This window comes from Mus musculus, chromosome 18, assembly GCF_000001635.26.
Source record: "Mus musculus strain C57BL/6J chromosome 18, GRCm38.p6 C57BL/6J".
NCBI lineage: Eukaryota > Metazoa > Chordata > Mammalia > Rodentia > Muridae > Mus > Mus musculus.
The window spans coordinates 43,828,222-43,900,310 of record NC_000084.6 but is presented as its reverse complement, the minus strand read 5'-3'; the positions used below and the strand labels follow the sequence as shown (position 1 = coordinate 43,900,310).

Genomic DNA, 72,089 nt, shown 5'->3' with positions numbered 1-72,089 from the left:
TGCCCCAATCCAATCGCGCGGAACCTGAGACTGCAGTACATAGGGAAGCAGGCTACCCGGGCCTGATCTGTGGCACAAGTCCCTTCTGCTCGACTCGAGCCCCGGGCTACCTTGCCAGCAGAGTCTTGCCCAACACCCGCAAGGGCCCACACGGGACTCCCCACGGGATCCTAAGACCTCTGGTGAGTGGAACACAGTGCCTGCCCCAATCCAATCGCGTGGAACCTGAGACTGCAGTACATAGGGAAGCAGGCTACCCGGGCCTGATCTGGGGCAGCCCCGGGCTACCTTGCCAGCGGTGTCGCCTGACACCCGCAAGGGCCCACACAGGATTCCACACGAGATCCTAAGACCTCTAGTGAGTGGAACACAACTTCTGCCAGGAGTCTGGTTCGAACACCAGATATCTGGGTACCTGCCCTGCAAGAAGAGAGCTTTCCTGCAGAGAATACTCTGCCCACTGAAACTAAGGAGAGTGCTACCCTCCAGGTCTGCTTATAGAGGCTAACAGAGTCACCTGAAGAAAAAGCTCTTAACAGTGACAACTAAAACAGCTAGGTTCAGAGATTACCAGATGGCGAAAGGCAAATGTAAGAATCCTACTAACAGAAATCAAGACCACTCACCATCATCAGAACGCAGCACTTCCACCCCACCTAGTCCTGGGCACCCCAACACAACCGAAAATCTAGACCCAGATTTAAAAACATTTCTCATGATGATGATAGAGGACATCAAGAAGGACTTTCATAAGTCACTTAAAGAATTACAGGAGAGCACTGCTAAAGAGTTACAGGCCCTTAAAGAAAAGCAGGAAAACACAGCCAAACAGGTAGAAATCATTAAAGAAAAACAGGAAAACACATCCAAACAGGTGATGGAAATGAACAAAACCATACTAGAACTAAAAGGGGAAGTAGACACAATAAAGAAAACCCAAAGCGAGGCAACGCTGGAGATAGAAACCCTAGGAAAGAGATCTGGAACCATAGATGCGAGCATCAGCAACAGAATACAAGAAATGGAAGAGAGAATCTCAGGTGCAGAAGATTCCATAGAGAACATCGACACAACAGTCAAAGAAAATACAAAATGCAAAAGGATCCTAACTCAAAACATCCAGGTAATCCAGGACACAATGAGAAGACCAAACCTACGGATAATAGGAATTGATGAGAATGAAGATTTTCAACTTAAAGGGCCAGCTAATATCTTCAACAAAATAATAGAAGAAAACTTCCCAAACATAAAAAAAGAGATGCCCATGATCATACAAGAAGCCTACAGAACTCCAAATAGACTGGACCAGAAAAGAAATTCCTCCCGACACATAATAATCAGAACAACAAATGCACTAAATAAAGATAGAATATTAAAAGCAGTAAGGGAGAAAGGTCAAGTAACATATAAAGGAAGGCCTATCAGAATTACACCAGACTTTTCACCAGAGACTATGAAAGCCAGAAGAGCCTGGACAGATGTTATACAGACACTAAGAGAACACAAATGCCAGCCCAGGCTACTATACCCGGCCAAACTCTCAATTACCATAGATGGAGAAACCAAAGTATTCCACGACAAAAACAAATTCACACAATATCTTTCCACGAATCCAGCCCTTCAAAGGATAATAACAGAAAAGAAGCAAAACAAGGACGGAAATCACGCCCTAGAACAACCAAGAAAGTAATCATTCAACAAACCAAAAAGAAGACAGCCACAAGAACAGAATCCCAACTCTAACAACAAAAATAACAGAAAGCAACAATTACTTTTCCTTAATATCTCTTAATATCAATGGACTCAATTCCCCAATAAAAAGACATAGACTAACAGACTGGCTACACAAACAGGACCCAACATTCTGCTGCTTACAGGAAACCCATCTCAGGGAAAAAGACAGACACTACCTCAGAGTGAAAGGCTGGAAAACAATTTTCCAAGCGAATGGACTGAAGAAACAAGCTGGAGTAGCCATTTTAATATCGGATAAAATCGACTTCCAACCCAAAGTTATCAAAAAAGACAAGGAGGGACACTTCATACTCATCAAAGGTAAAATCCTCTAAGAGGAACTCTCAATTCTGAATATCTACGCACCAAATGCAAGGGCAGCCACATTCATTAGAGACACTTTAGTAAAGCTCAAAGCATACATTGCACCTCACAAAATAATAGTGGGAGACTTCAACACACCACTTTCTTCAAAGGACAGATCGTGGAAACAGAAACTAAACAGGGACACAGTGAAACTAACAGAAGTTATGAAACAAATGGACCTGACAGATATCTACAGAACATTTTGTCCTAAAACAAAAGGATATACCTTCTTCTCAGCACCTCACGGGACCTTCTCCAAAATTGACCATATAATTGGTCACAAAACAGGCCTCAATAGATACAAAAATATTGAAATTGTCCCATGTATCCTATCAGACCACCATGGCCTAAGACTGATCTTCAATAACAACATAAATAATGGAAAGCCAACATTCACGTGGAAACTGAATAACACTCTTCTCAATGATACCTTGGTCAAGGAAGGAATAAAGAAAGAAATTAAAGAATTTTTAGAGTTTAATGAAAATGAAGCCACAATGTACCCAAACCTATGGGACACAATGAAAGCATTTCTAAGAGAAAAACTCATAGCTCTGAGTGCCTCCAAGAAGAAACGGGAGACAGCACATACTAGCAGCTTGACAACACATCTAAAAGCTCTAGAAAAAAAGGAAGCAAATTCACCAAAGAGGAGTAGATGGCAGGAAATAATCAAACTCAGGGGTGAAATCAACCAAGTGGAAACAAGAAGAACTATTCAAAGAATTAACCAAACTAGGAGTTGGTTCTGTGAGAAAATCAACAAGATAGATAAACCCTTAGCTAGACTCACTAAAGGGCACAGGGACAAAATCCTAATTAACAAAATCAGAAATGAAAAGGGAGACATAACAACAGATACTGAAGAAATCTAAAAGACCATCAGATCCTTCTACAAAAGGCTATACTCAACAAAACTGGAAAACCTGGACGAAATGGACAAATTTCTGGACAGATACCAGGTACCAAAGTTGAATCAGGATCAAGTTGACCATCTAAACAGTCCCATATCACCTAAAGAAATAGAAGCAGTTATTAATAGTCTCCCAACCAAAAAAAGCCCAGGACCAGATGGGTTTAGTGCAGAGTTCTATCAGACCTTCAAAGAAGATCTAATTCCAGTTCTGCACAAACTATTTCACAAAATAGAAGTAGAAGATACTCTACCCAACTCATTTTATGAAGCCACTATTACTCTGATACCTAAACCACAGAAAGACCCAACAAAGATAGAGAACTTCAGACCAATTTCTCTTATGAATATCGATGCAAAAATCCTTAATAAAATTCTCGCTAACCGAATCCAAGAACACATTAAAGCAATCATCCATCCTGACCAAGTAGGTTTTATTCCAGGGATGCAGGGATGGTTTAATATACGAAAATCCATCAATGTAATCCATTATATAAACAAACTCAAAGACAAAAACCACATGATCATCTCGTTAGATGCAGAAAAAGCATTTGACAAGATCCAACACCCATTCATGATAAAAGTGTTGGAAAGATCAGGAATTCAAGGCCCATACCTAAACATGATAAAAGCAATCTATAGCAAACCAGTAGCCAACATCAAAGTAAATGGAGAGAAGCTGGAAGCAATCCCACTAAAATCAGGGACTAGACAAGGCTGCCCACTTTCTCCCTACCTTTTCAACATAGTACTTGAAGTATTAGCCAGAGCAATTCGACAACAAAAGGAGATCAAGAGGATACAAATTGGAAAAGAGGAAGTCAAAATATCACTTTTTGCAGATGATATGATAGTACATATAAGTGACCCTAAAAATTCTACCAGAGAACTCCTAAACCTGATAAACAGCTTCGGTGAAGTAGCTGGATATAAAATAAACTCAAACAAGTCAATGGCCTTTCTCTATACAAAGAATAAACAGGCTGAGAAAGAAATTAGGGAAACAACACCCTTCTCAATAGTCACAAATAATATAAAATATCTTGGCGTGACTCTAACTAAGGAAGTGAAAGATCTGTATGATAAAAACTTCAAATCTCTGAAGAAAGAAATTAAGGAAGATCTCAGAAGATGGAAAGATCTCCCATGCTCATGGATTGGCAGGATCAACATTGTAAAAATGGCTATCTTGCCAAAAGCAATCTACAGATTCAATGCAATCCCCATCAAAATTCCAACTCAATTCTTCAACGAATTGGAAGGAGCAATTTGCAAATTCATCTGGAATAACAAAAAACCTAGGATAGCAAAAACTCTTCTCAAGGATAAAAGAACTTCTGGCGGAATCACCATGCCAGACCTAAAGCTTTACTACAGAGCAATTGTGATAAAAACTGCATGGTACTGGTATAGAGACAGACAAGTAGACCAATGGAATAGAATTGAAGACCCAGAAATGAACCCACACACCTATGGTCACTTGATCTTGGACAAGGGAGCTAAAACCATCCAGTGGAAGAAAGACAGCATTTTCAACAATTGGTGCTGGCACAACTGGTTGTTATCATGTAGAAGAATGCTAATCGATCCATACTTATCTCCTTGTACTAAGGTCAAATCTAAGTGGATCAAGGAACTTCACATGAAACCAGAGACACTGAAACTTATAGAGGAGAAAGTGGGGAAAAGCCTTGAAGATATGGGCACAGGGGAAAAATTCCTGAACAGAACAGCAATGGCTTGTGCTGTAAGATCGAGAATTGACAAATGGGACCTAATGAAACTCCAAAGTTTCTGCAAGGCAAAAGACACCGTCAATAAGACAAAAAGACCACCAACAGATTGGGAAAGGATCTTTACCTATCCTAAATCAGATAGGGGACTAATATCCAACATATATGAAGAACTCAAGAAGGTGGACTTCAGAAAATCAAATAACCCCATTAAAAAATGGGGCTCAGAACTGAACAAAGAATTCTCACCCGAGGAATACCGAATGGCAGAGAAACACCTGAAAAAATGTTCAACATCCTTAATCATCAGGGAAATGCAAATCAAAACAACCCTGAGATTCCACCTCACACCAGTCAGAATGGCTAAGATCAAAAATTCAGGTGACAGCAGATGCTGGCGTGGATGTGGAGAAAGAGGAACACTCCTCCATTGTTGGTGGGAGTGCAGGCTTGTACAACCACTCTGGAAATCAGTCTGGCGGTTCCTCAGAAAATTGGACATAGTACTACCGGAGGATCCAGCAATACCTCTCCTGGGCATATATCCAGAAGATGCCCCAACTGGTAAGAAGGACACATGCTCCACTATGTTCATAGCAGCCTTATTTATAATAGTCAGAATTTGGAAAGAACCTAGATGCCCCTCAACAGAGGAATGGATACAGAAAATGTGGTACATCTACACAATGGAGTACTACTCAGCTATTAAAAAGAATGAATTTATGAAATTCCTAGCCAAATGGATGGACCTGGAGGGCATCATCCTGAGTGAGGTAACACATTCACAAAGAAACTCACACAATATGTATTCACTGATAAGTGGATATTAGCCCCAAACCTAGGATACCCAAGATATAAGATATAATTTGCTAAACACATGAAACTCAAGAAGAATGAAGACTGAAGTGTGGACACTATGCCCCTCCTTAGAATTGGGAACAAAACACCCATGGAAGGAGTTACAGAGACAAAGTTTGGAGCTGAGATGAAAGGATGGACCATGTAGAGACTGCCATATCCAGGGATCCACCCCATAATCAGCATCCAAACGCTGACACCATTGCATACACTAGCAAGATTTTATTGAAAGGACCCAGATGTAGCTGTCTCTTGTGAGACTATGCCGGGGCCTAGCAAACACAGAAGTGGATGCTCACAGTCAGCTAATGGATGGATCATAGGGCTCCCAATGGAGGAGCTAGAGAAAGTAGCCAAGGAGCTAAAGGGATCTGCAACCCTATAGGTGGAACAACATTATGAACTAACCAGTACCCCGGAGCTCTTGACTCTAGCTGCATATATATCAAAGGATGGCCTAGTCGGCCATCACTGGAAAGAGAGGCCCATTGGACTTGCAAACTTTATATGCCCCAGTACAGGGGAACACCAGGGCCAAAAAGGGGGAGTGGGTGGGCAGGAAAGTGGGGGTGGGTGGATATGGGGGACTTTTGTTATAGCATTGGAAATGTAAATGAGCTAAATACCTAATAAAAAATGGAAAAAAAAAGTTGAGTCTCAAGAAAAAAAAAAAAAAAGAACAGAATGCCAACTCTAACAACAAAAATAAAAGGAAGCAACCATTACTTTTCCTTAATATCTCTTAATATCATTGGACTCAATTTCCCAATAAAAAGACATAGACTAACAGACTGGCTACACAAACAGGACCAAACATTCTGCTGCTTACAGGAAACCCATCTCAGGGAAAAAGACAGACACTACCTCAGAGTGAAAGGCTGGAAAACAATTTTCCAAGCAAATGGTCTGAAGAAACAAGCTGGAGTAGCCATTCTAATATCGGATGAAATCGACTTCCAACCCAAAGTTATCAAAAAGGACAAGGAGGGACACTTCATACTCATCAAAGGTAAAATCCTCTAAGAGGAACTCTCAATTCTGAATATTTATGCTCCAAATGCAAGGGCAGCCACATTCATTAAAGAAACTTTAGTAAAGCTCAAAGCACACATTGCACCTCACACAATAATAGTGGGAGACTTCAACACACCACTTTCATCAATGGACAGATCGTGGAAACAGAAACTAAACAGGGACACAGTGAAACTAACAGAAGTTATGAAACAAATGGACTTAACAGCTATCTACAGAACATTTTATCCTAAAACAAAAGGATATACCTTCTTCTCAGCACCTCACGGGACCTTCTCCAAAATTGACCATATAATTGGTCACAAAACAGGCCTCAATAGATACAAAAATATTGAAATTGTCCCATGTATCCTATCAGACCACCATGGCCTAAGACTGATCTTCAATAACAACGTAAATAATGGAAAGCCAACATTCACGTGGAAACTGAATAACACTCTTCTCAATGATACCTTGGTCAAGGAAGGAATAAAGAAAGAAATTAAAGACTTTTTAGAGTTTAATGAAAATGAAGCCACAACGTACCCAAACCTATGGGACACAATGAAAGCATTTCTAAGAGAAAAACTCATAGCTCTGAATGCCTCCAAGAAGAAACGGGAGACAGCACATACTAGCAGCTTGACAACACATCTAAAAGCCCTAGAAAAAAAGGAAGCAAATTCACCCAAGAGGAGTAGACGGCAGGAAATAATCAAACTCAGGGGTGAAATCAACCAAGTGGAAACAAGAAGAACTATTCAAAGAATTAACCAAACTAGGAGTTGGTTCTTTGAGAAAATCAACAAGATAGATAAACCCTTAGCTAGACTCACTAAAGGGCACAGGGACAAAATCCTAATTAACAAAATCAGAAATGAAAAGGGAGACATAACAACAGATACTGAAGAAATCCAAAACACCATCAGATCCTTCTACAAAAGGCTATACTCAAAAAAACTGGAAAACCTGGACGAAATGGACATATTTCTGGACAGATACCAGGTACCAAAGTTGAATCAGGATCAAGTTGACCATCTAAACAGTCCCATATCACCTAAAGAAATAGAAGCAGTCATTAATGGTCTCCCAACCAAAAAAAGCCCAGGACCAGATGGGTTTAGTGCAGAGTTCTATCAGACCTTCAAAGAAGATCTAATTCCAGTTCTGCACAAACTATTTCACAAAATAGAAGTAGAAGATACTCTACCCAACTCATTTTATGAAGCCACTATTACTCTGATACCTAAACCACAGAAAGACCCAACAAAGATAGAGAACTTCAGACCAATTTCTCTTATGAATATCGATGCAAAAATCCTCAATAAAATTCTCGCTAACCGAATCCAAGAACACATTAAAGCAATCATCCATCCTGACCAAGTAGGTTTTATTCCAGGGATGCAGGGATGGTTTAATATACGAAAATCCATCAATGTAATCCATTATATAAACAAACTCAAAGACAAAAACCACATGATCATCTCGTTAGATGCAGAAAAAGCATTTGACAAGATCCAACACCCATTCATGATAAAAGTGTTGGAAAGATCAGGAATTCAAGGCCCATACCTAAACATGATAAAAGCAATCTACAGCAAACCAGTAGCCAACATCAAAGTAAATGATGAGAAGCTGGAAGCAATCCCACTAAAATCAGGGACTAGACAAGGCTGCCCACTTTCTCCCTACCTTTTCAACATAGTACTTGAAGTATTAGCCAGAGCAATTCGACAACAAAAGGAGATCAAGGGGATACAAATTGGAAAAGAGGAACTCAAAATATCACTTTTTGCAGATGATATGATAGTATATATAAGTGACCCTAAAAATTCTACCAGAGAACTCCTAAACCTGATAAACAGCTTCGGTGAAGTAGCTGGATATAAAATAAACTCAAACAAGTCAATGGCCTTTCTCTATACAAAGAATAAACAGGCTGAGAAAGAAATTAGGGAAACAACACCCTTCTCAATAGTCACAAATAATATAAAATATCTTGGCGTGACTCTAACTAAGGAAGTGAAAGATCTATATGATAAAAACTTCAAATCTCTGAAGAAAGAAATTAAGGAAGATCTCAGAAGATGGAAAGATCTCCCATGCTCATGGATTGGCCGGATCAACATTGTAAAAATGGCTATCTTGCCAAAAGCAATCTACAGATTCAATACAATCCCCATCAAAATTCCAACTCAATTCTTCAACGAATTGGAAGGAGCAATTTGCAAATTTGTCTGGAATAACAAAAAACCTAGGATAGCAAAAAGTCTTCTCAAGGATAAAAGAACTTCTGGTGGAATCACCATGCCAGACCTAAAGCTTTACTACAGAGCAATTGTGATAAAAACTGCATGGTACTGGTATAGAGACAGACAAGTAGACCAATGGAATAGAATTGAAGACCCAGAAATGAACCCACACACCTATGGTTACTTGATCTTCGACAAGGGTGCTAAAACCATCCAGTGGACGAAAGACAGCATTTTCAACAATTGGTGCTGGCACAACTGGTTGTTATCGTGTAGAAGAATGCGAATCCATCCATACTTATCTCCTTGTACTAAGGTCAAATCTAAGTGGATCAAGGAACTTCACATAATACCAGAGACACTGAAACTTATAGAGGAGAAAGTGGGGAAAAGCCTTGAAGATATGGGCACAGGGGAAAAATTCCTGAACAGAACAGCAATGGCTTGTGCTGTAAGATCGAGAATTGACAAATGGGACCTAATGAAACTCCAAAGTTTCTGCAAGGCAAAAGACACCGTCAATAAGACAAAAAGACCACCAACAGATTGGGAAAGGATCTTTACCTATCCTAATTCAGATAGGGGACTAATATCCAACATATATAAAGAACTCAAGAAGGTGGACTTCAGAAAATCAAATAACCCCATTAAAAAATGGGGCTCAGAACTGAACAAAGAATTCTCACCTGAGGAATACCGAATGGCAGAGAAGCACCTGAAAAAGTGTTCAACATCCTTAATCATCAGGGAAATGCAAATCAAAACAACCCTGAGATTCCACCTCACACCAGTCAGAATGGCTAAGATCAAAAATTCAGGTGACAGCAGATGCTGGCGTGGATGTGGAGAAAGAGGAACACTCCTCCATTGTTGGTGGGAGTGCAGGCTTGTACAACCACTCTGGAAATCAGTCTGGCGGTTCCTCAGAAAATTGGACATAGTACTACCGGAGGATCCAGCAATACCTCTCCTGGGCATATATCCAGAAGATGCCCCAACTGGTAAGAAGGACACATGCTCCACTATGTTCATAGCAGCCTTATTTATAATAGCCAGAAGCTGGAAAGAACCTAGATGCCCCTCAACAGAGGAATGGATACAGAAATTGTGGTACATCTACACAATGGAGTACTACTCAGCTATTAAAAAGAATGAATTTATGAAATTCCTAGCCAAATGGATGGACCTGGAGGGCATCATCCTGAGTGAGGTAACACATTCACAAAGAAACTCACACAATATGTACTCACTGATAAGTGGATATTAGCCCCAAACCTAGGATACCCAAGATATAAGATATAATTTGCTAAACACATGAAACTCAAGAAGAATGAAGACTGAAGTGTGGACACTATGCCCCTCCTTAGAATTGGGAACAAAACACCCATGGAAGGAGTTACAGAGACAAAGTTTGGAGCTGCGATGAAAGGATGGACCATGTAGAGACTGCCATATCCAGGGATCCACCCCATAATCAGCATCCAAACGCTGACACCATTGCATACACTAGCAAGATTTTATTGAAAGGACCCAGATGTAGCTGTCTCTTGTGAGACTATGCCGGGGCCTAGCAAACACAGAAGTGGATGCTCACAGTCAGCTAATGGATGAATCATAGGGCTCCCAATGGAGGAGCTAGAGAAAGTAGCCAAGGAGCTAAAGGGATCTGCAACCCTATAGGTGGAACAACATTATGAACTAACCAGTACCCCGGAGCTCTTGACTCTAGCTGCATATATATCAAAAGATGGCCTAGTCGGCCATCACTGGAAAGAGAGGCCCATTGGACTTGCAAACTTTATATGCCCCAGTACAGGGGAACACCAGGGCCAAAAAGGGGGAGTGGGTGGGCAGGGGAGTGGGGGTGGGTGGATATGGGGGACTTTCGGTATAGCATTGGAAATGTAAATGAGCTAAATACCTAATAAAAAAATGGAAAAAAAATAATAATAAAATAATAAAAAAAAAAGATCCTTTCCCAATCTGTTGGTGGTCTTTTTGTCTTATTGACGGTGTCTTTTGCCTTGCAGAAACTTTGGAGTTTCATTAGGTCCCATTTGTCAATTCTCGATCTTACAGCACAAGCCATTGCTGTTCTGTTCAGGAATTTTTCCCCTGTGCCCATATCTTCAAGGCTTTTCCCCACTTTCTCCTCTATAAGTTTCAGTGTCTCTGGTTTTATGTGAAGTTCCTTGATCCACTTAGATTTGACCTTAGTACAAGGAGATAAGTATGGATCGATTCGCATTCTTCTGCTGTCTTTCAAAAAGATCAAATGTCTTTCTAATCTGATGTTCTCTCTAGTATATAAGATTGGGGAGAGGAGATATATTTAAAAATTGGAAAAATAGAAAGACAAGGAGTGGAGACCTAACTTAGTGGTTAAGAGTATTTTTGGCTCTTCAAAAGAACTAGGCACCTATATGCTATCTCAACCATCTATAACATTAGTTCCAGAGAATCCAGTGCCCTCTTCTTGCCTTTGCTGGGCCTGGAAAGACAGGTCAGGGGTAAAGACTGCTCCCTGATCTTACAGAGGATCAGAGTTCGGTTCCCAGCATCTATGTCTGCCATCTTATAACCACCTACAACTTCTTGAAAAATATTTTTGTTTCTAAAAATTGTTACTTGGTTAGTAAAAGTAAGATAAATATGGCAAATGAGAGAAATTTTAGTCTATTCAAGGAGAGCCTTAGTTGCAAAATGTGCAATCTCATGTCAAAGTGAATTGGTTTTGTTCTGTTAATCAATGCTAGTTGCAAGCATAGCAGTTTTGGATGCACTTCAACAATTTTCTGAGAATATTTCCTTTATGTAGTGGTTCCTGAGGACTAAGAAAGCTGTAGATGGTCAGACCAATGGTCAGGATCTTTATTACTACAAATTTGGCTTTTGGGAAGAGTTTTAGAAATTTTTGCTTCAAACACTGAACTGCCTATTGCCATTAGAATTTATAGTAGACTATTCATCACATGTCACAATCTAATCAAGAAATGACTCCTTGTGTAAGTGAGAAGGCACAACCATTCAAAATGAAAACATTTATTCTTTGTCAGCTCATGAGGCTCTCAATTAACTGACTTTATTCACCTTTCCAACACTCTTCAAATGCTGGATGTCTATTAGAACGTCCGCTGTCTTTCAAAATGTTCAGCTTCGTTATTTGATCCCAATTAGTTATTGTCAACTTGCCATGGTCAGTAAGCTCCGTGTCTTAAAGGCTCTTGTCACCTAGGTAAAATATCTTGATGCATCACTGCACTAATAATTATTAGCTATACCTGGGCCAAGGGGAGGTTGATACTGTGAATTGTAGTCACCTGTTATCTTTTGATGTCAAGCTTAAAACCCAGGTAAGTTAAAATGGTGAAGAAAACTCTCCCCTCTCTCTCCCTCTCCCCCTCTCTCCCTCTCCCATCTCCCCTCCCCCTCTCCTCAACTCTCCGCTGCTTTTTTCTGATCTTTCCACCTGACTCTGTGACATGAATTCCTTCTTTCTTGCATTTCCTGTTTCTTCTAATAGCTCTCATGTTCTGTCTCATTCCCATCTGTCTTTCTCAGCTCAGTGCTAAATCAATTTCTTTAGTCTTGAACACAATATCTCTTCTCCTTCCTACTTCCTGGGTTTTACTTTGATTTGTCTTCCACAGTCCAATGTGTACAGCATCCCCTTCCTGACTCCTCCTTCTATTATACACACTTTCCAAAACAGCAAGAAAAAAATTATTCTAAGACATATCTTTTGGTTGTAACAGAACTTTTACTTCAATATCAAATAATTTTATTTAATTCGGGGTAATAAAATTGTAAACAGGTACATTTCATTGAAAATTATTTTCTAGATGTTTCAGAAATCTTACATTCTTTCTCAAATTGCAAATCTCTATATTTATGGTATTCATTTATTTAAGTAAAATCCAAAATGAAACCCGGAGATGTCGCTTTGTGACAGGGATGATTGTTTACTGTGAATGGGTCCTTAGAATCATTCCCAAATATCAAACCTACATGCCAATAAAAGGCGATTTTTAAATAGCCTAATCAATTGTTTACATACACATTGCTCAAACTCTTTTTAAAAACTAATGCTTTAATAAAATATAGAGAAGTATATTTTTATATAAATCAATAAGTAAAATCATAGCAATATTTAGGAGGGTGTTTCCAGAACTCTATAAAAGGTGATGATGACTCAGACCCAATGTAGAATGATCACTGTATAAGAAAAGATACTTAATTTCTTATTTTTGAAAATTTCATGCTATAAATAATGGATCATTTTTACTTTCCATTCTCCTTCTCTGCTTCTTCCCATGCCCTCCTCAACACACCTCTTTTCCAACACCATAACATTGTTTTTGTTTTGTTGTTTTTAATGAAAAAAATCCAGCAAGTCTAGTTAATACTTCCCATATGTGCATGGGGGTGGGGCCATCCCCTGGAGCATGGGAAAACATTTTGTAACAATATGGTAGCAATATTCTCCAGAAAGCATGATTCTACCTCTCCGAGAGACTGTCCACCATCAGTAGCTCCTAAATAAAGTGAGTACCTGGACACTGGCAACCCCACGTCGGCCAGAATTCTAGTCTGACTTGGTTGGGTGCAGGTTTTGTGCAGGTAACCGCAGCTGCCATGAATTCATGATTGCAATGCCCATGTCGGCTTTAGAAGACAATTATTTCCCAGCATTCTTCTCAGTCCTCTAGCTTTTACGGGCTTTCTTCTTTCTTCCTCTCTTGATGTGCGCTGAGTCTTGGTGGTAGTAGGACTAATATAGAAACCCATGGTTGTCTGATACATTGTTCTTTCAAAGGCACCAAACAGACTGAACACAAAGTAGGGTATAAGTCTCAAGTCTTAAGTGACCTCAAAGTGTATTATAAACTCTGGCTTTGCAGACCAGATAAACTTCCAGTCTCTTAGAATATAAAATAGGTGTTTATAATAACCTATCTCCAAAGTGGATTGGCATCCAGTCATAGATGAACCACTGAAGCATAGAAATCTTTTAATAGCTTTTATTTAGCAGAGCAACATCAGCATTTCCTTACTGCCTGTCACCCCTGTGTTTGACCAAGTATAAAAACAAGTTCCAAATTCACAGAACAAAAGGAACTTGGTAAGTCACTAAAGAGAACCCTTAAAGTCTATATGAGGAAAACATTAAGTTTGTCATGTTCCCCATAAAACTTATTGTAAATAACAGAAGGGCAATGTGGAATATTACATCACAAACCACCACTTTATAGGAACAGTTTAGTTGTAACTGAGGATATGAGCTTCAAAAACAAATAGACATTGGTTTAGATTGCTACTCTGAAACTCACTATGTTCTAAGATAATATTGACACTGACATTGGCTGCTGTGAACATCAAATACACAAGGATTATAAATTTAAAATGTAAGTGTATTCCATTACTATGAAATATGAGTTCCAGAGAAAGGAAGGACATTTATTGAGTTGTACTCTTGACCCAAGAAAAAATCAAAATGGGACCATCATCATCTTGATTTTTATGGCAGTGTGTTTTATTTACTTACTGAAATAGTTAAACTCTTGACTATAAGTCAAGTCTGGTATGCTATCAGCTCTTATAAACAAAGATTTAAGAACATAGTTGTATTCATTCAGGTACATATTACCTATGATACTTTTGTACTCCTGTGGTAGAATTAAGTAGTTGTGCTCTAAAACACCAAACAAATATGCTTAATGATGCTTTACAAAATCAGTTTGATGGTTTCTGTGGTTAATACTTTTGGTCTCTAAAGATTAAAGCTTTTCACACTTAATTATCTGAGAAGTAGGTAAAGGTTTACCCCAATTCTTTCTTTACCCATGTAAGTTTTACCCCAAAATGATAAAGATTGCTTTATAAAAGAGGTTCTTATTGGATCAACTACTTCAGAAAACATTTGGGACTTTCTTTACACAGTTAAACAAATTCCTAATAGTTGATCTAGCCACTCCACTCATGAGTACTTAGTGAAAACAAGCAACATGTTTATATAAAAACTTGTACTGGAACATTGAAGGAGTTTAATTTTAGTGCATGTATATTGGAATAAATTTAACCACTTATCAACAAGAAAACAGGCAAATACATGATGATATATTCATACAAATTATAGAACAGTATTACTGTTTACAAGGATTGAATACCTCTTATGAATAAAAATATTCATACATATAGCAATATAGGCTATTTCTGAATAAATTTACAATAAAATTAGATAACTTATAAAGTAATATATAAATATATATGTGTGTATTTTTACATATGTGTGTGTGTGTGTGTGTGTTTGATAATATACCTAAACAATCTTAAGGAGACAAATGCTTAATTCTTATGAATGACCTTAAACCCAGTTGCCTGGTAAAGCTAAGCAAAACAACTTGAACTAGGAATTATAAGTAACTATGCCTTTTTAGATAAGAACTGAAATTAAGCTTAACTAGTCAGAATCAGCCAAGCAACTGATAAGGGCTTCCTTTTGTGAAATCTTTAGCAAAATCTTGCATCTATTTAAGAGCACCACTCAGCGAGTTAGACATAAAAGAAAGGCATGCCAACATTTGCAAAACCACGGGAAACAGGAAAGCAGCCCACATCACAGCCAACTGTGAGAAGCTCAGTGCTTGCCCTAAAATGCTAGAAATAAGATGAGGGCATAAAATCTCACCTATTTTATTCAACATAAAAGAAGTCATATAGCTCAGGCTAGTCTGAAGCCCACTATGTATTTGAGAGTGCCCTTGAAAACCTGATCCTCCTGTCTTCACCTCCCACGTCCTGGGATTGCAGGATTGAGTCACCACACCTCTTTTAAAGGTCATATTTTTCCACACAGCTCTGTAGATTGAGTGTAGAATTACATGAATACTGGGGAAACTTTCTACCATTAAGCTCAATCCCCAGACCTTTTATAATGTAGTTTATGATACTGGATATTTTTAAGGTTTTAAAAATGCTTCCATACATCTCAACTTAAATTTAGTATATATTTAGATGGTGATGTAGACAGTATAAAAAGAAGGAAAAAAGTTAAACCAAAAGGAAGAAGAAAATTTTCTTTAGAATTATTTGAAGTTATCTTTTCCTTTTATTCTAGTCTTCCATAAGCCTTACATACTTTAAGAAATAGCAACTCTTAAGTAAAATTGTTAGTGTTGGAACACTTTATTTTTATATAATACAAAAAATGAATAACTATCTTATTAAAATATACAATTTTATTAAAGTACAACACAAATATTAGAGTATAGATAATACATGGTACCTAGGTATGTATGTGTGTATATATATATATATATATATATATATATATATATATATTCTCATATACATAATATTCATGTATACACAAGTAGATAGGTATACACACATATACATATATGCATCGATACACACAAGCACATGCATAGGTAGATGGTGGTTATAGGAGCAGAGAAGTGATAGAAAGATGATATACAGATAGAAAAATTCAAAAATTACATATTTGAATAAACTAAAGATCTTCCAAAATTTCAATGTTGTTATCAAGGAATAATTTTCATAATTTATTAGACTTCACAGGATTATTCAGAAGGGATAAATAGCCATTTCTGAGAGGTTTGTGAAGAAGTTGCAGTATTTATATACAAGAATTAAAACACTGATAATACCTTGATTATTTTAACACACCGCAGTTCTCTTTTTAATTACTGGCATGTACTTTTGTGTTTTTAAACTGACTTTATTATAGCTAAAAGTAATGATAAAGCTTACCCACCAGTCTCATATTGAACTATATTCTCCCCGGACTAAATGGTAGTGTCTCAAGGGATTTACCACTCCTATGTGAAATATTTGATATTCTAAACCCTTCAGGGGAAAATTATATGCACACAGAATCAATGTACATATATTACAGGTCATAATCATTCTCTGATTTGAAAGCTTAATTAAAATTTTCAAAGCAAGTTCTAGCTGGGTTCTTTCCTAAATTTTTGGCTTTCATTTTTGGGCAAAGCTCTGCCTTAATTCTCATTCTTATTCCTAGCTCTAGCAAAGGTGTTGCTGTTCTGTCAATAGGAAAACAGGAAGGAACAGGGGTCTGTGTCCAGGTAAGAAGATGACAGTCAGAGGCACTAAAACACACACTGCCAGATATAGGAACTGAAGAGACAGGTGACATAAGGAATATATAAGTGGATTGGGGGTTTAAGAAGTGACTTATCAGGTTTAAAAACTGATGTACTTGAGCAAAATTTTGTGGCTTCTGAACTCGACTGCTTGGTCATCTTACATTGAACTGGCACACATCATTCCTATGCTTTATTTTGTTATTGTCTTCATGCTCTTGCAAGTTTTCAGTTTGGTGTTATGCTAGGGTCTAGAAATCCATCCCGACAAGCCTCCTTTATCCGTAGGAGTAGAAGAACACAACTACAGGACATCTTTCTCATTTCCTGTTTATTTGCCATTTGGGTTCTTAAAAGGTTAATTCATTAACTTTGTGATACAGGGCTCCTGCACTCTGGTGAGGAGTCATACCTCTTTGTTGCACCCCAAGTTCATTCCAATCAACTTAAATATCTACCTAAATCAACCAAGTCATTGTTACCTTGAACTTTACAACATTTGGAATTCACCCCACGATCTTCAATGCCATCAGTGATTCCTTGGTCCTCACATTCTCACCTCTCTCACCCCAAGTCCTACCCACCTGTCTTCATACTGACCTCTCGCATTCCAGTCTCTCTTTATTGCTGCACACAGATGACTGGGTTATCTATTTCACATGTAATTTCCCTTACAAGCGTCTGAGTAATAGTACACTATTGAGGTACCAAAGTAGGAGAAAGCTTATAACCATTCGTGTTACACAAATGTTCTCTCAAACCTAACCCAGCAGACTTTACCAGTCTCCTCTCTGGGACTGCTCCTCACTACTACACCCTATACTGTCATCTAACAAATACCTTCATTTTTCTACACACAGCTACTAAGTGCTCAGTATATATATAAATTCTATGACATATATATATATGTCATAAATTCTATGTCAAGTGCCCTGTGCAGTGGTAGCACAGAATAAATGTGAAATAAGTATCCAATAAGAAAGGATAAAAAATGCTTTCTAAGGAGAAAAAAATGCTTGTAATATAAAGATCCTTATATTTTGTATCAGAAAATTTATGGTATATTGTATGGATAATGGGGGAAGATTTGAAATATTTAACAACTTTATGCAAGTGAGACAATTAATTTCATTAACTTTTCTAGGAATATTTGTCTGGCTTGAGTGTCCCTCTAAAATCAGTACAAAGAGACTGTATCTTCCAATTGTTTAGGATTTTTGCATTGCAACAATCTGCTATTTATTTATTTTGAGCCAGAGACCCACTGCATAACACTGGGTGGTCGCCTAGAATTTGCTATGTGGATCATGTTAGATTTGGAATCAGAAATACTTCTCTCTTGCTCTCTAGTGCTGGGATTAAAGGTGTGTGCCACTACACTTAACAATTTTTTAAAAAGATTAAATCTTTGAGAATTTTATAGAATGTAGTTTGTTCATATTCACCTCCAAACTCTCCTTAAATTATCTTATATCTACCGTCTACATCCTTATCCCCATACACATGTGTAGGATTTTGTTTTTAAAGCCTGTCAAGTCTAATGTGTGCTTCCCATATATCTCTAGAATGAGGACATTAACTGGAGTGTGGTCAACCTACCAGGAGCCACACCTTTAAAGAAAACTGACACTCGATCTCCCAGAAGCTACTCGCTGTCAGTATCTCCAGAAGTATGAGACTTTCCTCCGCATCACACAAGAATGTCGCCTGGCTTGATCTTGTGCTGGCATCGAAGTTGCTATGAGTGCGTAAGGACACCTGTTCTGTCATGTCCAGGTGACACTCTTTCACTTGTGTGCTCCTGACGATCGTTCTGTTTTGCCTCTGTGAAAGTTCCTGAGCCTGGGGAGGGGGGGGGCGGCGGATTTAAATGTCTCATCTGTGGCCAAACACTCCCGCTAACACTTATTCTTTGCATTTTTATTGGTTGTAACATTGTGATTATTCATAGTGCAAATCTATAAATTTGGTGATGTAGAAATACATAGAAAAAAGTAGAAAATAGATTTACAGTCTCAAGATGTTACCTGTTGAACATTCCTTGATCATGATATGGGACAAAACACATATATTTAAACCTCATTTATCACTGTTTGTGATAAATTTACATTAAATATTGTTTTTCCATTAGAACGTTTATCATACAAACATATTTTAGGTTTACAGTGAATGTCTCTTTCTTGTCTGAGACCAACAGGATGCAATGCTCAGAGAAAGCTTTTATAAACTTGGAAGCGTTTTTGTGGTTTTTTTCTAGTAAAATAAGATACAATTAATTATTTACAATGTGATCTGCTCAAGCAAGGAAGCAAAGAAGAGGTCCACCGAGAAGAAGCATCCGCCCATTTTTCTCAGGTCCTCTGCTAGATAGGCTACAAAGGGCAAACTATTGGGCTTCCTGAATGTGTATCCCTTCAGTCTGTGCCCTGGGAACACAAAATCTTAAGACTTGTACTGCCCAGACTGCAGTATAAACAGTCTGAATCTAATTTTGATCCAGAGACCTGAGAAGGTCAGTGCTTGGGTTAAGCATCATACTTCTTCATCTTTGGAGTCAGCCCTGAGAGAGCATACCACCATGGTGAATGGAGAATGCTCTCCTTCAACTCCAGCCTTAACCATGGAAGGGAGTGGAATAGAACACCAGCTAACTGCAATGCAGTCCTCCTTTAACTCTACTTAAATGTTCTCCATAGTCTCTCAATTGTCTCTGCTTCCGAGCTCTAGTGATCCAAATCATCAAGAGCAGAGATGCTGCAATGCACGCTAGCCACACCTCTGTGATTTACTGTGTATGTAAAGAGGAGGAAAGTGCTTTAACATCCCTACACTTCGATTTTCTATTCATAAAATGTACATAACTATGTTATCTCTTTTATGGAGTTGCGAAGTTAACTGACAAATGAAATATATCTCTAACATGAGAATATATAATTCCTCAGTAAATAGCTAATACTTATATGATAGCTTCTAGTCCTTCAGTGTCTTGCTCCCAAACCTTAAACTCTGTTGATTAACCCCTCTTACTGTCACCTAATAACTTGACTATGGTTTTACATATTACCATCTATGGACATAGTCTTAACCTGCGGAGTATTGGGCTATGCACAGACAGGCTGGTCTCCAGTTGAGCTGAGGTCTGAACCCTGGAATGGTCATAATTCACCTACATGACATGGTAGGCATTCCCTCATGCTTCTTGAACTCTGGCTCCTGCCTAGGTTATCTCCTCCCACAGCCCCCACAAGTGAAACTTGGCTAGAAATCACGTAGGCAATGGCCCAAACTTCTGACCTTCAGGTTAAACTCCTCCCCAGTTACCTAGCAACAGTAAAGACCATGAAAAGGGGCTGTTAGGCCCCTACTTCGCTCTCTTACTTCTTACCCCTCACCCCCTCTCTCTTGTCTCTTTGTCTTCCCCTCTCCTCTCCTCTCTCCCTCTTACTCTCTCTCTCTAGCTCTCTCTCTCTCTCTCTCTCTCTCTCTCTCTCTCTCTCTCTCTCTTTCTACCTTCTCTCTTTCTCCCTGCCTTTCTACAATAAAGCTCAAAAACCATAGAATGTCTCTGCTCATCAAGGGCCACTACACTTGGAGGATGGGATAGGCTTTCTCCTAATGAGCAGATGGAAGGCCTTCCTGTGCTACAGTCAAGATCCGCTGTGCTCACTCTTGCCAGTGTTGGGAACCTCTCTTCCCTCATCCCTCTCTCCTATAACCCCAGGGCCTTAGCAAAGTAGCTCTGGGGCTCCCAGGTAGGGCTGCCCCTTGGCCACCCCCTGAAGAGTGTGTCAACAGCTTGAATACCCACCCAGGGCTGAGTGGAAAGAGTATGGCAGCCCTCCCACACCCACCTGACCAGAGAATAGGTGAAACTCTGGCGGGTGTGGGTTTTCCCTTCCCCCTCTTCCCCAGGGCCCCCTTTTTAGTTCCCAACATTAACCTACCCTAGCTCCTGTCTTACCTTTCACACGTGAGTCAAGTGCCCAAATCCCAACTCTCATCTTGGTCTTCTACCACTTGGAACGGTAACTTCAATCTGATACCAATGTGTGATGGAATAATCCACTAGGCTCCTTGTAAAGATTTTAATCACAATTATATAATAGATTCTGGCTGCCAAGAAATGTGTACTTCAGATTGAAAGAAATTTATTTTATGCCTTATGAACCATGCATTCCCCTTCAGTCTTTTGCCTTTTAAGTTTAAGATTACTATCTACCCAGTACTTTCTGATACTATGTTATGCATAGACTTTAGTGAAAAATATTCTATCTTGGCCAACGTAGCTGTTCAATTAGCTCCAATGCATATTTTCAGGGGTCTGCCATCACTATCCACCAAATCACCAAAATTCTGTTGCAGAACTCTTCCCAAGGGACAAACTTATGTTAAAGAGTGAGTTAAATGCACATATTGTTTCTGCATTAATTACATAATAAGTAGCTTTAAATACTGATGCTTCCTCTGTTGACATGGACTAAAACAATCTCCCAACAACAACCAAGGAAAGTAAGAAACAAATTGGTCTGACCTGCCTGTTCCAAATAAAGTCAGCAAGAACAATAATGACTGTGCTTAAACATATTATTAGGTAAGATTTATTGGGCACTTAGTATTTTTACTGTCTAGCAAACCGTGTATTAAGCCGAGCATTTTGCTTATCTTTTCCTAAATCATCAAGCAATGCCAGAGAATGTTACTAAACATGATTTGTGACGAGAAAGGGGAAACTAAAATCATAAAGGCAAGAATCCAGAAGACATAGAGTAAACATGGTTTATTACTAGACCCAAACTTACCTAGATTTTCTAATAATTGAAAATCTCATTTGAAAAAGACAAGAGGAAACAAAAAGTAAAAGCAAGTTAATTTAGTAAATAATTAGCTCAATGATAGAGTGTAAGAACATATGAACTAAGGATGAATTTTGGTCTTTTAAACCATATTTATTATAATTTTAGTTTTGAAAAGTATAATTATGCCATTACTTCCTTTGCTTTCCTTCCTCCACGACTTCTCTTGGCCACACTACTTGATATGTCTCAAATGCATGGCCTTTTTTCCAATAATTATTTGATGTTTATATGATAAATATATATAATATACATATAATACAATACTGCACACATACACATGCAGGCACATGCACACACACACACACACACAAGTTTTCTCAGCCTAGATAATGTTACTGTAATATATGATGTTGGATTTTATGAGAAAGATTTTTATTAGAGGAAGTTGAATTATTGTTTTTAATGTTGTTTCATGAGTCTCATAATTTCCTAGTCTAGGTTTGGCATAGCCATCCTGTGGCCTCATCTTCCTGAGTAACTGATAACAGCTACAATAATAGTACATGATGTATCCCACACCCAGTTATTTTTTGATGTTAGATAAGTGTTTAGTCATTACAGTTGTAAAGAAAATCTAATTGTGAGTTAATGGGTAGATACCAGAAATACCAGTGGAAAACTTCCATTGTTTAGGAATATTGTCTTCCACCCTAAACCTGAACACAGAGAACTTGACCAAAACCATGAATGATACCATGATTGGTGAATTTCCTTAAAAGTCTATTCATACTTAATTGATATTATAAAAGTTGTTTCATTTCTGATCTTGTTTCTCCCTTTGTATTGGGGCAATTACATTCATAACAGGATTGGGGTGCGGATTAGTTATCTCTTATGTAGCAAGTATTAAGCTACCATGAAAACCATTAGCTATTTTCAATAATAGGAAATTGAAGGACTAATGATGGAGTACAAAATGGTGGGGCAGATAGATGCCTCAGAGGGCACCAGAAGATCCAGGTTTGATTCATAGCACCCACTTAGTAGCTTGCCAATCATCTGCAATTTCATTTCCTGAGGATCCATTGCCCTCTTCTGGTCTCTGAGGGATATGCATGCATGTGGCACACAGACATTTATATGGCAGGACACTTATACATATAAATTATAAATAGATAGATAGATAGATAGATAGATAGATAGATAGATAGATAGATAGATAGATTTGAAATGGAAAATTTTCAGTGATCAGATGATCAATTCCATTAACTGTAACTCTGACACCCTGCCACACTCGGACTCCAAAAATATATTAAACTGCCTGGCACTTACACTTGAATATCTCACATGTCATTTCAAACTCTACCGACTATCTCCATTATGTTGTATCCGCCAAAGAATTCTATAAAATATCAGTTGCGATGAGTCAGTAAAACTGTCCTCAGGATCTCGTATCTACCATTAAATCTCCATATGATGTGCCCGATCCGAGGCTTCACTTTTCCTCTTAACTTCAGCCTCCGCTGTGGTACAGAATATTATGCTATATGACCTAAGCAACATGTTTGAGAAACATCCCAGAGGCTGCTGTCACTGTTGTCGGTCACACTTTTTCTCTCTCTCTGTCTTTACCTCCTCCTAATATGACATAAATAAGCAATATCAACTGTTTCCCCTTAAAAATCACACTCATATTTTCTCACTACTCTGGTTTGGATAGGAAACATTTAGCTTAAGATCATGCTTTGAAAGCTTGTTTTTCTTTGTGGTGGTGCTTTTGGGGGCAGTTGTGGGAAACTTAGGAGATGGGATTTCCTTGAAAGAAGTAGATCTCTTGAACTGGGTTCCTGGAGTACTTTTTCCAAAAGTTCTATTCTCCCCCTGTTCACTTGTTCCTGTCTATCATGAGGTCAGTACCTTTGCCATCCAATGCTTACACAATGATATTGATCGACCCAAGTTCCTGGGGCCATACACCATGAACTGAACCTTCTGAAACCATAAACTGAAGCAAACATTTGCTTAATTTCATTGTTTCTGCTTTGTATTTTATTATATCTATGCAAAGGTAACAAATATACTTTCTTTCCAACCATTGTCCAGTGTTAGCTATGAAAGTACTCAGTGGTTATCAAAACAGTAATTTCAGAAGACCTTCAGCTGGGGGCTAGAGAGATGGCTCAGCAGGTAAAAAGTACTGACTACTCTTCCATAGGTCCTGAGTTCAATTCCCAGCAAGCACATGGTGACTCCCAACCAACTGTAATGAGATCCAATGCTTTCTTCTGCTATGTCTGAAGACAGCTACAGTGTACTAATATAAATAAATAAATATTTTTAAAATGTTAAAAAAAATTATCTCTAGCTGGACTCCTTGGCTGCAGTCTTTCTCTTCAGGTGTATTTTGTATGGTATATGCATGTTACTAACACACTTTTTCCCAGGACACATTTGCCCATAATTCTTTAATGGCTGCTCATTACATACCTTATTCACTAAAATGCTTCTCCCTGGTATCCGAGGCTCTCTCAGATTAAGCCCAAGGTCCCACCTTCCAGCTATTTGTCTTGTGCATCTCCTCCAACATCAGTCCAGATTCTTTTGTCCATATGCATTCTCTGCTACAGGACTCTAGCATCACACATTCATTTCTACATCTGTACATTTGTTGCTCTGCCGTCTAAATCACTTTTACATGCATCCATCCTACCCATCATTAAAATAAAATAAATTGAGTATGTTCACAGATACAGTTGATATATAAGTCTCATGGTAAGCCAAAGTATCATGTGATCATTAGTTTTGGAGTATGCAGCCTAAAGGAGAGGCTAACATTTTATGAAGAAATCCCATAAATAAAAGTGAAATGATAACTGTGTTGTGTGGACAGAGTGCTATAAAAGATACTGTGGTATTTAGCCTAATCAGTTAAATGTGGAAGACAAGAAATCAACATGTAGATTAATTATTTATATGAGAAATGAGCAATTAAGACCAGGAAACAAAGATCTGCTATGAACAAGCACAGAACAGGAAACAAAAGTGGTCTCTTCTCTTTGTCTACATCTATCTATATACCCATAATGTTAAAAATAAAGGCAGACAGACAGACAGACAGACAGAGAGACATGGATGCTTGTGCACACAAAGTTGGCTTAATTTAAGAATTTTATGTTCAAAATATTATTCAGTCTCTAGTACTATGCTGTAATCATTGATAAAAACCTGTTTGGAAATAAATATATTAGAAGTTAAAAATGCTAACTCATCCCACAAAGAACAAGACCCTGCCTTCTCCGTGGCCAGTCACTACTTCTGAAGTTCATTGTTGTAGAAAAATTTAATGCTGATGCAGGATTTCTACTCTGCCTTTGATCATCAGTTCCCAGATAAAACTCAACTTTTTTTATTTACAATAAGCCTTAACCAGCACTAGAGCTGGACAGATATCTACCCTCTATGCTATTAGAATCTACTTTCCTATCAATAACCACAAGTTATTATGTTTCATTTGGTCTGCTCTTAGTTCCAATAGGACAGCCCCCATGGCCATGCTTTCTTGACCCCCTAACCCATGGCACTTTTCTCCTCTCTCCACTGCCTTCTCTCTCTCTTCGTGATTTCCTCTGACTCCAAGAATGGGATCACCAAGTCCTGCCTATCTAAATTCTGCCCAGCTATAGTCTGTAAGTTTCTTTATTTACCAATTAGAAATAACTAGGAGGCAAGGCCACATATTATCACTTGGGTCTATGTGTGGATGCTCATCTCTGGAGCAACTAGGTCTTGGGGCCCTGCACTTATCATTACAATGCACAACAACAGACCAAACTTCAACACAGAGTTCACTCACCTTTTCTTAGCAAGGATGACTTTCATCCTGATGCCTTCTAAGACCACTGAGGCCCTTAATCAATAATTATTAGGTTGTGGGCCATCAAAGTTGTGCAGTGAATAAATATGTCCCCCAAGGCTGATAACATGAGTTTAATCCCCAGAACCCACGTGTTGGAAAAAGAGAACTTATATCTGCAAGTTGTCCTCTGACCTCAGACTTCACTATTTAAGGTAGGCAAAACTTTGTTATTTGGAATTTCGTCTGTGGTCCTCCCATGAAAGAAAGATCAGTTATAGAGATCTCCAATTTTCAGCTCTTCCTGGCCTCTCTAAACTGTGTCTCCAGCAGTCTGAAGAACTACTGTCTCCACACTTTCCATGTTTCATATTCAGGATTGGGTTTAGCCTCTACTGCTAGAACAGATTCTCATTCAAGGTTTTAGAGGGAACTGTGTTCACACAGTACCAAGTACACAATTGGTCTAGCACATTCCTAGCTCAGACCTTAAGAGAAAAAGCTAGAAAGGATCAAGATCAAAGAAATGTGGAAAAAACAAAAACAAAAATCCATCATGAAATCTCTGTTTATTCATTAGGAATAGAGGTCATCCAATTTGGTTCAGTTACTTCATCTTTGTGTCTCTCATCTGTATATTGGACATGACAATACTTTCATTAGAAATATTCCATTAAAACATTTCAGCACATACATACCAAGTCCATTGATATGACAATTATGTGATGATGATGGTGATTGTCAATAGGTTCTAGCTTATTGAAAGGTGGAATAAAGCTTTCTCCGAGTGACTGATGTTTTGAGAAGAAACAGACTCCTTCTCAAAACTAGAAATATGCTTGGCAAAGTCAGAAATAGCCTAGAGTCAATGTTTTGGGAGTGTTTCCCTGAGGACCTGATATATAGAGAAGAAAGATTAAAAACAATATGCTACAGATCCATTAATAACATGGGGGAGCTGCCATTTCAAATCCTGAGAACCTTATGTTTCCCACCATGAGGCTAAGGTTATCAGGCCAAGGCTGTTGCATGTTTGCTCTAATGATTTTAAAATACCCGGTGTTTCCTTTGTACAAAATTGTTTGATTAGCTTCCACTGACTTCATCCCATCATGTGCTAGTTTTTGCTGAATCTGTCTTATTTCTCCCCTGGAAAATATATATGATACTGTTCTTCTTAGTAACCTTGCTTGGCATAAAACATAGCTTATTCAAAACCTCCTAATTCCAAACTTTCCTTTTTCAATTAATTCATTTATTTATTAATTTTTACATCCTGATTCCTGCACCCCCCCTTCTTCCCAGTACCCCCTCACATAGTACTTCCCCCCTCTCCTCCTCTGATATGGTGGAGACTACCCCTGGGTATTCCACCACCCTGGCACATTATGTCTCTGTATGGCTAGATATTTACTCTCTCACTGAGGCCAGCCAAGGCAGCCCAAATAGGGAAACAGATTTCAGATAGGCAACAGGTTTTGAGGGAGCCACTGCTCCAGTTGTTGGGGGACCCACATGAATACTGAGCTGCACATCCACTATATATATGCAGGGGGCTGTAAGTTCAACTCAGGTACATTCTTTGGTTGATGGTTCAGTCTCTGAAAGCCCCCAAGGGTCCAGGTTAGTTGATTCTGATGGTCCTTACTTTCTTATCTTCTCTAAATTCTACCTTCCTTGTTTTCTGATCCCATGCCTTCTCTCCCAGAACTCTGTCCCTGAGGGTCCTGCTCAATACTCAAATTCCCAATTAGTCAACAGGTGTATGAGCCAGAAGACTATAAATCCCATCCTGTCTGTTTTATCTTTTATTCTTTTCTCTCTAGACTTCCAGTTATGTCTTGTTGAACGGAAATTCTTCATGTGCCCTCATTTTCTGGGAGGTGCAGTCAGTTTTTCAAAACAACTTGAACCAGTGACTAGGAGTCCTTTTCAGCACACGGCTGCCTTCTTGGTGGAGGAGGGATTAAATGAATTGTTGTAATCAAGAAGCCACTCCTGAAAGAACCCATCGAGAAGTCCTGCAGGTTCCTATATGGAAGAAGTCTCATTAAACACAGTGAAGCAATACCTATATTGCAAGCAATCAAAACCCTAGACTATACAGCAACAGATGCAGACAGGATTGGCTATGGGTGGAGAAAGTAATTTCCAAAATGCCCTCCCAGGACACCTGCCTCTTTCCTACTTCTCATCTCTTCTCATCTATTTGTCAGAATAAGGTGAGAAATTAAACAAGGGCTAATCCATTGCTCCCAGACAGGGATTCTCAAACACGAAACTCTAAGTTTAGCTTTCTTCCCAGAAGATGAGCAACATTATTCTTTACCATCCTGACTTGTCTCATCTGCCATGCTGTTTGTACGATGGAAACATTTTTTTATGCTGTGATTATCTTCTTGTTTCCCCAAACCAGTAGTGTTTGTTTGCTTGTTTTTGAGAAAGAGAGAGATGGGAGAAAGATGGAGAGATCTGGAAAGAGTTGGGCAAAGGAAAGAATATGTCAAAATATTTTATAAAATAATCAACAAAATTAAAAAGAGAAAGAAAGAAAGAATCTGGCCCATCGGTTTTTATTTCCAATCTCTCATGTTCTATATTTAAGATTCTCCTGGGCAGTTTGTTAAATATTCAAATTAATAAGCTCCAATCTCAGATGTACTAACCTAGCAGTGTTTGTTGGTACATATCCCAGACAGCTCTTCCCTTTCTATCATCGTTATTTATAACTTTCTCTTACTTCCTCCCTTCTTCCCTCTGCCCATCCTTCCTTTTTTCTTCCTTCCTTCCCTCCCTTCTATTCCATCTTTTACTTCCTTTTTTCCTTTGAAAATTTTTATTTTATTTTTAATTTATTTTTTACACTCCATATTTCATATCCCACCCCTCTCCATCCACCCTCCAACTGTTCCACATCAGACACCTCCTCCCCACCCCACCCCATATCCACGTGGATGCCTCCACCCCTCCCCACTCCACCTGACCTCTAAACTCCCTGGGGCCTCCAGTCTCTTGAGGGTTAGGTGCATCATCTCTGAATGAACACAGACCCGGCAGTCCTCTACTGTATGTGTGTTGGAGGCCTCATATCAGCTGGTGTATGCTGTCTGTTTTGTGGTCCAGTGTTTGAGAGATCTTGGGGGTCCAGATTAATTGAGACTGCTGGACCTCCTACAGGATTGCCCTTCTCCTCAGCTTACAGGGGTCACTGCTTCTGTCCATTGGTTGGGTGCAAATATCTTCATCTAGCTCTTTCAGCTGCTTATTGGGTCTTTCAGAGGGCAGTCATGATAGGTCCCTTTTTGTGAGTGCTCCTTAGCCTCAGTGATAGTGTCAGGCCTTGGGACCTCCCCTTGAGCTGGATCCCATTTTGGTCTGTTGCTGGACCTTCTTTTCCTCAGGCTCCTCTCCATTTCTATCCCTATTATTCTTTCAGACAGGAACAATTATGGATCAGAGATGTGACTGTGGGATGGCAACCCCATCCCTTACTTGATGTACTGTCTTCCTGCTGGAGGTGGGTTCTGAAAGTTCCCTCTCCCTGCTGTCGAGCATCTAAGGTCCCTCCCTTTGAGTCCTGGAAATCTCTTATCTCCCAGGTCTCTGGTGCATTCTGGAAGGTCCCCCCAACCTCCTTCCTCCTGAGGTTGCCTGTTTCCATTCTTTCTACTGACCCTCAGGGCTTGAGTCCTTTTCCCTCACCCAATACCAGATCAGGTTCCCCTCTTCCCCCCACTACTCCCAACCCCATCCACTTTCCCTCCCAGGTTCCTCCCTCCCTCCCCACTTGTGATTGCTTTCTTCTTTCTCCCAACTGTGACTGAGGCATCCTCACTTGGGCACTTCAGCTTGTTAAGCTTTTTGAGTTCTGTGGACTGTATATTCATAGTGGCCATCTTTCACTTTTCTAATGTTTAGTAAAAATTGAAATTCACAAGTTCTCTTTATTAATTTCCAGTTTAAAACTTAAAGAATCTTTTACGATGTTATATATTCAGCAAATGATCATCAAATCGTAATAGAAAGTTTTTTTATTAGACAAAATAGTATTGTAGACAGTTACATAATTCACTTTAATCTTTTGTTTTAGCTCTAATCTGTTCTTTTGAAAATAAATGTAAACCCTCTTTCAAATTAAGTATTATTTTTCAGTTGACATTACTCTTGAAATTATGAAGGTTAAAGGATTATATATAAGTCAACCTTTTTGAAATTCTGTTCCAGAAGACAGGATTCTGAAGATGTATTTCCAGGAAAGGATGCTTGGTCTTCAAGGAGGGTATTACTGTCAAAAATAAAAGCGTGTTCATTCATAACCAGTGTAGTTTTATTGTAAGAATATAACGTATATGCAGCAAAAAAACAAGAGACATCATTCTACACATGTGTGGAAAGGCATGTTTCCAGGTTTTATGGAATAACTGAGCCATCCTCAGTCCTTCAGCCCTTCTGTCCTGATTATTCTATTCAGAGGATGTGTACTTTGAATACATAGCCAATACTTTTTATTCAAAAAGTACATTTAATCAATATACTTTTTAAAAAATCATGTGAAGTTCTTACTCTCCTAGGGTATAATCCTACCTGAAACTGCAGAGAAGTGAAGGCAAAGGGGTGCATTGTTTATTTTATCCATTCCTAGTCTGTAAGGGTCAGCTTTGATCACACCCAGTCAGGATGGTATGCCAGTTAGTCATCCTCTGGAGGGAAGGGCCGGGTCCGTCTACTCCCAATATAATTCATTTAGTTCTCATCGGTGGCAATGGATTTCACCCTTCACTTAATAAAAGCTCAGCAGATTTCAGATGACAAAGAGCCAGGAGTCTAGGAGGTCCACACCTACATCCTAGTCACTGGGTACTATAACCTGGTTTTCTTACATATATTTTAGAAACATCTTAATATCTGTGAATAAATTATTTCACATATATATATTGCTAATCTAGTATAGCAACCACTTATATTTCCCCATAATTTTATAGTCCAGTAGCAGCTGTTTACATGTTGTATATGGTTATTATCATATACAACATATAGCTTTGTTTTCTAGTTTCACTATGTATGTTATTGGTCATGATAGTCATATTCGTAACACATTCAATCTCCAGGGAAGTCATTGTGTTCAATAACATTTCCTTATATTAGTAGCTTGGAGTTATTTCTAACATTTAATACAGCATGGATTTTGTACAATTTGATAGAAATTGAGAGTAGAATAGTTACCAGTTACTGGCTGAAAGCAGAGGGAAGAAGGTTGGAAAAGAAGTTGGCCAAGACCTATAATGCTATGGGTAAGTGGAAAGAATAAGTCCTAATGTCCTGTGGCACCATAGTCGGTATGCAGTTGACAGAAATATAATATATGTCTGAGGACAGTGGAAAAGATTTTTCTGTACTTGTATTGAAAAGATAACTTTTGTGGTAATGATTGTACCTGATTTATCAATATATAATGATGAATCAAAGAAATTACATTGTATCTCATGAGAATGCACATACTAAAGAACTAAAGGTTCAAGCAGGGTGGGGATGAGGGTGAGGGAAAGATGGGTTAAAGAAAACTCAAGGAGCCTTCTGAAAACCCAGTAGTATGTAAGCTAATTAAAAATAAATAAAAATAACAGTAGTAATGAGACAAATAAAAAGTAATGTTTTACATAGAAATATTTTAATTGTAATCATATTCTTATTGTGTACTTTGATGAAAAGGACTTTTAATCTGAAAGTTATATTCTTACACTAATTATGGAAAATTAATTTCTTATGATGTACGTTAATATACAATACCAGAAGGTTTTAGTGTCAAAACCAGATAGTGTATTAGATTATGCTTTTGGCTACATGCTTCCCAATATTTTATAGGACAATTACTATATTTATGCATCTACATGAACATCACTTTAGTGGGAATTTCTTTTAAAGATTGTATTTTGAAATTCACACCTACCTACCATGCTAAGGAGACAGATTGGGAAAAGAACCCATTAAAAATTCTTTCACCATCATGAAAGATACTCAGACAGAAAGAAAGCCTCAATTAAAAGTTAAAAATATTTCCTCAAAAAACATACCAAATTCATTTGTTACAGAGAGACCTGAGGTTAGGCTCACATCTAAGAAGGGCCAAAAGACTCCTTCCACCCATCCAAGGACACTATATGATGGTGTGAAAGGTCGCAGGCAGTATAAAATATGAAAATATAGCACCAGGTCATATGGCTGAGGTAGGGAAAATACCCTGGTATAACTAAGATACTCGGTCTGTTGACTAAGTTAATGAACCATGGCATTACCCTGGGTTGGTATCTTTTCAGGTGAACATTAGTCTAGAATGTCAAAGAAGTCATAAATACAAAAAGCAGTGTCAGCCATACTACTGTAGATCTGATGGCATCCTACCCTTTCAGAAAAGAGCCTTTCTCATGGTGGTCTGTGCTGTGCACACAGCTCCTTGAAAGTATGAGAGAATTTGGTTTTCTTCAACCCACCATTAGCTCTTACAAACTTGTTTACAGTGACAGAAAAATATTAAGTTGAGGGAACATAAATACATTAGGAAGAAAAGGCCAGAAGGGTTTTGTTCTGTGGCTGTGAGCACTGACTGCTCTTGCAGAGGACTCAGGTTGGGTTCCCAGCACCCACACAGCTCACAATCATTTATAACTCCGTTTCTAGGGGATCTGTTGTCTTTCTGATGACCTCGAAGAGCTCCTGAATACACATGATACATAAGCACACACTCAGCACACACTCACACACATAAAATTAATTTTTAAAATATTTTTGATTTAGTATTTAAATTTGAATATACACTAGAGGGAAAGAATAAAGTAAAAATAAAGCATTAAGTGTACATTTGAAGTGTTTGACTTAATAAACACCCAAAATAATTGGAACTTTTTGTGATGTTTAAGTATTGATTCCTAAAAACAGAAATGTCAAAGACAGGATTCAATCTCCAGGTAAAACAGAACAAAATCTAACACTAACAATGGTCTTAAAGAATGGCCTCTTCATTTTTATAAGCAATGTAAAAATATATTTCATATTAATTTATACAGACTATTTTAACATAAAAATGAGTTACATAGGAAATAATAGTATGGAAAAATAATTGTTTTTATTAAATAATTTTAAAGTAAAAATTTAAAAAATATAATATATGCACTAATAAACAAAAAACAACCAAACAATAAATATAAATAGGTCGAGGGAGCCTATTAAAAAGATATGGCATTCCAATTATAAATAAAATACTTAATCAGTGTAACTAGTCCCTATTGTTGCTACCAAAGTCAAGGACTTTCCAACTCTACCTTCAAAGAGCACGAGAAGCTGGGAGTCAGCTCAGACGGTCATGTGCTCTGTTGTACAAGCATGAAGGTCTGGGTCATAATCTCCAGCTCTCAAGCAAAAGCTCAGCTGGTTCAATGAGTTCCAACCGCAGAGAGAAGGTGTGAGTCCCTGTCACAAAAGAACAAGAATATGGAGGTACAATTGAGGAAGACACATAACTTGAACCTCTGGCTTCAACATACTTGGTCATATTTGCATAGCACACGTGTGGTAATTGTGCATGCACACACACCACCACCACCACCACCATCACCACCACCACCACCACCACCACCACCACCACCACCAAACAGGAAAGACATCAAAAATATGATCCTGAACTGACATGGGGAAAGCAACCAAAATAGCATGAAAGAAAACCAAGGCATTTGTTTATAACATTTTTCTTGAACAAAGGTGTTGTTGTTGTTGTAGTTTCAGCTTATTTGTCAAAAATAAAGTGTGTGGATTTACTAGTGGGTCTTGAGTTTGATTCCACTGATCAAACTCACATAGAAGTGGAAATGGAATAGACATTATAGGTGGACAGAGAAGAGTCCTGGGCTGGGGGAGAGAGTGCGGATAAAAACAGGATCAGGTCGGAACAGGTCAGAGAGAGAAAGAGAGTAGTGGGAGAGAACTAGAACGTGGGGGAATCTCTGAATTGAGCTAGAAATCTAAGGCAATGAAGATGAAAAGTCTCAGGAACCTATGAATGTGACCCTAGCTAAGACTTCTTCAATGAGGGATATAAAGACTCAACTGACTATCTCCTACAACCAGGCAAGACTTCCAATGGAGAGATTGGGACATCAACCCAGCCAAAAAAATGTTGACCTACTATTTGTCCTGCCTACAAGATGTGTAGGGGTAAAGATGGAGTCAAAATTGAGGGAATGAATAACTAATGACATGTATAACCTGAGGCCCATGCCATGGGATGGTGCTCACCACTGACACTGTTAGTGATATTTTACTATACTTGCAGGTAGGCACCTAGCATAACTATCAACAGAGAGGCTTCACACACCATCAATTTGAAATAGATACAGAGACCCACAGCCAGACATTAGGCAGAGCTTGGGGAATTCCATGGAAAAGTGCGAGGAAGAATTGTAGGACTCAGAAGAGTCAAAATCATGACAAGAAAACCTACAGAATCAACTACCCTGGGTTCATAGGAACTCACAGAGACAAACTGCTGATCAGAGAGCATGAAAGGGACTTACCTAGGCATATATGTAACTGTTGTATAGCTTGGTCTTCATGTTGGACTCAACAGAGTCCATCTCTGACTCTAATGCCTGTCTAATCTCAGGAGAAGATGTGGCCTAGTCTTACCTGCAACTTGATATATGTCAAGGCTGGCTGATATCTATGGGATATTTTTCCTTTTCTGAAAAGAAAAATCTTCCTATCTAGCTGGACATGGTAACTCAGTAGGAGGAAAAGAGTCCCGAGAGGGGGAGTGGATGTGAGGGTAGAGAGATTGGGAGAAGAATTTAGAGGAGAAAAGGGAGGGGAAACTGCTATCAGGGTGTAAATTTAACTCATTGAAAACCGAATTAATTAAGAATTCATTAAAAATAGAAAAGGAATATACCCAAGGTGGCTTTGAGCTGCCCATCTTTCTGGCCAAGGCTGGAGCAGGTTGCTAGGTAGCAGGTGGAGCTTCCTGTCCTTCTTTTTTCCTCCCTCTCCCTCTCCTCCAAGGTCCCTCCCTCCCTCTTAGTCAAAAATACTTAGTGTATTTTCCGTCATTTGAAAAAATGAAGTTTGGCATTGGCATTTTATTTAATTCAGAATTCCCTTAACTGGTTTAAGTAGATAATATTGTCTTTCTTAAGTTTTCAGAGAGGTAATTCTCAGTGATGGAATCTATTCACAGATTGCACTCTGTCTGTCTGTCTTTTTTCTTAGTCTCTCTCTGTCTCTCTCTTTCTCTCCTCCTTTTTTTCCTTCCTTCTCTCAGACACACTTCATAGAACATAACTTAAAAAACAACACACTTTCAGCTACTAAGTGGTGAAGACAAAAATTAAATTAGCATTAGCTAAAAGGTACCAAAGAGATAAGAGCTCTACTTTTGAGCGGATGAGGCTTGACTCTGGGAGAATTAACCAATTTTGTGAAGCTGGGAAAACTTAGAAACTCTTGATTCCATTGTATAGGCAGTAAAAAATAGTCTTAGCTACTCAATAGAGTGATGACTATAGATGAGCTAACATGTGTAAAAAAAACTTAGTGTAGATGATGACACAGCATTTATTTCTGTGGTTGTCAGTAGTGCATGAAAAGCTTTGAGCATATATTGAAAGAAATGTCCATAGCTAAATGCAATCCTTACACCTCTGCCTCATCTAGAATTGACAATGTAGTGGAGTCATACTTCCTTCTTATGACTTGGATATGATGGGACTCATGATTCTATGGGAAAAGTCACCCATTCTCCATTCTGTACAATTGAGTTTCATGATCAGAATATATTGTATGAAATATGTACACTCACACACACACACACACACATATATATTCTTAATAAAAAATAAAATCCAAACGAAAGACACCAAAGTGTTTGAAAGAATACTATAAAATAATTAATAACAATTCACATTTACTCATATAATCTGATAAAAATAAGTAATTATTCCCATATACTCTGACAGCTCAAGTTTAGTAGTGTAGAGGGTCTTTGGGACTAACACTGTGTGTGTGTGTATGTGTTTGTGTGACTGTGTGTTTCTTTGCTTAGCGTTGTTTTAAGTAGTAAAGGCAAATAGATTGGGGTAATAATCTCCTGCAGTGCCATAAGGGCAACATTGATCTCTGAGCAATAATTGTATTCAACACAATGTTTTTCAAGGTTAACCAAGGTCAGAGGCTCTAACATCACAGCATAATGAATCGTTAGTGAATAGTATTCATGAGGGAGACTCAGAAACTCATGAAACACGTGTATGAGCATAGAGAGGGAGAGAAAGAGACAGAGAGAAGAAATAAATGAATGCACAAAACTAGATTTACCTTTAAAGGCATCAAATCTTTTTTGATCTTCTATATATTATTTTGTACCTGACTTCCTTAAACAAGGTCCTTCTGACACCATGGGTAAGATTCTGTCTGTCTGTCTGTCTGTCTGTCTCTCTCTCTCTCTCTCTCTCTCTTATCCTCTCTCATCTTTATTTAGCTGATAGCCTTTATTTAATTATCTGTCTTGTGTTTGATTGTCAGGACAGGGATTACATTTGGTGGATCTAATACTCTATCTCTAATTCCATAGAGAGTGCATATCTCAGTTGATATCTGTTAATTTTTTATCCAATAAATTTTTAATTAAAATCACATCAAAATGGAATAACTTTTTCTTAGAATAGAAAACACAAAACTGACATTTTGTTAAGGAGTCAAGTCATTCTAAAATAACACTGACCTGTCAAGAGACAGTGCATTGCTATTTTTCCTTACCTCATTACATCTCTCACTCATGAATCATCAGCCTATGCCATCATTACTAATATATCACATTCTTTTGTTATAATTGTGAGAACCTGCTAGAATGACACTCAAATATCAATGCATCATTTAATCCAGAAGGCACTAATTCCTTCCTTTAACAAATATAATTACTAGGTAAAGAATTCTCACGTGTGTATTTTCACACTGTAGTGTGAGGGAGAAAAAGTATAGTGGTCAGTGCCACTACTGTTCCACCCAATGTCGTCAGGAGAAAGCTGCATTCAGAATGGCTTGTCTAAGCACTTCACGCTGCCTAAGGCTTCTCAGGCAAAAGGAATGTGAGGATAAGACCACATTTCATGTGAACTCCACAGTGCAAACAGTGGAGGGGCCACTCAGCTTTTTCAGTGCTTAGCTTTAATCCCTAGTTTCTGTAAATGTTTGCAAGTCAGAGAACACCATTGAATTGTTTTTAAAGTTATGGAATCATATTCTAAGAGAGAAGAACCTGAACAAATAGAGTGTTTCATATTCATAAGAAAGAAGGCTCAGTGTCATGTCATGAAAATGTGACTTCTTCACATAGTTATGTACAAGGAGAAAATTATAAATGAAGTTTATATAAAACTCTTCATGGATTCTTTTATAAAAAACACTTCAAAATTAATACTGAAGTATTATATACGTCTAACAATAGCAAAGTTTGTTTTTATCTTTATTATTTTATTTACAAAACTGTAAAGTGAAATTTGGTGTGTTTATATAGCATAAATTGATCAAAGAGACTACATGATGCATACATACATGTTTGATTATGTGTGTGTTTCTGTGTGTGTATACAATAAACTGTCAATCAAATGTGAAGAATTATGTCTTCTTGTTCATAGCAAGATTATTGAAACTATGGGACACTGTACTTTAGAAAAACAGACAAATGTGGATGAAGAAAATTTTATATGAACACAAAAGCTTTGAATGAGAATGGTCTTCATAGACTCATGTATTTCAGTGCTTGGCCATCAGAGAGTGGCACTTCTTGGGGGCTGGGGATTAGTAGGTGAGATCTTTTTGAAGGAGGTGTGGCCTTGTTGGAAGAAGTATATCACTGTGGGGGCTTTAAGGCTTCAAAAGCACAAGCCAGGCCCAATGTCACTCTCTTACTGCTGCCAGTTAATCTGGTTGTAAAAATCTCAACTACGTCCCCAGCTCCATGTCTACCTGCCACACCACCATACTTCCTGACATAATGATAATGAACTAAACCTCTGAACTGTAAGAAAGCATCAATTAAATGATTTCTTTTATAAGAGTTGATAAGTCTCTTCCCAGCAAACACTAAGATACTAAGTAACCCACAATTTAAAGGGAAAGTTGCACAAACAGATTTTTTGAAAGACACCAAAGTCTACAAATTCATGGAAAATGCTCAATATTTTTAGCCATTGGGCAAACACAAATCATATACACCTCTACTCACTTAAAATGATTACTATGAAAAGCTGACAAGTGCTGGTCAGGATATAGAGACAACAGAAATCACATCAAATGCCAACTAGTATGGAAATGGTCGAAATGATAGTACTAACCTACTTCTGAGAACATATTCCAAAATAGGACTAAATCTGTATGCCAGTGAAACACCATGTACAGACTGGAATATTGTGCACCTCCATGAAAAATGAAATCATGGGATTTCTAGTATAGTGGAACTTACAATGGGAGATCTTTTGAAGTGAAGTAGACTAGGCAGAGGAGATCAGGGTTGCAAAGTCTCTTTTATATCCAGAAGTTTGCAAACAGTTATACTCACTGTAGAATAGCAAATACAAGAGGCTACAGATAGGAGAATAAGAGAATGAAAAATAGTCATTTGGCGCTGGTCTGTAAATATTTTATCCATATATAAAATCATCACATCGGATAACACTGTGTTCACTAACTATATTTTAGTGAATATGTAAATAAACAGAATGAAAAGAATTATGTTATCTTCAGTGAATGAATAGAGCTAAGGATCATCATATTAAGAAAAATAAGACTGACTCAATAAATCTCATTTCTTTTTTTTGTACAAAGAGACTCTCAGGTCTCAAAAGGAAAAACCTTAAATGAAGTGCCCAAAAGCGACGAGAGGGAACTTGGGAAGTCCACCTCCAGTAGAAAGACAGGGCATCATGTGGAGAGATGGGGTTGTCCCATAATCAAAAATTCCGACCCAGAACTGTTTCTGTCTAAAACAACTTCAGGAACAAAAATGAAGAAGAGACTGAGGGAAAAAATATCCAGTGACTGGCCCAACTTGGATCCATCTCAAGGGGAGGCTCCAAAGCCTGAAACTATAACTGATGTTATGATGTGTTTACAGATAAGAGCCTAGCGTGGCTGTCCTCTGAGAGGCCCAAGAAGCAGCTGACTGAGACAGATGCAGATTCTTACACCCAATCAATGGACTGAAGTCGAGGACCCTAGTGGTTGAATTAGGGAAAGGCTGGAAGAAGCTAAGTAGGAGGGTGATCCCATAGGGAGACCAGCAGTCTCAACTCATCCAGACCCTTGAGATCTTTCAGACACTGAACAGGAATGGATGGGCAGGTGAGGGGGGTGGGGGGACACACCCTCATAGAGGTAGGGTGAGAAAAGAGGGGATAGGGGACTTGTGGAGGGGAAACTGGGAAGGGGGATACATTTGAAACGTAAATAAACAAAATAGCCAATAAAAAACCCACAAGTGTACATATACATACATGCATGCATACAAAGATACATACATACATACACAGAGAAATACATGCACACACACAGTGTGAAAGTAGGAGAGTTTTTTTTATTAAAATGTATCTCATGTACCTTAAGTATCTCTTTTGCAGTGAAGAGTTACCTTGAACTCCTGATTTTCCTGCCTCTACCATCTACAGGCTGGGATTAGAAATTATACCACCACACGCAGGTAGAAGCAAACTATTTTAAGGTAAGAGAACAATAAAAAGGACAGAATAATGGAGAAAGCTGTATATGTGCAAATTATAATTAAATATGTGCATGTGGATATATGAATGCATGCACATATGCATACATGTATATGTGTATCTTAATGAAATCAAGTATTTTGCATTATAACTAAAAATATAATTGAAAAGTTTAGATGTGGAGCAATTGCACCAGAATAGGTGAAAGATAAATAGTTGAGTACAGGCAGATAATAGGCAGCCAGACAACATGAGATGGGACTAATGAATTCTAGCACTTTACAACACAATGGGGTAATTGTAGTTCACAGCAGCCTGTTATGATTTAGGCAAATTTAGAATAAAGTAAAATATTTATCTTGATCAAAAATCAATGATAAAATGATAGAAATATGATTATCATATATATATATATGTATATATATATATGTATATATATGTATTTCAAGAGGTACCTATAAATGTATATGATTGTGTTAACAAAATACCTTAAATATTTAAGGTGATGGAAGTAGCTAAATGTAATTGTAGTGAAGTATCTCAACTTAGAACAGAATTGGTTTTCTGCTTTGAAAAAATATTTGCAGAACACCAGCTGAGTGGATGACCACAGAGCTTCCCTTGCCTCTCTCATTAATGTTTCTGAAGTATGATATTCTAATTCACATCAATGTACAACAGGCATGAAAGCATTGCTATTGAATGTTTTCAGTTCAAAAACACAGAGATTGCATGTATGGTTTTCAAGGATGTTTGTTTCCAAAGGATCCCATTATCACATTTTCTGAGCAAAGCTTTTGTTTCTCAGATGTCATGAAATTGGTGTATACATTAAAGTAAACCTTAATATGACTTCATTTTTTTCTTTTTAATTGCATAAAATCATTTAAAAATTTCTGACTACTAATAGCTGCATGCATTCATTGGGCTTTCAAATGTGCCAGATATTGATCTAAGACTGTATTCATTACCTAGCCTATTCACTGTTTTTCAGTACCTATCCTCATTTGATATAGAGAAAGAGATAGAAATATATATATATATTTATATATATATATATATATATATATATATATAGAGAGAGAGAGAGAGAGAGAGAGAGATGAAAAATATATGCAACCCTGTAAGGTAGCAGTATTGTTATGATTCAATTTTATGGATGTAGAAACTGAGGCATAAGAACTTATGTGATTTTCTGTAGGTCACACCAGATAGTGAGAAATAGAGCTGAACTGATATAGAACACTCTAGAATCCAGTGCTGATGCTCATATATGTACTAGCACAGGAAGAATTGATTCTTAAGAATTCATGCTCCAAACTCAATACTACTATGGTAACAAACAAGGATCACTTAGCCTTCAATTCTCCTTACATCAACGCCTTTTTCTGATATTACATTTTTTATAAATAATTAAGTAGCTCTGCAATTTATTTTCTACCTCTAGCCACAGCTTCCTTATGGAATTCTGAAGTTTTTCTATCATTCTCCTCTCTTTGGGTTTCTTGTCATGTGCCACCTCATGCTCTAGACATATGGGGACAGAAATTACAGTTCTTCATCTCCATGTTAGGAAGCCATTATTCAAAACAGCCATTTAGTGGTTATTTGTAGAAGAAAGAAAATTAAAATAAAGAACAGAAAAGGCTGTTACTCAGACATTGAATTCTTTATTTAATTTGTACTATAGAAATTACTATATTAAAAAACTGAGTTACTGCAAAATGACAATTGCCAGAAGATACATGACTGCTGTCCAGGCTAATTTTATGTCAACTTGACACAAGGTAGAGGGAATCTCAATTGAGCAAAGGGTTCTGTAAGATCCAGTTGTAAGAATTTTTTTTTAATTAGTGACCAATGGGGGAAGACTCAACTCTGGGTGGTTCCAAACCTGGGGTTGTTGGTGGTCCTGAGTTCTATAAGAAAGCAGACTGAGCAAGTCATGGGTAGCAAGCCAACAAGCAGCACACTTCCATGGCCTCTTGCATCAGCTCCTGCCTCTAGTTTCCTGCCCTGATTGACTTCCTGTCCTTACATCTTTAATGATACACTACCATGTGTCAGTGTAAGCCAAACAAAGCCTTTCCACACCAATTTTCTTCTTTTCATGGTGTCTCTTCACTGCAACAGAAACCCTAACCAAGACAGTGAGTATCCTGATGCAGTGGTCTAAAGTTCTCTTCTCCTACTGGAGTTTTTTTCTCTTTGACTTGGTGCCATTCCTGTGCACATAACGGAGTACATCTCATTTCCTTCCATGCTTACAACTGTGCCCTCATTTAGACTCAACTTCTTTTTCTTTGATGATCACAGGGGAAAAATGAGCAACACAATAATAACCTGAGGGAAAATATGCTTTCGGGTTTCTAATAGGAGTTTTTCATTCTTAGTTATTAAAAATAGCAAAAGTCTTATTAAACAAAATTATTTTCAAATATTGTACATCTGACACCACATCTCAGTGAGAAAGAATTTCCTTCCAGGTTGTATTTTACAGAGAACTTAAGTAACTTGCTTCACTATTTACACATGATGGTAGAACTGGAAGGTGAACTCAGCTTTGCCTGCTGAGAAAAGCTTGCCTGGCAGTTTCACGTCTCCATACTTTTTCAGAAGACAGCTCCAGCGACGTGTCTCTCATTTCTTTTTCTTTGTCCCTTGTTCAGTGGTTACTTTTTTTTTCCTGGTTTCTCTGTTTACCTTGGGTCATTATTAGATTGAGTTCACTGTGTGTGTCTGTGTGTGTGTGTGTGTGTGTGTGTGTGTGTGTGTGTCCATTGCTGCTTCTTTGCTTTTCTTACTGAAACTACTTAAGCTTCTTTGTCCCTACCATTTCTAGAAAAGGCTGAGGAAGAAAGGACACTGAGTCGTTAAATGTGACATTTCCTTAAATGTCACAAACTCCTTAAATGAGACACTTCCTCCACAAACCAGGATGTCCTTTCTCCATGAAAATCACCACCTTCTTTCACCTGTCTCATCCCAGGGATTGTTATTCAAGACAATATCTTCATTCCTTCAGACAGATGTATGGAGTGAATTTCATTCATAGTAATGATAACAATTAAGTAACATGCAGCATTTATTGACATTTTCTCTTTTCCTCAGTTACTCACTAGTACTCTTCTTACTTACTCTCTGATGTCTACAGCACACCACTAAATAAAATACCATGAAGCAAAGGTCACATTAATTACATAATTTCGTTTAAACCCATCAAGCCTGTAACCAGAGCTTGAACATCACCAGCCTTCTGACTTCAGAGCCCTATTTATGAACCTTTGTTCCCATATTACCTCTTATGCCTCCCCTAGAAAAACGTAATTAACATTAAAGCATAAATATAGCACTGATACAGTGCCAACACATACAAAAACACATGCACATAAAATTATATTTATATATTATGCAATTTCACACCCACAGGAATTTTCTCATAGTGTCTTTCAAGTTTCTCTCAGCAGTGCTGTGAACAAGCACGTTGGGAGAATACTTCAAATAGTCTTGAAAGTCTGAAGCAATTCAGTGAAGGCCTTACTAATATACATGAACTGTGACTTTCTAGTTGCAGAGTTTTAATTAGTTTTCACTTGATACTTGCATCAGTCATGAACGTGCAATTATTTCATTTTGCATAGGAGACAGAACCTCTGTTGCAGATGTTACAATGCCTCGCAAAGGAAAGAGGAGGGCACTGAACCTTGGTTCAGTTAAATTTCAAAGCCAATATCAGTTTCCACTGACTCCTTCTGTTTGTTTCATGGGACTTTCTCATTATCTTCAATCTTTCTCATTGCTAACAGCCGTCATTTGTGGAGTCAAATACTTTACCAGATAGAAATCGCTAATTAATTTTGTTACCAGAATGTTTATGCCTAGGAGGAGTCCTTAACTCTTCCTGAGTCTCTCACTTTCCAACAAAATGATTGAGTACAGACCAAGGTATAAAGTACTGATTGGTTCTTTGCCTGCTAATGTCAGCTGACTCCAAAAGGCAGGCCTTTTAGCATTCTTAGTAAACCTGGGGTTAAGAATTCAATGCTAAAAGGCCAGCCTTTGGGGGTTACTACCAAGTAGAAGCAGCAAGTTGCCCCATAGAAGTATTTCCTATCGGTCATCTTCATTTTCTGAGTGAAAGAGATGGAAACATGAAAGGCTCTTCCCATCCAAATCCCTCCACCTATGATGCTTCTTTTCCTACCCCACCTTTTACTGTACACACTTGAGCATGATAGTCACCAGTAGTTGCTAACCCCATAAGCAATTGTGATCCTTGTCTAACCAAATGAAGCAATGTGTGTTGAACCTATACAAAATTCTACACAGTAACTCAATCAAGGGCAGGTGAATACACTAAATGTCAGCATTTCCCTGTTATTTCCCATGAGGGTGATACTTAATTAATGCCCTATGAGCCATTCTGTGTGGATATTGTTGACTTTTACAGCGTAGTCTCCAAAAATCAGCCAAAGCCATGCCTGAAAGCAATTCTTAGTTTCACTCTATAACTTCCCAATACTCCTACAGTGAGATTCAAGCTCCTTGTAGTGTCTGGTCTCTAAATAAAACTTCTTACTTAGAGAATGTCTTCATGGAGACCTATTCCAACCTGAAGATCACCAGCCTGTGAACATCTAACAGGGAAAGGTTTGTCATGAGCAATATCTAGGTTCAGAGCAAAACACTGAGAAAGACGTGTGTGAGTGAAGACTGACAGGCACCATTCTTGAAAAGCAGAAGAGACATAGGACAGACCTAAGCTATAGTTAATTAGTTGTAGAAATCGGAATTGTTTGGCTCAAAATCAATAATGGAGCTCCACTCAGCTAATTTATTTAAAAAAATATTGAGAATGCATAAACTTTTGGAATTTTCAAAGGAAATTGGAAATCTGTACCAAGCTGTTTCACATGCAAAGAAAGTAATTCCCAAAGAATTGTCTGAAGTTTGAACATCAACATAGGAGCCAGTGTAGACATCTGGCTTATTGCTAAAAAATAAAAATAAAAATAAAACGTTATGAAGAAAGACCCATTGCTTTTACTTTCTTTCATATTTCCTTTTTCTTTTATGTTTTCTATTCAACACAAATCAGTGAAATCAATGAATACATACACACCTGTCAAATCTGTGCCCAAACTGTTCAGTTTAATAAAGTCTCACTGTAAAACAACTACACAGCTACTATAAGGTGTAGTCTCAATTTTATGCTTATCATGTGGTTGACTGCCAAAGTCCAGCTCAAGAATGGATTCTAGGCTATACAATGGAGATGTGGCATCAGTGAAAATGAAGACAGTGACCTCCTGTTGTCATTCAAGCAAGTGGCCCCAGTAGCTCAAACCATCTTTATACAAGTTCCAGAGCATTCAAGCATGAGCGATTTCAATTCATTTCTCTTTCAGAGATTCTAAGAGTCATTAGCATTTACAAATTTAATTTATTTTCTTCTTCCCCACTCTCCTGCTGACATTAATTGACCTTATCTAAGGATTAATTAACCTTTACTTTTTATCTAAAAGTGAATTTTATATTATAAGCCAAAGGATTATGTCTAGGCAAGCACATCCTATTCGTACTGTACCTAGGCTGGCAGTAGACATGCAGTTACAGAAATGAAAGGTATTAAAATTCTATGGTTAGTCTTTAACAGTAACATGCTTTTATTTTTTTTTGCAGTCAGCAGAGTTTATAATACCATACCTAGAATAATATTTTTCAGATATAAGCCTAATATTTTCTAAATAGTCTACATATTACTTTTATGTGAGTGGTAGTTTTACAATATGGTCCTGATCTTTTTAATATATTTCTAGAATGCTAATGATTGATACCTAACTCTTAACTGCTGGCACACAGTGTCTGTTCTCCCTTGCCGTCGCTTGTACTTTTGCCTCCAAAAAATGGGAGATTTAGATTCCTTGGTCAATTTTTTGGCTCAGGAAGGATGTCTGGCCTTTTATGACCCCTTTTCTTTCTTGTAAGTTCTTAATGCCATCTGGAAGTTCTTGGAATGTAGCAATCTCTTTTCAAAGACAGTTAAGTAAGCTGGAATCATTAAGCTCAGTGACTTCCCCCTGCTTACTCAGGATGACTACAGAGTCCTTCAGGGGCCCGGAGAACCAGTTTCTATGTTAAACTGCAGAGAGGGCTTAATTTCCCCATAGAAACGTTTAGAATAATTATCAAAGACTCATCCCCCTTTTTGTGCCCAATAAACCAAGATGCAATCACAACTGACAAAGTGAAAGTAAGAATTACCATATGTTAAAAAAACATAGCAAAGGGCTTGAAGCTCAAGTGTTCCCTAGCATCAGTGCAGGTGTCTGCAGCATCACCTCCACAGATCCTTGCCTGGTGGGTGGGAATCTCCAAAGAGCCTTGACATAAGGAGTTCCTTTTATAAAACACTCATGCGCTGTTCCCAGAGGTTACAGCATGGCCTCTGTCAGTTGACCAATAAGAGTTTGAAAAGCAAACACAAGACTTCTGATAGCACCTTGAGTAGGAGTATTCAACATACCTTGCCTTACAGACCACCCTACTAGGTTTACAAAATCCTTCTCTATAGTGAGTTAGTGCTTGTCTTGCATCAGCCCTTGCAAAGCAGGCTGCTACCACTTCCAAATGCAATCCCTTCTTCCTTGTCTAACTACCTTCCCATGAAATCACCTCCTTTTGGGAGTTCAGAGAAATGGATTCTGAACCCAGAGGTTACTTTAGCCACAAGACAATAGGCTGCTTATGCTAAATATGTGGAACAACTGAAAAAGTGGAGTGACCAAAAGTCATATCACATGCATATTAAGATTAGGTAGATATCTATACTTACCTATCTGTATAAATACTTTTAGAAGCATTTACTTCTAAAAATTATACTTTGAAGATTAGTTACTCATTGTTCCAAAGACATTTGGTGGTATCTACTAATCTAAACTAGCACTTCTCAACACACACACACACACACACACACACACACACACACATACACATACACATACACATACACATACACATACACATACACATACACATACATATACATATACATATACATATATATAAACTTAAGTGTATGTCTAGATATGTGTGTGAGTGTAATACCCACAGAGGCCAAAGGTATTGGATCCCTTGGAGCTGGAATTCCAGGTAACTGTTAGCTTTTGAATATAGGTGCTGGTAATCAAACTTAGGTTTTCTGAAAGAATGGTACATACTCATAATCATTGAGCCATTTCTTCCACCCCTGATCTGAATTTTAAAATTCTGTGCAAAATTTTACTTTCCGTATATTTCATTTCTCTGCTGGTTATCCTGCCAACCACCACCAACAGCATGCCTATTTTGTTGTTGTTGTTGTTGTCAGATACTATAATAAGTGCTTTATATACATTCGTTTATTCACATGATTTAATAGCCTCATGAAGTATATACTCTTACCTTGGATAACTTGAGAAAACGAAGATGTTTTGAAGGCAATGAGGCTGAAACATGGCTGAGATGTCAATTTATATCTCTGTAAAAAGCCACTGCACATGGGCTGAGGACTCAGACTTAGGGTTCTCAGTCTATGGCCGAGTCTAGGTGTTGGAGTTTGGTCTAATGCTGCTTTGTATTCAAATGCTAAATACTGGCCCCAAGATCTGATTGCTCCCCACCCCCAAGAGCGCATCTTCATGTTCACCAAGTGGTGCTTTGTAAACCCACTCCCCAATTGAAAACTGTTAGTTAAGTAAAACTGGGAGCAGCCAATTACTTGAGGGAATAGAGAGATGCGAAGGTTGAGTTACCAGGCTTTGGGTCACAGGTAGGGAACATGAGAGAGAAGGAAGAGAGTGGAGGGGGAGTAAAAAAGAGAGGGAGAGAGAAGGAGCAGAGAGGAGGAGAAGACAGAGAAAACAGGAGGTCTCCATTAGTCATGATGGGAACATCACATGCCTCAGTGAAATGCCCCCTTGTGACACCTTGTGACACCTTGTGACACTGCTAGAGCAGAAATAACACAGGAAGATTCAAACAGAATTTGGGGAGCACAGCTGTGGAGACTAGAGTTAGAGAATTAGATTAAGGGTGATCCCCCAGTAATTGCACTGAGCCTAATAAATAAATTATAGTTTGGGTCTCATTCATTTGAAATTAGCCAAGGATAAGCATAATTCATATTATTTTACCTTCAGGGGTATAAAAATTTGAAGAAATCTTTTAGAAATATGTGCGTTGAGGTAAGAGCATTAAAGAACAATCAAACAAGAGCTATATGATCTGTTGCTGTAGGATTCATGCCAATTCTATCAATAGTTTGCAGCTAGGCTGTCTCTGAGAACAGTTCAGTTTCTTTGAGGAAGAAAAGAGGTCTTAAATTTCCCAGTCACTGCCCTGTGATACATCTCAGATGAACTCTATTTGTTGTTGATTAGGAAAGGCAGGGCACCGGAATTCTGCAGTAATGAGAGGCTCAACATGGGAATCAAAATCTACTGAGCAAACACTCCAGAAGTCTGCAAATCTTTAATGAGTTCTCATGAGAGGTAGGTCTCATGGGAGACCTGATCTCTGTGGCTGAGGAGGTGAGTGGGGATAAACAGGTGAAATCGACAGAGAGTCATATTTCTGCTTACTTAAAGAGAGCTTTCCCATAGGCTAAGTGTTCAAGTAGAACTTGGTGCCCATCACCAGCCACCACTGGGAAGAAGCCAAGTTCCACTGAGGGCCAGACAGGATGGATCCTCTCTGTGCTCATGAGAATCCCTTATACCCGTTCCCACGGCTGTGAAGAAGGGCATGGAGACAGCACAGTCACTTTTCCTGGTTGGGCAAGAAGGATGGGACAATAGCTGTGTGGTTCTCAGCTCTTTTTGACAGTAGAGTGGGTGAAGATGAGGCTTGGTTTGAGTGTCACCACCTCCAACAATAGTGCTATGGAGCAGTGTCCCTTTGAGCCTAATGGTCAGTAACTAAATGTCCTCTAAAGATGTGGAAGTGTGGTGAGAGGCTTTGCTCACATCCTAGATCTCATCTACATCAAAAGCACAGAAATCTTCTGATGGAAACCTCCAAATGTGAGATATGCACTCGACTACTAGGAAAGAATAGCATCTGTGGGGATTATTCACCTGGTTGAGATACATCTCTTCAATGATAGGGGGCTTTCTGGTTTCCATGACAGCTTCCCACAGTTCAAAGGTCCCTTTGTTACACATAAAAGGTACAAACAACAGCTAACAATTATTGGGTTCACACTATGTGCCAAGTCCTGTGCTGAATATTTTCCACGTATTAAACCATTGAATACTTTCCACAAACTTATTAAACAGGTTTCAGTACTAGGCTCATGTGGTAACCAGTGGTGACATTAAGCATTAGAATGTTAAGAACGAGTTCATCAAAAGAAGTGATACAGGCGACTTCAAAGAACCCTACTCAATCATCCATTATAACTTTATTTGCATCCTGATTGTGAAAAACTTTTTGCAATTATTCATTTATTCTTTTTCTTTAAATGATCCATAAAAATCCTAAATGACTTGAGGCAGAGATGCACTTGCCTAATGTGTATGTGGAGGGCCCCTGAGACTGATCATCAGAATAAAGTGTGGGCAATAGGCACAAATAAGTGTTTAAGCATTTACCATACTGCTGAAATCACAATATCATGCCATTTTAATTCATTTTGTACGATGAATGCTAAAATGCAACTAATAAACACTTGTAAAAACTTCATCAACATTCTGACTAAAAACACCTTAGTGTTTTTCTGTCTGCCATGTATGAGAGAACCACCTCTCTCATTCTTATTACTTCTCATTTAGAAAATGCCTAGTTTTAAACCTAAAATATGTTCAATTTCTAGAACGATTATTCCATCATGACCTTTCTTTAACAAATAAACTTTGTTGACAATGGATATTTCTAAGGGAATATTCTTGGTAATCTTATCCCCAAAGCTGATGTTAGTGTGTCTGAGAAGACTGCTTCAGTTCCCAGTACAAATCATTGAGTCGATCATTTTCTGATCTTCTAGTCTTCAGATCAGGGTTTCAAGTGTCCTCTTGACCCTCTGAGGCTGGGTTGCTTTTGCCAGAGTAACAGCTCTTTATAAAGCACCCATGGTTGATTTATAAACATGTCTACAACCTCAGCCACTGAACTCAGGATTATACCTATGCCCCCTTGCTCGGGTTCAGACCCACTCAGGACTGGGATCAGAAGCAATAGCTCAATGAGAGACACAAAGTCTTACCCCTAAAGATATGTGCTATCTCTATTGCTGTACATCTTTGACTAGTGCATGACTTATAAGAGGTTGAGTTCATTTAACTTAACACTGAGCAGGGGGATGGGGAGGTATCTCAATAAAGTGCTTGCCTAGTTAGCCAAAGGACCTGAGCTTGAGCAAAACACCCATGAGGAGTAGTGAAAATGAGGGGTAGTGCTACATGTTTGTGTCCCCAGCTCTGAGGAGGCAGAAACAGGAGGAATCCTTGGTCCCAGTGAAAGTCTGTCTCCACAAACAATGTGAATGGCACCTGATAACCAAGGTTAGTCTCTGTTCTCTACATGGAGGCACACACACACACACACACACACACACACACACACACATATATATATGTACACAGGGGTGCTGACACACACATAAACATATATACATACCAACTCATATATGTACACACAAGACACCAAAGAAACATGGAGATAATTCTTATCCTGACAATCTCTTAGCAGGGCTATAGGGATGAAATGGTGTCTACATTTTACAGCTAATAAAAATTTACAGATTTTAGTTTTCATTTGAGCAGACCTTAAAGTCTACATATATCACACCTTCCCTGTAGTATGAATATAGGTTATCTTTCAACTCTTCTAAATAATAATCTTCTAACTATTCTAAGTAATATTAAATTGGAGAAAGCAGTACATGGAATAGACCCAGGGTACATCACCATGTGAGGGACTGTAATGGGACAGTCTGGAATGCTGACCAGACAGACTCAGTAGAGTTGATATCCAACTGTAAAGACAAGAGACCACAGTAACTGGTAAACTTCTTAACTGTATACTAAGCAGTGCATTTTATCCCCCTGAGTCCCATAGGACCCTCACTGAGCTGTCTACTTTAAACCCTGTCCAGGTCTTCTAGATCTCTCCATTCTAAGCAATATAAGAATCCAGTCTTACTTAATAGTAAATGGAATTTTACTGAGTGTTAGTTTTGATTGATTAGCAGCACGTGGTCACTGATTGTCAAATCTTGTGAAAATCCCCTGGAACAACAGGTTCTCTTTTCCAGAGAAGAAATGAGTAAACAAGCAAGTGAAACAGTGAATAAGTCAATCTCAGATTTGTGATAAGGGCTGTCTAGTGTTGGGCTGGGAGATGGGGAACCACAGATAGCATGTGCAGAAAAGGCCTGCATGATGAGGTCAGATTTAAGCTAAGCCAAGATTGAAGAGAAAGTGAAAGAGAGCTACACAGATCTCTAAAGGAAAAGCGTAGTAAAAAAAAGGAGAAAGAGCCTCGGAAGGATTGGACTTAGCAGGTCAGAAGAATAGAAATAAGGGTCACATGACTAGGTCATAACGCAGGTTGCCCCAGATATTTCATGGCTAGAGAATGTGATTGTTGGCAGTTGGTTAAAGTATGTATTTTTATTCCAGGGGAAAGGAAAAACGCATCCAAATTATTTAAATATATTGAAATTGTAGTTATCAAATTCACATGATACCTTATTCTGAGAAACTCAAATTTAGGGAATCTCTGTGCTTCTCATTGTAATTCTACAAGTCTGAGTAACACTCTGCCGACATATGTATGCAGGGGGCATTGGGAACCATTCACTTACTTGCATTGCTGTCTGGGAAAATCTAAGAGGACATAGAAACTAAACCCTAGGATAGTGTAAGAAGAATAAATGACCAACCTACAAGCCATTTATATAAATAATGATAATCTTCTTTGGTACATATATACATACATACATACATGTACAAATACACATGTATGTATATATATATATGTATATATATACACATACATATACATATATATATGTGTGTGTGTATGTGTGTGTGTGTGTATGAAAACCATATTTGTGTTCTGCAAAGTCCTTGAAGTGGGTTATTTTACTTGCTTTGCTGATTGAGAAAGAACTGGAGAAAATTTGCTTGATATTTCATACATTTGTCACAGCTGGGCTATCTCTCTTAAAACATAGATGCCCTGATGCTTCTTACAACACTCCATTGTCTCTTTGTGACATTTACAGGACAGGGAAATTATGTAACTTTTGTGTGAATGAGCTGAGGGATGACCCAGCCACCTGCCCACAAACTACTCAGTGAACTCTGCCCACACATGACAGCAACTATGTCATCAAGTATGCAGACAATCTTCTTTCTTCATAGTTTATCCACTGTAGAAACAGCACACAAGTATTTAGACACACACACACACACACACACAGAGAGAGAGAGAGAGAGAGAAAGAGAGAGAGAGAGAGAGAGAGAGAGAGAGAGAGAGAGTTGATTTTTATTCCAAGTGTTAGAGCCTGATAATCTGTTTAGGAAATATATTAATGCATGCTAATTCACATACACACACAGATAAAACTACTAATCATCTCAATCATGAACAAGATTGTAATAGCAGGAAAAGAGAAAGACAGACCAGGTAGAAAGATGTTATTTTGTTTATTAATTTAATGCTCTGAGGACTTATAAACCATTGTCTAAGAAGATGGAAGAATTGGAAATGACAAACCAATGGAAAGTTAGTTTGTGGGACATCACAGAAAATAGAGAAGTGTGTATTTTCATAGTTCTGATGTTACACTGTTGAAAAGAAAATTTCTTCAGAATAATATGGATGGTGGAGAGAGAGACTGCCCACATATTGTCAGTGAGGTTTCTCTCTGAGTTTCCTCCAGCTGTGCTGTTCCAATTTCATCACCCTTCAACTCACTTCTCCTGACAGGCTTCCTCCATACATGGCTTTTACTTGCCTTGCAATTGCCTGTATTGCTCATGAGATACAGCACGCTTAGAAGGCAGAAGCATGTTTCTTTTATTTTGGGTACTATCGTGTTTCTAAGCATGGTACCATTCATAATAGAATCTCAGTACATTCTTATTAAGTGAAATAAATAGTATGTGAACACAGCGTATGTTCTATACAACACTTTTTTTTTAAATTTTATTTCATTTTATCCTTACAACAAGATGTCTTCATTCTTGCTTTACAGGGGCAAAAACAAGCTTTCAGAAATTAAATAATTTGCCCAAGGGCATATAATTAGTAAGGAGGGAGAAATGGGATTCAATCCATATTTTGTCTGATGCAAACAAAAGGTAACTTAGACACTAATCTGGGCTGCCTTCCTGTATTAACTATTTTATGATGAAGTTGGAAGCAAAGTGTGGAACAATGAGACACGCTGAGACAAGCAGCCTCTTGCATGGAGGGAGCTGGACCAGTTGTACTGCTAGACAGAGTCCACATTCTTGATGTCTACCTGTGAATTAGAAGGTGGGCAGGTACCTGTGGGAAGAGTCTCTTCTTAGACCTTAAGCTATTTCCCTTCCTCATGTGATGCCAGACAAACAAACTTAGCAGGAGCTGCCCTTTGCTTGGTGCCTGGAGTGCCAGTTCTATTGTCCTTGTGAGAGGAGAAGCACTAGGAGAGTTTGTACACGTCATTGCCTGGATTTGGAGAGTGAGCCCTGAGTCACACGGAGAGTTGGCTAAAGTTACAAAAAAAAGCAAATTGCCAGCCTCTAACCCACCGTGGTGCCGATCCCTTGCTTCAGAAACTGTAGAGCTGAACTCTCTCTCAGGAGAGTGAGTGCAAATATATAGTAACAGGTGAGAAGTTTATTGGCAAATGTATAAGACTCTAGCATCATTTTGGAGATTCAAAATGATTAAAATTATGGAAATAGAATTAAAATAAATAAGCTAAATACAACCCACAGAGGGGTGTGGAATAAGAAAGCAAGTTCCTCTCACAGCTTAAGAAATGGTGTGTTTGACTTTCCTATCCAAGGTGAATTTTAAAAACTATGTAGATAATGTCTTTAAATATTTCTTTTAAAATTAAAAAATATTTATTATAATGATCTTGTTTCTAGAATTTATTTCAATGTGGTTATCTTCCCTCATTAATTCATCTAAGCATTCTCTATCCTTGCCTTATAAATAAACTGACTTCAAAAAAAAAAAAAAAAAAAAAAGAGCAGAGTCCTGTGTTTGCCCTTGAGTTTACGAACACTTGGCAGAAAATAGAAAAAGAGAATGTGCACTAAGAGAAAATGTTCAGATTCCAAAAGACACAGTGAGTTTCCATGACTAGGAAGACAAGAAATAGGAGAGACTTTAAGGTAAACATCAGTTGTAGGAAGATGAGGAGACACAGGTAGATGGACTGCAAAGGTAGTAGTGAGATAGCATCTGAGGCATGGTCCGTATCCACCTAAGTGTACATCCCTGTACAGTACACAACCATATTCTGAGGATCTCCCCTGTACAGTACATAGCCATTGCACTCGGCTATTGCCTTCACCTATGGGCTACATCCATTCCTTAGACTGATGAGCTGGCATGAAGTACCCAGTTTGGCTGCAGGCAGCATTTGGCAGGAAGGATATAGCATTACAAAAAAATGTTATCCTAAGAGTGTGAAGTCTTCATTAGAATCATGTGACACTTGTATGCCTATGGGGTCACAGGTAGAGGTGTGCACACACTTAGTGATGAAGATCATTCAAAGATTTCTCTGTTACTTTTTCAGTTAAAAAATAGATTACCACCTAAGATACACACAGAAGAATGGCTCTCAAAGGAAATCCTCAGGGCCTAAAACTATATTACCTTTGGGCAGCAAAAAAACTGTGTGGTTACGTTTAGAGGGGAAACCAGGAAAGGAGATAGCAATTGAAATGTAAATAAAGAAAAATATCTAATAAAAAATTTCAAAATATGAATCCTAGAATGGAAGGAATATCTTAGATTATTCTGGAAAGCCCAACGCAATCACAACAGTTATTTTAGTTGAGGGTCGGAGCCAGGGAAAGAGATGTAAAAATGAAAGCAGAAGTTGAAGGGATGCATAGAAATGAACAGTGAACTGCAGAAGATGTCCAGAAACTAAAAAGGAGAAACAAAAACAACAACAATGATAACAACATAAAAAACAAGACAGCGTCCTTCTACTTGCCTAAGACCAAGTCAAACACTGTCTGAAACTTTGCCTTAGATCTGCTAAGTCATGCTACCTAGACTTAAGCCCAAGTTATTATAATGTAGCCTAATCTAACCTACGGCTAAACCATACTGAATATGAGCCAATTCGATTGCCACAGCCCCTATTATGAATTTCAATACCCTTTACAGAAAATTTTAATACTCTTTCCTATACTTACACCAAAATCTAGAACAGGGTTCAAGGTACTGTATAAAGCAGATTTGGATAGAATCAACTTTGGTTTCCAGCAAATTGTCACAACTGTAGGACAAAGGAAAGTGCTCTATTGGTGTTGGCAGTGGAAAGACTTCGAAGGACAGCGATGGCAGGGAGCCATGGTGTGAATGATTTATGACACTGGCCGAGATGCCTGAAGATTCCATGATGCACACAGAGACTGGGTTCCATGTTTGTGACTGGAGTTCTTCTCTTACTGCATCTGATTAATGTGAATGCTGATTCCATATCAATCCCCTGGCTTCTCCACGCACACGGAGCCCAGGCATTCTGAGACCCATCAACAGCCTCCCTCCATACCTTAACTCCTAGGGTATGGCATTTTTATTTGTTATTAGAGGGGGGTAGATGTGACTTCTACTCTATATTTTCAGATCTATTGTTTTAGTATATACTTTTATGCCCTAACTCATTCCAGGTCAACAAGTGATGGTACCGTGCAGATTCCGACTGCTGTTATACCTGTCCGTGAGACTCTATCAGCTCAGAGAAGATGTCTGGGGTCTGTTTGGGACACATCTCACCCTCTCGGTAGAAGTCAAAGAGTACACTAAGCATAAGGCCACTTTGTACGGATAGTGCTATGAAGATGAAGGACATGATTCTGAACGTATGTATCACATAGCATCATTTCTAGCATGAGAAAGTTTCTGTAGTCACTTACTTGGGTCTTACTGTAGAAAGCACAGAACTTGGGCAGCCAAAGATGAGCTAGGCATGTTTGGAGAGTCATCTGGTGTAGGAGCTAGGGGTCATGCCTTGACCATCAGACAACAGGTTTGTTTTTTTCTTTTAATTCCCTTTTTCATCCTGTAAGACAATGGATTAGTCCAGGACAATTTCCTAAGGTGTTTGTTTACTAACTTGATTTAGGAAAACATTTCTTCACATCTTAAAAACAAACATGTACATTTTATTTCATTATGAACAACAATCAGGAGCTATTCTAAAGTTTTCAGCCGAGTACAAGGACTAATAGAAATAAAAAATTTAAATAGTTACATTTTTAACTAAACAACACTTTTATACATCTTCCTACAACCCATTGAATTACCAGGAGTACTGACCTCAGAGTGTCAAACATTTTTAAATACACACAGCCTTCCTACACCAGATACAGTGTTTTAGGACTTCTTTCTTTTTATGTTACTAGCCAGTTTTCTTGGAGCATCTCGTCATATGCCACTTTTTAAAACATTATTTAACCTTCAACCTCTTTGTATTTTTTTTTTTTTGAAAATTAAGTGATTTAACTGTCTCCTGTAGGCCAGTGGACCTTGAGAGGAAACCTGGTAAAATAGAGCTAAGGCTAGAAGCCCCAGAGACCATTAAGGGACGGTAGGATCGTTACCTGCTCCCAGCACCAGGCCTCCGTCACATAGGTGCAGCCCCCCCCCCCCCACAACCCCTGCGAGATTTGTGGCCATCAGTCACATAGGAGCAACACCCCCAAGCCCTTCCATGTGTGGATGAGGCAGCCAATAGGAAGTACCCACTGTCAGACCCCAACCTACCCCAAAACTGTATATAAAGATCCTATCCAGAAGGAATAAAGGTGTGTGAGAATTACTCCATCATCTGAGAGAGTGTCTGTAATACCTCTGCCAGGGAAGAGAGCTGCTCTCCTGAAGTGCCACCAGAATCTCCCCTGCGCTCCCTCACTGGCTTGCCAGCTTTCCTCAGGCTCAGCCTGGTTCCGCTCGACGCAGCGCTGCCAGTGTGGTGTCTTGGAGAACAAGAGTGGCAGAGGTAGCAATGGCAGCGGAGGTGGCAGAGGCAATTCCCCTTCCCTGCTCAAACCGTCCCACCTGGCCCGGCCAGTGATCGCCTTGGATAACCTCCAGTACACAGGCCCAGTCCGCTGACTTTTAAATGGTGAACCCATTTTGGAGAAAATGTAGAGTCTACAGAAAACTAAAAATAGAACTATCCTATTTTCCAGAAATCCCACTCATATGAATTGTAGTCTGTATGGGATCAGCCTTCACATTTACTGTAGCACGATTCATAATCGTCAAGATACAGGAGCACCCGGGGTCTCTTTCAGGGAAGAACAAAATAGTGGTGAGTGCATACGAAAGACTATGGTGCTGTGAAGCTTCAGAATAAAGGACATCTTGCCGTCTGAGGCAGCAAAACTCACCCCAGAGTGCATGGTGCTAATTAAAATAAGGTAGGAATGCACACCAGAAGACAAATGTGTGCACGATCTCACTTGTGACATTTTATAAACGCTAACCTAATGGAACTATAAAGTAGAAAGGGTAAAAATAAACGAAAATTGATGCCAAAAAATAACTAAATAAGAAATAAAAGACTGATTCATGGGGGGAGGGGGGGGACGGGAGGTAGAAGGATGTGATCTAAAGACTGACACAGGAGAAAGACAAAGACTGTGTTGGAGTAGGGCTCATGATTCTTTCCTTAAGAGTCCAGGAAGCAGCACTGGGGGTGGGCAGGGATTGGGGGCGGGGCTAGAGCATAGAGACCTGGGAAAAAAGAGGAAGTGCTTTTTCTATGCGGGTACAAGGGCACGGGGAAGCCTTCTGTTTCCTCAATCACTATCACATAAGAGTCATGTTAGTAGGACTCTCTGGAAAATTGTTACATGCCACACCTGGCATCTGCTTGTGGCCGCTACTAACTTTCTGACATTGTAATCAAAAGCGGTCTAAGTAACCTGTAAACAAAGAAGGATTAAAAAATTCTACAAAAAACAAAACAAAAAAAAAACACCAAAAACAAAAAGAAGAAGAGTCATTTTGCTTCTCAGTTTATAACAACAACAATAAAGTCAAGAAAAGGACTGAGCTTGGTGGTCCAACTTCCAGTCACCTGATTTGCATCGTCTTTCATGTAACACCCAGAGGCTTGGCACGGTGGTGGGAACAACATAAGGGACTTGAATTTGTGTCAGTCTCCACAGAGAACTTTATGTCTATATTTTGTTTCGTTTTACATCTAGATGGCATCTAAATGAAAGAGAGGGAAGGAAGAAGGAAGAAAGGAAATGGCATATTCTTTATAGCTCTGAAATTATGCTCCGCTCATCTACAATAACACCAGGTCATCAAAAAACACAGAACCAAATCAGAGTTGGTCTTGAAATCAAAGCATTAAATCTAAGCTCATTCTAAAAGGAAGTAAGTAGCATTAGAGAAAAGAATGTTTTTAGTAGTTGGTCCTAAAGATACATGAGAACTGAGATCTTATAGCACCCTCTAGTGTCCATTCATAGTAATCGCAAACCCAACCTGACGTTTAATAAATATGACTATCTAACAAGTTAAAGTGGTCAAGGTGTGCCATTGTTTAATTATACTGCTCAGCACCTCTAAAAACAGCAGCGCCTGACGATCGCTTCATTTCCCTCTTTATCTAACAGCTACCCGCTCTTTGAAAGTTGATCTCTCTTTACCTTAGGTCACCATAATTACAATTTATTTGCATAATAAGAGCAGGTAAGATAAAGGGCTCTACTCTAATATAAGGCAAGAGTTCGAGTTTCTCAGCATTGCCTTTCCTGGGGTGTGTATCTGAAAGCATAAAAAGTAACCTTCTCTTGTCATGCGATCATATATCAAGGGTAGGCACAACTCCCATAAGTATATTCTAGGTCATCCAGTCAGGTCATCTGTGAGGATCGAAGCAAAGGTCACTTTGCTTTGAAAGCTAGGACTAGAGGCACAAGGAAGAAAAGAAGGAAAAGATGGTTTGAACTTTATCAAAATTTAAGGTAGGAAGGTGTGTGTGTGTGTGTGTGTGTGTGTAGAAAGTAAAAAGACTGCTCTGTGGATATATTTGCAAGCCATGTACAATGGATTCTTCTTAATGATAATATTCTTAGCACTTATTTTCTTTATTGTTGTTGTTGTTGTTAATTGTTTTATTTATTATATCCCAAGTGTTGTTCCCCCTAGTCCCCCCCCCCTTGCACAGCTCTTCTCCCCTCCCCCTTCCCTTTGCCTCTGAGAGGTGTCCCCCCCAGGCATAACCCTCTCTGGGACATTACATCTCTACAGGATTAGGCACATCCTCTCCCACTGGGGCCAGACAAGGCAGTCAACCAGGACGTGTGTGGTTTTTGGTTGGTGGCTTAGCTCTGGGAGCTCCTAGGGGTCCAGGCGAGTTGACACTGTTGCTCTTCCTATGGGGTTGCCACCCCTAACTATTCCAAAATCACTTAGTTTTAAATGTCCCTATAGACACCAAGTTGACAAAACCTGAAAAACCACCAAGGTGTGTGTGTGTGTGTGTGTGTGTGTGTGTGTGTGTGTGTGTGTGTGTGGTAGGGGAGGGGTGGATATTATCGTGACTTGTAGCATACAGTGATTGGTGGTTTCTAAACTTTGTAATCATGGTTCAAAGCAATTCTGTCCAGTAGAAACTATACTTCAGTATTTCAAGTACTGATCTTTCCTTGGGCTAGTCAAATGCTGTATACTGCTCTCACTGGGCTGTCAGTGGGAGTGAGTCACAGATTCCAATATGGTATGTTCCATTTCACAGCTAACAGTCTAGCGTACTTCACTGCTGAATTGTGGTTTTCTCAGAATATAATCTCATAAATTAAGGAATATATATGTGTGTTTGTGTGTGTATGAGTGAGTGTGTGAGTGTAATAAATTATACCAAAACAACCCAAGACCTTGGCACATCGTTTTGTTAATACGGATTTTACAGGAGAGACAAAGACATTTTCTGAAGGTGAGGGATTCCCAGAGGCTGCCTGAAAAACAGGTGTCAGTGTTAGACTCACACTGTGTTCTTTGGCTCACCGCACCTTATTGGAAGTAGATTTCTGGGTATATAGGATTACATACACTAGCAATTTCACTCCCAATAAATCAAGTATTCAAACAAAACATGGCATGTGATTCAGAACAGCAAACTCAGAAACAATTCAAACACCTATTAGCACACGAGCAAATAAACAAAAATGTGTTGTAATTATACTCTAGGTTAATCAGCCACAAAAATGAGGTACAGACATTACTCCATATTCCAAGGAAATTGGTGCCTGGGTGCTCAGTAAATAGCAAATTCCACAAGCATTAGCGTCCTTCCTTCACTTGGAAATATACAACATGCATTACCTATAGTCTTTAAATACCTGAATTTTTATAACCCAGAGTCAAATGCAAATAGCCTATGTGCCTTAGTCAGGGTTTCTATTCCTACACAAATATCATGACCAAGAAGCAAGTTGGGGAGGAAAGGGTTTATTCGGCTTACACTTCCATGTTGCTGTTTATCACCAAGGAAGTCAGGACTGGAACTCAAACAGGTCAGGAAGCAGGAGCTGATGCAGACCATGGAGTGATGTTCTTTACTGGCTTGCTTCCCCTGGCTTGCTCAGCCTGCTCTCTTATAGAACCAAGACTACCAGCCCAGAGATGGTTCCACCCACAAGGGGCCTCTCCCCCTTGATCACTAATTGTGAAAATGCCTTACAGTTGGATCTCATAGAGGCATTTCCCCAACTGAAGCTTCTTTTTCTGTGATAACTCCAGCTGTGTCAAGTTGACACAAAACTAGCCAGTACACTATGCAAACAGCCATCTGACCATATCACTTAGGTAATAATTGTAAGAAATGTGCAAATGCCCACTACAGACATATTCTTCAACACATGCATATTTATATGTTGAAATCTATTAATTGCATCTAAGAAAGCACAGTTCAGAGACATGGAGAACCAAGTGGCATGCTGCATATTAGCATAACCATTATGCTAAAGGAAAGACACTACTCGTGAACATCTACTTACTGCCTGCCTCTTTGCATGTGAGCTATAATATGCAGAATTAGTGAAACAAGAGAGAAAGAGAGTGGCCTCAGATGCTGTGAGGATGGTGAGCAGCTACTTAACAGGAAAATAATCTCATTTCAGGATGATGAAAAATACTTGGCATGAAATAGAAGTTCTGAATCTGCAGGCCTTTCTTTCCCAGAGGGCTAAGTACAATGGGAATGTGCAGGCATATACGATGAATACTTAGTTGTGTGACTTTTGTAATAAATATGTACTACCAAAATATGGGGCTGAAAGCTAGGGTGAGATGCTCTTATTCTCCAGATGCCGGCATCTGAGACATGCCCATTTATAAATATCCAGCAGGATCAACTGAGTCCTTAGGGGAACACAGAAGAAGACAGTCCAAAGATAATAGAGAACTGAAATCCACCATAGATACACATTCTGGATGGAAAGAAACTGACATTATTCGAGACTCCAATTTCTGACTTCTAACTTGTGTATTTTTCAAGTACATTCTCTTTCTCAGGATTCATGTTTTGTCTTTCTTAAGTGAGTTTCTATCTTGAAACTTGCAATCAAAAGAATCCACCTGAAGCACAACTCCAACTAAAAAGTGGAGAGGGTGTGAAGCCCTCTGAGCTGGAAGAACTCCATCCTGAGTGAGGTAACACATTCACAAAGGAACTCACACAATATGTACTCACTGATAAGTGGATATTAGCCCAAAACCTAGGATACCCAAGATATAAGATACAATTTCCTAAACACATGAAACTCAAGAAAAATGAAGACTGAAGTGTGGACACTATGCCCCTCCTTAGAAGTGGGAACAAAACACCCTTGGAAGGAGGTACAGAGACAAAGTTTGGAGCTGAGATAAAAAGATGGACCATGTAGAGACTGCCATATCCGGGGATCCATCCCATAATCAGCTTCCAAATGCTGACACCATTGCATACACTAGCAAGATTATGCTGAAAGGACCCTGATATAGCTGTCTCTTGTCAGAGTATGCCTGGGCCTAGCAAACATAGAAGTGGATGCTCACAGTCGGCTATTGGATGGATCACAGGGCTCCCAATGGAGGAGCTAGAGAAAGTAGCCAAGGAGCTAAAGGGATCTGCAACCCTATAGGTGGAACAACATAATGAACTAACCAGTATCCCGGAACTCTTGACTCTAGCTGCATATGTATCAAAGGATGGCCTAGTCGGCCATCACTGGAAAGAGAGGCCCATTGGACTTGCAAACTTTATATGCCCCAGTACAGGGTAACGCCAGGGCCAAAAAGGGGGAGTGGGTGGGTAGGGGAGTGGGGGTGGGTGGGTATGGGGGACTTTTGGTATAGCATTGGAAATGTAAATGAGCTAAATACCTAATAAAAAATGAAAAAAAAAAAAAGAAATTGCTCCCCCTATAGGGTTGCAGAGCCCTTCAGCTCCTTGGGTGCTTTCTCTAGCTTCTCCATTGGGGGCCCTGTGTTCCATCTTATACATGATTGTGAGCGTCCACTTCTGCATTTGCCAGGCACTGGCATAGCCTCATACTAGACAGCTATACCAGAGTCCCTTCAGCAAAATCTTGACATATGCAATAGTGTCTGGGTTTGGTGGCTGATTATGAGATGGATCCCCAGGTGGGGTAGTCTCTGGATGGTCCATCCTTTCGTCTTAGCTCCAAACTTTGTCTCTGTAACTCCTTTCATGGGTATTTTGTTCCCTATTCTAAGGAGGAATGAAGTATCCGTGGAACAACAATATGAACTAACCAGTACCCCCAGAGCTCATGTCTCTAGCTGCATATGTAGCAGATGGCCTAGTCGGCCATCACTGGGAAGAGAGGCCCCTTGGTATTGCAAACTTTATATGCCCCAGTACAGGGTAATGTCAGGGCCAAGAAGTGGGAATGGGTGAGTAGGGGAGCAGGGCAGGGGGAGGGTATAGGGAATTTTCGGGATAGCATTTGAAATATAAATAAAGAAAATATCTAATAAAAAAAACAAAAACAAAAACAAAAAAAAAAAAAAAAAGAAAGAAAGAAAGAAATTGCTCCCCCTACGGACTTTTCAGAACCACTCACTCCATAGGTCATGAGCCATGCTCTCTAACTACCAAGTATCACTTTAAACTGTTTAAAAAGCCATTATAAATAATGAGAACTGTATATTCACTGTCAGCAGATTAGTTCACATTTTAGCAACTATGGCTAACAGAAAGTTACACTGTATAAATGTGCATGAACCTTGTCAACCAAAAATGCTATGAAGTCATTTGGGAAGAAAAAAGTTTGCCTTTCTATAACATCCATTTAGCGGTAATGGTGATGAGTACCGTACTCTACCCTGTCACATGAACACATGCATGTGCATACACACGTATGCACGTGTGTGTGTCTGTGTGTGTGCATGTGTATCCATGATGAAACTCATTACTTCATATGCTATCTTCAAATTCACTTCAAATTTGTGTTCCCAACATAACCCTCTCATAGGCCCTGTGGAATGGCTTACACTTCAGCACTGAGTTTAAGTGACAACTCACGTAAGTGCACTCTGTCTCAAGACTTGTCAGTTAAATGCGGTGTTCCTGACTTCTGATTTACAAACTAAGTATATTATCAATTTTCAATGAAAACCAGGCATGGCTAGATTCACACATAATCACATCAAGATGAGCCCGCATGATGGTGAGTTCCAGGCCACTCTGGGCTGCATCGTCAGACTTCTTCAAAACAAAACAAAGCAAACATATAAACAACTAACTTAAATAAAACAAAAGCAAATACATCAACTAAAAAGAATTTGTGAGTATTAAATAAAATACCTCACATAGAGACTATAGTATATAAAGTATACAATTAGTAAATCCTGACCTTTATTATGTTTTATTGTTATTGCTGTTTTTAGTTACTATGGTTATTCTTCTCTAGCAATCTATTTTTGTCTGTCAGTGTATCACAAACTGGGATACACAAAGCTATCCTGATAGTAAATCTGTGTGCTTACCATGAAATCGGTGACAAGAGACTGGTGGAATATTTGGAGCTATGTTTGAAAAAGCTAAGATTAGATAGTACAAAGTAATTCGTCCACAAGATGGCGCTCAAGAACAGAGTGGCTGGTCCTGTTGAGCTTGCTTGCTGGAACATCTCAGGTGCTGAGACCAACTTACCTTTACTAACAAAGGACCTATCCTTTAAATAGGGCTCATAGGATTTGAGAAGGATAGAGATCTGTTCCTTGAAAAGTACATCAAAGTATTTAATCCGGCTTCGAAGAGGTTTATCGGCAGGAAAGAATTATAGGCATGTATTTATAGCTATTCAAAAACAGAACAGCCCGGCCTGAGAGGTTTGTGTCACAGGCGCCGGCGGGAGCCTTCTTGGCTCCGGGACTCCACGGAGGGCAGGCTGCACGGGAGACCGTGTGGAATACAGAGGCCAGCCGTTTCTGGGACGGGCGAGAGTCGCAGAGCTTCTGGGGCGGCGCCATCTTCGTCTCCAGACAACCGGCCACCTTCCTGGCGAGAGCCACAGAGCTTCTGAGGCGGCGCCATCTTCAGCTCCAGACAGCCGGCCACCTTCCTGGTGAGAGCACGGGGGTCTGCCCGGCCTGAGAGGTTTGTGTCACAGGCGCCTGCGGGAGCCTTCTTGGCTCCGGGACTCCGCGGAGGGCAGGCTGCACGGGAGACCGTGTGGAATACAGAGGCCAGCCGTTTCTGGGACAGGCGAGAGTCGCAGAGTCTCTGGGGCGGCGCTATCTTCGGGTCCAGACAACCGGCCACCTTCCTGGCGAGAGCCACAGAGCTTCTGAGGCGGCGACATCTTCGACTCCAGACAACCGGCCACCTTCCTAGCCAAAGCAACACAGCTTCTGGGAAAGATCCTGTTTTGGGCCTTCACCTTCAGCCAGGAGGAGGTCCAAACACCAGATAACTGTACACCTTCCCGGAAAGAGAAAGAGGAGAGCTTGCCTGCAGAGACTGCTCTGACCACTGAAACTCAGAGGAGAGAGTTTGTCTCCCATGCCTGCTGATTGAGGGTAACAAAATCAACAGAGGAACAATCTCTTAACAAAGACAACTATAACCCCTAACTCCAGAGATTGCCAGATGGCGAAAGGTAAACATAAGAATCCTACCAACAGAAACCAGGACCACTCACCATCATCAGAACCCAGAACGCCCACTTCGCCCAGTCCAGGACACCCTAACACACCTGAAAAGGTAGACCTGGATTTAAAAGCATATCTCATGATGATGGTAGAGGACATAAAGAAGGAATTCAATAACTCACTTAAAGAGATACAGGAGAACACTGCTAAAGAGTTACAAGTCCTTAAAGAAAAACAGAAAAACACTGCTAAAGAGTTACAAGTCCTTAAAGAAAAACAGGAAAACACAACCAAACAGGTAGAAGTCCTTATAGAAAAACAGGAAAACACATCCAAACAGGTGATGGAAATGAACAAAACCATACTAGACCTAAAAAGGGAAGTAGACACAATAAAGAAAACCCAAAGTGAGGCAACGCTGAAGATAGAAACCCTAGGAAAGAAATCTGGAACCATAGATGCCAGCATCAGCAACAGAATACAAGAGATGGAAGAGAGAATCTCAGGTGCAGAAGACTCCATAGAGAACATCGGCACAACAATCAAAGAAAATGGAAAATGCAAAAAGATCCTAACTAAAAACATCCAGGAAATCCAGGACACAATGAGAAGACCAAACCTACAGATAATAGGAGTGGATGAGAATGAAGATTTTCAACTCAAAGGACCAGCAAACATCTTCAACAAAATTATTGAAGAAAACTCCCCAAATCTAAAGAAAGAGATACCCATGAAAATACAAGAAGCCTACAGAACTCCAAATAGACTGGACCAGAAAAGAAATTCCTCCCAACACATAATAATCAGAACATCAAATGCACTAAATAAAGATAGAATACTAAAAGCAGTAAGGGAAAAAGGTCAAGTAACATATAAAGGCAAGCCTATCAGAATTACACCAGATTTTTCACCAGAGACTATGAAAGCCAGAAGAGCCTGGACAGATGTTATACAGACACTAAGAGAACACAAATGCCAGCCCAGGCTACTATACCCAGCCAAACTCTCAATTACCATAGATGGAGAAACCAAAGTATTCCACGACAAAACTAAATTCACCCATTATCTCTCCACGAATCCAGCCATTCAAAGGATAATAACAGAAAAAAACCAATACAAGGACGGGAACCACGCCCTAGAAAAAACAAGAAGATAATCCCTCAACAAACCTAAAAGAAGACAGCCACAAGAACAGAATGCCAACTTTAACAACAAAAATAACAGGAAGCAACAATTACCTTTCCTTAATATCTCTTAATATCAATGGACTCAATTCCCCAATAAAAAGACATAGACTAACAAACTGGCTACACAAACAGGACCCAACATTCTGCTGCTTACAGGAAACCCATCTCAGGGAAAAAGACAGACACTACCTCAGAGTGAAAGGCTGGAAAACAATTTTCCAAGCAAATGGTCTGAAGAAACAGGCTGGAGTAGCCATTCTAATATCGGATAAAATCGACTTCCAACCCAAAGTTATCAAAAAAGACAAGGAGGGACACTTCATACTCATCAAAGGTAAAATCCTCCAAGAGGAACTCTCAATTCTGAATATCTACGCTCCAAATGCAAGGGCAGCCACATTCATTAAAGACACTTTAGTAAAGCTCAAAGCACACATTGCACCTCACACAATAATAGTGGGAGACTTCAACACACCACTTTCATCAATGGACAGATCGTGGAAACAGAAACTAAACAGGGACACAGTGAAACTAACAGAAGTTATGAAACAAATGGACCTGACAGATATCTACAGAATATTTTATCCTAAAACAAAAGGATATACCTTCTTCTCAGCACCTCACGGGACCTTCTCCAAAATTGACCATATAATTGGTCACAAAATAGGCCTCAACAGATACAAAAATATTGAAATTGTCCCATGTATCCTATCAGACCACCATGGCCTAAGACTGATCTTCAATAACAACATAAATAATGGAAAGCCAACATTCACGTGGAAACTGAACAACACTCTTCTCAATGATACCTTGGTCAAGGAAGGAATAAAGAAAGAAATTAAAGACTTTTTAGAGTTTAATGAAAATGAAGCCACAACGTACCCAAACCTTTGGGACACAATGAAAGCATTTCTAAGAGGGAAACTCATAGCTCTGAGTACCTCCAAAAAGAAACGGGAGAGAGCACATACTAGCAGCTTGACAACACATCTAAAAGCTCTAGAAAAAAAGGAAGCAAATTCACCCAAGAGGAGTAGACGGCAGGAAATAATCAAACTCAGGGGTGAAATTAACCAAGTGGAAACAAGAAGAACTATTCAAAGAATTAACGAAACGAGGAGTTGGTTCTTTGAGAAAATCAACAAGATAGATAAACCCTTAGCTAGACTCACTAAAGGGCAAAGGGACAAAATCCTAATCAACAAAATCAGAAATGAAAAGGGAGACATAACAACAGATCCTGAAGAAATCCAAAACACCATCAGATCCTTCTACAAAAGGCTATACTCAACAAAACTGGAAAACCTGGACGAAATGGACAAATTTCTGGAAAGATACCAGGTACCAAAGTTGAATCAGGATCAAGTTGACCTTCTAAACAGTCCCATATCCCCTAAAGAAATTGAAGCAGTTATTAATAGTCTCCCAGACAAAAAAAGCCCAGGACCAGACGGGTTTAGTGCAGAGTTCTATCAGACCTTCAAAGAAGATCTAATTCCAGTTCTGCACAAACTATTTCACAAGATAGAAGTAGAAGGTACTCTACCCAACTCATTTTATGAAGCCACTATTACTCTGATACCTAAACCACAGAAAGATCCAACAAAGATAGAGAACTTCAGACCAATTTCTCTTATGAATATCGATGCAAAAATCCTTAATAAAATTCTCGCTAACCGAATCCAAGAACACATTAAAGCAATCATCCATCCTGACCAAGTAGGTTTTATTCCAGGGATGCAGGGATGGTTTAATATACGAAAATCCATCAATGTAATCCATTATATAAACAAACTCAAAGACAAAAACCACATGATCATCTCGTTAGATGCAGAAAAAGCATTTGACAAGATCCAACACCCATTCATGATAAAAGTTCTGGAAAGATCAGGAATTCAAGGCCCATACCTAAACATGATAAAAGCAATCTACAGCAAACCAGTAGCCAACATCAAAGTAAATGGAGAGAAGCTGGAAGCAATCCCACTAAAATCAGGGACTAGACAAGGCTGCCCACTTTCTCCCTACCTTTTCAACATAGTACTTGAAGTATTAGCCAGAGCAATTCGACAACAAAAGGAGATCAAGGGGATACAAATTGGAAAAGAGGAAGTCAAAATATCACTTTTTGCAGATGATATGATAGTATATATAAGTGACCCTAAAAATTCCACCAGAGAACTCCTAAACCTGATAAACAGCTTCGGTGAAGTAGCTGGATATAAAATTAACTCAAACAAGTCAATGGCCTTTCTCTACACAAAGAATAAACAGGCTGAGAAAGAAATTAGGGAAACAACACCCTTCTCAATAGTCACAAATAATATAAAATATCTCGGCGTGACTCTAACTAAGGAAGTGAAAGATCTGTATGATAAAAACTTCAAGTCTCTGAAGAAAGAAATTAAAGAAGATCTCAGAAGATGGAAAGATCTCCCATGCTCATGGATTGGCAGGATCAACATTGTAAAAATGGCTATCTTGCCAAAAGCAATCTACAGATTCAATGCAATCCCCATCAAAATTCCAACACAATTCTTCAACGAATAGGAAGGAGCAATTTGCAAATTCATCTGGAATAACAAAAAACCTAGGATAGCAAAAAGTCTTCTCAAGGATAAAAGAACTTCTGGTGGAATCACCATGCCAGACCTAAAGCTTTACTACAGAGCAATTGTGATAAAAACTGCATGGTACTGGTATAGAGACAGACAAGTAGACCAATGGAATAGAATTGAAGACCCAGAAATGAACCCACACACCTATGGTCACTTGATCTTCGACAAGGGAGCTAAAACCATCCAGTGGAAGAAAGACAGCATTTTCAACAATTGGTGCTGGCACAACTGGTTGTTATCGTGTAGAAGAATGCGAATTGATCCATACTTATCTCCTTGTACTAAGGTCAAATCTAAGTGGATCAAGGAACTTCACATAAAACCAGAGACACTGAAACTTATAGAGGAGAAAGTGGGGAAAAGCCTTGAAGATATGGGCACAGGGGAAAAATTCCTGAACAGAACAGCAATGGCTTGTGCTGTAAGATCGAGAATTGACAAATGGGACCTAATGAAACTCCAAAGTTTCTGCAAGGCAAAAGACACCGTCAATAAGACAAAAAGACCACCAACAGATTGGGAAAGGATCTTTACCTATCCTAAATCAGATAGGGGACTAATATCCAACATATATAAAGAACTCAAGAAGGTGGACTTCAGAAAATCAAATAACCCCATTAAAAAATGGGGCTCAGAACTGAACAAAGAATTCTCACCTGAGGAATACCGAATGGCAGAGAAGCACCTGAAAAAATGTTCAACATCCTTAATCATCAGGGAAATGCAAATCAAAACAACCCTGAGATTCCACCTCACACCAGTCAGAATGGCTAAGATCAAAAACTCAGGTGACAGCAGATGCTGGCGTGGATGTGGAGAAAGAGGAACACTCCTCCATTGTTGGTGGGATTGCAGGCTTGTACAACCATTCTGGAAATCAGTCTGGCGGTTCCTCAGAAAACTGGATATAGTACTACCGGAGGATCCAGCAATACCTCTCCTGGGCATATATCCAGAAGATGCCCCAACTGGTAAGAAGGACACATGCTCCACTATGTTCATAGCAGCCTTATTTATAATAGCCAGAAGCTGGAAGGAATCCAGATGCCCCTCAACAGAGGAATGGATACAGAAAATGTGGTACATCTACACAATGGAGTACTACTCAGCTATTAAAAAGAATGAATTTATGAAATTCCTAGCCAAATTGATGGACCTGGAGGGCATCATCCTGAGTGAGGTAACACATTCACAAAGGAACTCACACAATATGTACTCACTGATAAGTGGATATTAGCCCAAAACCTAGGATATCCAAGATATAAGATACAATTTCCTAAACACATGAAACTCAAGAAAAATGAAGACTGAAGTGTGGACACTATGCCCCTCCTTAGAAGTGGGAACAAAACACCCTTGGAAGGAGGTACAGAGACAAAGTTTGGAGCTGAGATAAAAAGATGGATCATGTAGAGACTGCCATATCCGGGGATCCATCCCATAATCAGCTTCCAAATGCTGACACCATTGCATACACTAGCAAGATTATGCTGAAAGGACCCTGATATAGCTGTCTCTTGTCAGAGTATGCCTGGGCCTAGCAAACATAGAAGTGGATGCTCACAGTCGGCTATTGGATGGATCACATGGCCCCCAATGAAGGAGCTAGAGAAAGTACCCAAGAAGCTAAAGGGATCTGCAACCCTATAGGTGGAACAACATTATGAACTAACCAGTACCCCGGAGCTCTTGACTCTAGCTGCATATGTATCAAAAGATGGCCTAGGCGGCCATCACTGGAAAGAGAGGCCCATTGGACACGCAAACTTTATATGCCCCAGTACAGGGGAACGCCAGGGCCAAAAAAGGGGAGTGGGTGGGTAGGGGAGTGGGGGTGGGTGGCTATGGGGGACTTTTGGTATAGCATTGGAAATGTAAATGAGCTAAATACCTAATAAAAAATGGAAAAAATAAATAAATAAATAAAGTAAAAAAAACAGAATAAAAAGGAAAAGAATGAATATTAATCACATGATTAGTAATTTGTGAGGAGTAACTCATATATTTCCCCATAATACAAAATTTACACAAGGAACTCCACATTTGATCATTCTTTGGGGGCGATGGAGATCATCCACTAGAGCTTTAGCTGTGTTGGCACTGACACACATTTACCCTCCACCTTCTCGACAACCCCTTGAGGCAGAGTCTGCATGCTCTTTATTTATTCGGTCCTTCTCCAACCTCAACAGGTGTATTTAGAACCCTCTGGTATTTGTTGCTGCTGTGTTTTCCCAGCAGACTTTGCAAATGGGAAGAGAAAAGGTGAAGAGAGAGACAGGAGAAAAAAGAGAATTTTCACCAGTAAGATCAATATTTTCAAAAGTAAAAGTATAGAAGCTGCAATAAAGGAAATGACAAGCAAAGGTCAGTCGGCCTCAGTTTACCCATTGTGCCTGGAGATTTGCATGACGGTGAAAGTTCAAGCACATAATAGGAAGAGTTGAAATTGCTGCAAATTGGATGAGGCGCCTGGGATTGTGAGATCTGGGGAAAGGATGGAAAGGTAGCTTACATCTGTGCTGTATGTGTGTGGACCTTTATCAAGGGATTCATGGAAAGATTCAGATGCCTTTCAACTACACTGAATGTTGAACTTCCTTGATGTGCAGTCAAATGGACACATTCTTGTGCCTGCGTTCACACAGCGACACTGCTAGAGGCAGCCAAGCTCAGCCTGGCTGATAGGAACAGAAGTTATCTCCATTGTTCTTCTCGACTCCAAAGCAGAACCTGTCGAGTAAGTCATTTTCCATATACTTATCAGCCAGATTTGGGAGATGGCTCAGAGGTTAAGAGCACTGCCTGATCTAATAGAAGACCCATATTCTATTTAGGCCCAGCACCCACACGGTGGCTCACAACCATCTGTCACATCAGTATCATGGATGTAATACACTCCTCTGAATACTAGGCATATATGTGATATACAGATATACACACAGGAAAAACATTCTTAGAGAAATTTATTTATAAAATAAAAATAAGCCAATCGTATAAAAGCATATACTAACAAGCCACTATTGGACACATGTGCACATTCACCGCACTCAAGCATGGAGTAGACACAAACCTTTAGTACATCTGTGGCTTCCTATACGGTTTTTACTGTGTTTCAAGTCTTCTGAACGTCGCCCAATCAGGAGATAGCAAGCAAGAGCACAGTTACCATTTTACAAGATGGAGCAAGACAGACAAAGAAGCTGCAAGCTTGCACAAGGTCAGCCACCGCTTGCACAGAGTCATCCGTTCTGTGAGAAGCATAGCCAGTTTTGAACTCTGTTCTCTCACTGCAAGATCTTAATACTGAAGTGGAAGAGGAGAGGAAAGAGGAGGTAAGGAGGACCCGAAGAGGAGGGAGATTACTGGCTCCAACAGCCAGGAATAAGCAGCTCTCACTATGGAATTTGTCACAGTAGTGAGAAAAAACTAATTAATACTGTGTGCATCACATTTTCTTTATCCACTCACCTGTTGATGGACTAAGTTGGGATGGTTACATCTCTTGGCCATTATGAACAAAACTGTAATA

The 72,089-nt window shown here is 39.1% G+C and overlaps 1 long non-coding RNA gene across 1 annotated transcript; it reads right to left on the bottom strand.

Annotated features, from left to right (window-relative positions):
• Positions 1-29,896: 29,896 nt before the first annotated feature.
• Gm41715 lies at positions 29,897-55,669 on the bottom strand. The gene is made up of 3 exons (XR_877370.1): positions 55,545-55,669; positions 32,962-33,109; positions 29,897-29,930 (listed from the first exon to the last, which is right to left on the bottom strand). It is a non-coding gene; the product is annotated as a predicted gene, 41715 (long non-coding RNA).
• Between the last annotated feature and the right edge of the window lie 16,420 nt (positions 55,670-72,089).